Below are 55,292 nucleotides of genomic sequence, written 5' to 3' on the forward strand. Positions count from 1 at the left end.
ATCCAGATGTCACACAAATACCTCACTGTAGAAACAAACATCTGTCCCACTTGGAATCAAACATTTCCTCAAAGTTTATATAGATGCACAAAAAAAAGCACTACATTTAGTGCAGGGCTCAAGTATTACCACATGTACAGATATTACATTTCACAGCGTAAATTCTGGTTGAGCCGGATTTGAAATAAAGAAACAGTGGAGTAGAAACCTTGCAGACTTTATTATTATCATTAACAAACTGTCCAATTTTTCATCTGTACAACAACAACAAAAGAAAAAAAGTGGACAAAAAAAACCCCAAACCAATCAGGAGCTCAATGGATTCAAACAAACAAACAAGAGAGTTTTACAAAAAGATCGGTCAAATACGCCACACGTCACCCTCTGTTGGGTGCAACAGGTCGTCTGGGATGTCCTGTACAGCGGGACGGCGGTTAGGCACACTTCGATTTAAAAACAAACAAAATCTGATGGAAAAAAGGCATTTCAATGAAGCAGAACGTCTCATTTACAAGCAGAGAGGGCAGCGCTCACCACGCCAAGCTTCAACAGTTAGAAGGGGAACGGTACATGTAGTTTACAGTAAGTTATCGTCACTCAGTATCATACACATGTACATGTGATCAGCTCACGCAGGGAGAGGAGAGGCCCTCGATTTAGTGTTTGCTCACACGTGTTTATATGAGACTGAACGCCTCCTCGGGCATCGACCTGCAGGCTGAGCGTCGCAAACACGCCCTCCGAGCAACCCGTCCTCCTCTACAGAACCACAGACTATATATGTCTGTGTATATGCTTTTACAGAGCCAGAGTGACCGTATCTGGACGAGAGGGGAGAGTTGTAAACTGTGTGAGTGTGCATAACCTGCCAGTTAGTGTTAAAGGTAACATTTGTAACACTTTCACCACCAGGGGGCAGAATTCTTCCAGGGGGTGTACTGAAATATTTCTGCCTTCCCTTAAGAGACTAAGAACATGCTCTTAATCTCTTGCCTTGTTGCCCCATCTCGTGGTAAAAACTGGTATGCACCTGGCAATATCTCATGCTTTGTTAAATGCTGTTGAGACAACTTTACAGTAACAGAGTCATTAGTGGCAAGTAACAAGCGAAAAAATAAAGACAATGCCACGATTACTAAAGCAGAGACCTGTTGGATGGTTTGTTAGAAGAATTACCTGCACGTCAAAGTCATATTCATTATCATCATCATCATCATCAAAGGAGAAGACACCCGAAACACGTTCCAGAGCTCAGTGATTCCAATTAGTTGCCAGTGTCGGCACACCCTCAAAGCACCCTCACCCAACTTTAAGTCTTCACAAAGTTGGACCAGGTGAGCTACGAATGAATTTACCCAGAGTGCAGCTATGAAGGAGAAACCATCTACAGAGATCAAAATGATTTTTGTGACAAGCTTTAAACATTTTTATTTCTGCGGTAACCTTGAACACTGACTCATGCTGGAGTCGGCATCAAGTTGACAATGGCGGAACTGCATTCTGCTGCTCGACACTGCCTCAGGTGAACCTACACAACTTCTGTTGAACTGATGGATGTTAATGTTAAAATTAAAAAAAAAAAAAAATTACAATGTTTCTAATAACGAGGCCAGTGTATGTACAGTAACTGGAAAGCTCAGGCTTCAGGCTGCTCTACATCCTGGATCTGTATGATGAGAGAGAGAAAAAGAGAAGATATCCTTAATCCGGTCATCTCAGGCACACAAGCCTTACCCCCATCTGCTGCTCAGACCTCTTTCTTAGGAGGAACAGTCAACCAGTAGGAAGCAAATAAAGATTATTTGGAACCAGGAATCATGCAAAGTGACTCTGGTCAAGCCCAAGAATAAAAACACGGAGCTGGAGGCATGCAGCATTTCAAAATCCGCACTGTCCCACGTGAAAATCCACTAGTTCCTCAAGGAGTTCGACACCTGGAGGTGTTCACACCTTTGCTGCCTCCCCCCGCCCTGCCTCTCCTCTCCCTCCTCCCACCCCTCCTGCAGGAAGAAGGGAGTCTCGCTGGAGAAAAGGCAACCAGAGAACATTCAAATAATAGATGAAAAAAAAAAAAAAAAAGTAAACAAATAAATAAGGCTATGACAAAACAATATATATATATTTATAGATATTTAAAAAAAAAAAAAAAAGAACGAAAGATGTGCAATGATTCCAGTATCATTTTTACACAAAAATGTTCACATCTCTATAGTAATCTAGAATTGTTTCTTTTTTGTCTTTATTTTTTTCCTGCATTGCTTCTCAGCTTTTTCGTGCCAACCAGCACAAAACCGACAGCCACTCTGCGCGGCGATGGGCGGCAATCAAAACGTCTGGTTTCCATCCCAGTCTGAGCAGAGTGATGTTTAAAAAAAAAAAAAAAAAAATCCCACCCGAGATGGCAATGATGGGAGCAGCAGGTGGACACACACGGTGCATTTATGACACAGGCTGTGCTGTGGGAAAATAAGACACCGGATTGATGAGGTTTCTCCATCTGGAGAAAACAAACAAAAAAACCCAAGTAAAATAACCACAAGCGATTCCGGTTGTAGCGAGTTGGCCAAAGTGTGTGAGGTGCAACTCTGTGGCCCCACCCTCGCCTCTTTATCTGTGGCTCGGTCGAGGGCTGGCTGGCACCGCCCACTTGGCAGTCCCTTGGCGATAAAATCTAATATGAATCAGCACAAAAAAAAGAAGGGGGGAAAAAAGTGTAATAAACTCCAAAAACCTGTTCAAGCAGAAGGAGAAAACAATCTGGCGGCATAAAGACAGTTTGGATCTCACACACACCCTCACAGCAACACACACTCGCGCTCACACACACATACCTTCACAGCAACACACACTCTTATCAATAAAATACTGGAGTCATTAAACTGCTCTATTACACATGAGCATTTGCCCACCCTGCATTCTACACATTTACACCTACGCATTTCATTTTTTCACCTTGACTTATAACCGTTGACCTCTGACCCCACATTCTTACCAATTCCCCTCCCTATCCTTGCCCCTTAAACCAACAGCAAAAAGAGAAAGAGTTAAAAAACAAACAAAAAAAACCCCTCCAGATATATCAGATAAGAATGTGTGAAAATCTCTGACAGCTAGGATTGTGGGTAATGTCATTCCCATGTAGATGGCCCCAGCTGTGAGAGAGGGTGAAAAAGCTTGCAGGAGGAAAGTAAAGACGATGCGGCGGACTTTCAGGAGCATCAGGGGTGAAATGGCGAGGAGGTCTTTTTCAGTTGCGGTCGTTAAATATGTCCTGACCCCAGAGGGGGGGGCGGAGTCTACCTGTCCTTGAGCTCCTGAGTGACTCGCTTGGTGAACCTGCCGCAGAACAGCCCCATCATGAAGAGCAGCGCCACACCGGCACAGATCACAGTCAGGATGTAGTTCTTGGACGGCGATGTCATCACCTGCATGGCCAAGTCCCCAAGTCCCTCAGCAGGCGCCACCTGGTGGACGGCAGAGAGAATTAAAAGCCTGCGTCATTTCAGAGGAAAAATAAAAGCACCTTTAAACTTTTGTGCAAATTACTTATTCAAAAATATTTCAATAAAAAATAAAAATGTGTTCAATCGCCCAATTATGAGGTAAAAGCATGTTGAATTAAAGTAATCAATTTCAAAATAAAAGTCTCTTAAAACTGACTCAAAAAGGTCAAAGGCGACAACTTCAGGTTTAATCTTCTGTTTTCAGGTTTAAACCTAAAGCTGGTTTTAATGACCACTAACATAGCAACCTATGCTGCAGGCCTAACTTACTCTGGAGCAGGTAATGTGACGATAAGAGAGCAAGACATACAAAATCACCACCAGTCAGAGCTCTGGAAAATAGCACTCCCACTCTTGGAAGATCCTGCGATAGATTAAGTGAAGCCAAATCATGTAACTCGGTCCTTGTTATGCTGAACTTGATTGATAGCACCTGCAGACCTCCACCCTCCTCAAATGTGCGCACGTGTGTCACAGGTGTTTCCCTGCTCGGTGCGTGTACCTTGGCAGCGTAGCTCCACATATCGATGCGATCCTGAAGTCTCTTCTTGCACTCGGGCTGCAGACGGATACGTTTGTCCTGCAGCGCTTCCATCAGGCACGACATTTCTGATGGGACACAAAACTTCCATTAGATATAAATAAACTGAAAGACAAACAGAATTTGGATGGATGGATTGTAGTTTCTGTGTATTATGCAGAAGAAGCAGTTTGTTTCTGCTACCTTTTCTCTACCTGATTAAAAATAAATAACATTAATTTTGCTGACTCCTGCAATGCAAAGTTTGCCCTTCTTTTGTTCTGACGGCCGCTGAAATAAAAAGTGGGACGTTTGTTTTTCGTGTCTGAGTCACATGACTTCTGAGTGAGTTTGACTCACGGCGTCCTTTGCCGGGTGGGATGGCAGCACAGTGGTGTTTGATGTCCAGAGCGCAGGCCGTGTGAAGGACGGGGTCGACATAGATGTCCGCCTTACTCTCCTTCAGCATGTTCAACACCTCCTGCGGGGTCAGCGTGGGAGAGGAGGGAGCGGGAGAGGAGGAGCATAAATGTGTTGTTAGAAAAGCTTCTAGAAAGAAAGGATCATGAGTTGATTCTGTAGTGCGATTCCTCCTTTTCTTTATAAAAGATTCATTTAAACATTGATGCCAGAAAATAGCCACAGTTACATCACTGTAACTCAAAGAGGTACGCTTGATTTCTATCATAAGAATAAGAGTTTGTAAATGAAAATGAAATAATAAAAGAAACGGTTACTTTGCGTCTACAGCTGAAACTGAAATCCAAATGATGGTCTGTTTGTCTGAGTGGTCAGTGAAGGCAGCGGTGAGCTCGTTTTACCTTCTTACATCCTTCCTTCTTGAGCTTCAGCAGGTTGATTTTCAGACATTCCTCCACCTGTCCTGTCTGCTCCTGAGCTGCTGCCTCCTCTGTACACAGACTGGAGATCTGCAAACACACAATAATCAATAAAAAGCCATTAATGCTGTCAGAGCCCCTCTGAGCTCCTGCCTGCTCACTGTGAGTCACATTCTGGCTTCTCAGCAGCGCTTCAATAATCCATATTTTTAAACTCTGATGATATTTCTCTCTTAAATCTGTTGCCTCAGTCACGATCCAGTCATCGTTTGTTCGACATCTTCTGACAGAACGAAGCGTAGGAGCAACACGTGTGCATGAAAGACATTCATATTTTTACTCTGTTTAATTTTAGCACTTGTGTTGTTTTCATGAACATATTTAGCTGCTTTTTGCATGCATGCCTTCAAATGTAAAGGTGCACAGGAAGGTCATATCCATGTTTCCCCCCTCTAAATGATCCAAAAGAACCCAGAAGCAAGTAGAACGTAAAAGTACAGCTGATATCTGTGCAGTAATTTATTACCAAGCAGCTGGCACCTCCTGCTGGAGACATGACTACATCACAGCGAATGTCAGCCGTTTTTATTCCTTAATATTTACCCAATAAGAATAATTATGACGCATGTGCTCGGGCACAAAATGAACACCTGAGTTAGGATGGAGTGATGGGAAGAATAAACTGTGTGTCACAGTGAAAGTGGAGAGCAGCAAACCTCTTCTGCACACTGGATCTGCAGCTGAGGGTCCAGTCTGTAGTCCAACGCCGACTCCTGCAGGATGACCCGGATCTGATCCTCGCAGTCAGGAGACAAACGCTGCCACACACACAAAAATAAACTTTTATTCCACAAATAACTCCTTCACCATCTACAGGCGGACTCACCAACGCTTCTCATCTTATTGTGATTGATTAAAAGTTGTGTGGATAGAGAGCAACACTCTCTTGCAGATCCGGGGTTGCTCAAATTAAACATTTCTGAAGTTTCAAATAATTATTCAGCAGCCAAAAGCTCAGTCTTTTGTCTTCTCTGGGATCCTAATGATCCCAGACAATGAGGACATATCAGAAATAATGTCACAGGTATAGAGGTTGTTCAAACCTTCTGTTTACAATGGGCAACCAATAAGAAGAAAGCTGATTTAAGGGGGAGGGACTTAAACAGCTAGTCTCAGTCAGAGGATGAACTGAGGAGCTGCACTAAAGCTACTTCACTGGAGACAAAGAATAAAAGTACAGATCTGGAAATGAGCAGAATAACCCCCGACCCAACTATTCTTAGCTGTAAGTGTATGATCAACACCTAACAGATGAAACAAATAAATTACAGGTCCATATTTGTTGAAATAAAATCAGTTTGAATGTTTTTGCTCAGTGAAGCAGCGTCCCTAGAGCCAGTAAAACCTGGATGTGAGGTGTGAAACTAATCTAACACTGTGGTTTGGTAAAGTCAGCCGTGGCTCTCACCTGGTCAGCGTATTTAAGTTTGAGGCAGGAGATGACCTGACCCTCCAGCTCGGTTTCATCCTTGGCCTTTTTTAGGATGGAGTCACAGAACTTCGGGATGTCGGCTTTGCAGGCCTTCCTCAGCACCGGGTTCAGCCTGTAGTCTGGAAACAAACGCATAACAGATGAAAATCTGATCTCATGCTAACAAGCAACACTTCATCTGTTCTCTCACCTCGGCTTATTTAGACTTGAGCTGCTTTATTCTAATTAATCTTTCCATTTTGTGTGTGTGTGTGTGTGTGTGTGTGTGTGTGTGTGTGTGTGTGTGTGTGTGTGTGTGTGTGTGTGTGCATGCGTACCTGTGTTCTGGGTGATCTGTCGCTTGGTTATCATCTGCTTGCATTTGGGATCCATCATCTCGCTGTTCTTGTTCTGCTTCAAACACTGAAGAACGTTCTTCCCCTCTGACTCTGTACAGAAGCGCTGAACACATCAAACAGCCACGTTACATTCGGCTCAATCACAATAACAAACATCAAACCCTCGTGGACCCACAATTAAAGAAACGCCCACCCCCCCAGGCCCATATTTAACCAAAAGAAACCCTCTGAGGGGCCACCGACACCAGAGGATAATATAACGAGTCTGTGATGTTTCTGGTCATTTGATGAAAAACTGTTTTATTCTTCGTTAAATTACAAAACAGCACAGAGAAGATTGAGGATAAGCGTTCCCGATGGGCAGAGACAAACACCATCATAACCCAGAAACAAGATTGTGATGATGAAAAGACTTCAGCCAAGAGAATGTCTGAGATGATCCATCCACAACATAAGGTTAGCCATTAACACGCTGCTACATGGTCTGAATTACTCGCTAAGAAATAATCCTGATCCTAAGATTCATGTCCACAATTCAGAGTGAAGGAAACTGATCTTGTTTTTCTTCTCTTGCTTACTCTGATCATGTTCTTGCAGACTCTCATCAGCTGATAGTCAAGTTCAGAATCAACCATCTCCACCTCCTGCAGCTTGAAGACCTTCTGGTGGCATTGCGAACTCAGCTTACGCTTGTTCTCCTTCAGACACTCGATAACCTGCAGAGATGAAGCCAATAAAGACATAAATGAATAAATAAATTCTTTTTTGTACAGTTCAGACTGTTTAAAAATTTTCTTCAACTCCTTACATTCGTACTTTGTATTTTACGGATTTATCAACAAAGTTACAGGTAAAATCTACTGGCAGTAAAATTATTTTAGGTTTTAAAGCTGCCGGCTCTTTCTTAACACTTCATTCGTTCAGTGTTAAGGAAACACTTTTGTCTGCACTGTGGCGGTGGCGGCTAAAGTTTGGTTCTAACATGGTCCACAGAGTGTTTACAGGTTGTTTTTAATTATATCAGAAGAGATGCGAACGGCAAAAATAACGTTCTGGGTTCAACTCAGGAGGATCCTTCATACTCATTAACTAGTGTGTGTGTGTGTGTGTGTGTGTGTGTGTGTGTGTGTGTTGACCTGTGCATTCCCAAAGGCCACGTTCTGACACAGCCTGTTGATGTCGGTCTTGCAGGAGTCGTACAGCTCCGGTTCCAGACGGATGTCCTCTGACTGCAGACGTTTGAGGTAGATTTGGAGAATTTAAAGGAAACAGACACAAAATAAAAACTTTAAAGACACGAAGGATCTCTGCTCGCTTCAACAAAGCACACCAGAAAAGATAAAAAACACCAGATGCTCCCAGGAGGAACCTTAGACGATGCCGTTTGCTGCTACTTTTTACTCCAGGTTTGGAAAAGTGAAAGGAACATAAACTAGATCCGCTCATCTCAGTTTACTCTATTTACATTTCAATACGCACCTACTGACATCAGGGTATCCAAGTGTTATTCCATCTTAATATTTTGACTTCTTAAGTCTTTGTGCTGCATGTTTTCTATCATTATATATTAGCGTTTTCTTTTCGTAACACTTTTTCCAAGCATTACTTTATATTTGATTTCTTTTTAACTGCTTCTAATCCATTTTTGTTCATTTTCTTGTGTCTTATTGGGTTTGTCAGTCATGTGTGATGTGCTGTGAACTGCACAAAAAGGTGTTATAAAACTGCAGCTGCTGTTGCTGTGAACTAGAACCATCTGCACATGCGTCCTGATAAAGAAATATATTTTAACTGTTTTTACAAACACGGGTTAAATCTCTTTTATAAACTCACAGAAAACCAAACATACTTAGCCTAAAAATAAAGGTTCTAAAATCATTTTCTTTTAACAGCATGTTGGGCTGTTTCATACGTTTCTGGGCGGTTTCTCGCTAACCAACAGCAAACCTGAGGACGTTACACTGCCCGACTGTGACAGAGAGTCAGAGAACATACCATCTCCACCTCCTCCACCCGCAGCTGTTTACGACACTTGACAGACACTCGCTGCTCCTTGGCGTCCTGCAGGGTGTCGTTTCTCACCGTGGTGCTGAGGCAGATCACGACATCCACCCTGACAACGACAGGAAGTCACAGAGGTTCACCCGACCAGTCAGATTCAGTATGATCAGCAGATGAGAAAAAAGTAAAGCAGGAAAAGCAGAAAGTGTCCAATTCAAAGTTTTAATTAAAGAAAAAAATGAAGTAGAAAGATCTGTCTTAGGATAAACTGCTGAGTAACAGTGAAGCTCAATTAAGCAAATTACACCAAATACATTTTTGGGGAAAACCACAGCTGGAGATGGACAGAGTGGAGTTTAGTGGCCAGCATGGGTGTGAATTCATCTGACCCAAAGCTTACACACCAAGCTACAGCTACATGTTGTAGCTATGCACTGTCACCAGGGGGCAGTGTCAACATATTTAGAACAACCAAAGTGGGCTTCAGCAGCTTCAAAGTGAAACAGAGGTTTAAATAATTAGTTTTCCACTGCAGCTGCTGCCTGTACTTCTCTTAGTGCTTCTTTCATCTTTAAAAGGTGCAGTCAGTCATTTTCTGAGTTTATTTAAAAAAAAAAAAGCAAAATAAAAAACATTCATGTCTAATTACAAGTGTCCACATCCAACAATGTTAGATCCACTCCACAACTTCACTAACACCGGCTGAGCTTACCCACAGAGGAGTAAGCTCAACAGTTCACCTCAGTGTCGCTGTTATCGGTCAGAAGAGAGCTTCTCTTACTCGTCGACCGATCTTACACACACTCGTTCTACAGCCTCCTCCAGAGTGAATAGACACCAGTTGATGTAAACAGCAAACTGGCAGCCGACACTCACTACAGATGGATGGCAGCCAAAGCTATTTGTCCTACAGCAGCCACCATAGCTAGACTACATACTTCAGTCAGGAGGAGTAAGATGACAGAATTCAGTTCGCTGCAATCTAGTGCTGTAATTTTCCCCCTCGGTGAACTTCCTGTTGAAGCCCACTTTTCAACCTGTATTGTATGTAGAAAGAAAAACTATGCAACAGACCCTGAAGTGGTCTGCAAATCCAGCACTAGGTTCAGATTAGCCTGTCTAAAACCCATCTTTCAATATTAACTGCAGACCCCTGCTGGCCTGCAGCATGCCTGCCAGGTGACAGAGGTGAGAAGGCCCAGTAAGCAGCGGACTGCTTGAGAGACCCTCAGTGATCTGCAGACTTAAACTACAGGAAACCAGTAAAGATCCATCCACAGGTTCATGCTTGCAAACCTGAAAAGCTCTTTTTCCATCATCATAACTTGGGAGTTATGATTTTCACAGACATCCAATGGACACGAGTATCACCATAGCTAATTATGCAATGCAGATAAATTTCTCCAATGCATAGAATAAAGATCTGTGTGAATGTAGCATGCAGTTCAAGGAGCTTTGAGTGGTCAACATCAATGCATAAATATACATTTCCACCAACTGCAGTGTTACAATCTTAGGTTTCTACAACATTTACATTCTCAAACCCAGAAACAACAACTTAGAAGTGATCACAGAGCAGTGCGGAGTTCTAAGGCTTGTGAGTCCAGATAATTTCCTTTAAAAAATATCCTACATGTGAAACTGTCCTCAGTGTTTGGACTGCTGGATGGAAAAAGGCTGCTGGCAGCTCACAGTATAATTCAGCCATCGGTCACACTCTGAAACACAGAGAGCTGGAAACCTCAGCAGGTCTAACAGGACTGTATCTGACTGGACACCACTAACACGAACACCTAAAAACTGAGGGTATGTTTAGAAAAACAACCCAATCAGACAGTAGATTCAGATTGTATGGTCACATATCCAATCAACTGTTGGACATACTGGTGCTTTTTGTATTTGTGATATCTTCTATGGCTGATTTTGCTCAAGTCTGTATTTGTCTTACTTCTTCTTGATGTTGGGACACAGTTTGAGGACGTCTTCCTTGCAGGCTGTCTTGAACTTGTAGGAAAAACGGAAATCTTTAACCTGAATCTGTGGACAGGCGGAAGGGCAGTCAGAGCAGTTGGTTATTAATGATTTCAAGAAGCTGCAGGAATATTACAGCCTTTCTAAACTGATAAGATTTTGCATAACAAAACATTAGGAGCTCATTCTTCTTCTACTCCTGCACCAACACATTTCCATCAGTCTGCTCACCAGCTGGAAGTGTGTCACTCCCACGGCACACTTCTCATTCATCTCCTTCTGGTGTTTGTTCTGAACCAAACAATCCATCAGATCACCAGAGTCGATCTGGTTATCAGCCACCTCCTGCCAGGCGCACAGAGAAAAGGAGAAGGAAGACTGAACTCATCGACAACTTCCTCTGAAATATGTTGAAACTGACAAAAGTAATCAACATGCTGTATTTAGCAGAAGATGCTTTGAAAGAGCTGTGAAAAATGTGCTTCTCCTCTAAAGTGCCTTAATAATTTCCTGCACACTGCATAGATGCAAGATGGTTCAAGTGAGTTAAAAAATAAAAGTCACCGTCTTATTCATCTGATCAAAAATAACCTCTCAGTGTGACGAGAACTTGTTCATGAGCATTTTAGCAAAGTACAGCGAGCTCTTCGTGTGGCGCCAGCTTTGACCAAACACAGAAACTTTGAAATTTTGTTTTGTGGTCAAGAACTTAGACCACACATGGGAAAACCCAGGTCAGGGACCATTTCAGTCCAGCCCCCAACATCCTAAAAACAAACAAATAACCCCTCAGAAGTTGTAACTTCAGGGGGGCACAAAAGGAGAAGCACATATATATTAATAAACCAGACAACACTGTGGCAATAAATAAGAGGGCAGCTTTGGAAATGACTGTCTCACAACTGTGAAAAGATGAACCTACTGGAAGGAAAACATGAGCTGTGAAAGGACTGCTGGTTTGCAGAGAATTTTCAAAATAAGAGCATGGGGACTGTCCACAAGAGAAAATTTGATTTTGCTGTTACAGATGAATTTTTTTTAATTTAACTAGACTGCAAAATATCCTCCTTGGCAGGCCTTCAGCTTTTTGTGCATCATGCTTCAATTCCATTGTTGAGTATATGGCGTCTCTGACCTGCTAAGGAAAAACGTTACGCGTCGCAGCTTCAGTCACAGGAACATCAGTTTGCTTGGAGGCTGTTGTAGAGTCTCAACCAAACTTAGTATATTCAACCAAAACACAGAAAATGTCCAAAGAATTGAAGTTTGAAGGAAGATGTGCTCATCAGTTCATACTTACATGGCAGTGGGCCTGAATGATGGGATCACAAGCTCTCATCAGCAGCGCCTCAATCTGAATATCCTGCAGACGGAAATCACAAACTCAAAATGACTTCAGCCAGTTCAGGTTTACCTGCTTTTATCAGAGTGGGACGGCTCAAACTCACTATTTCAGTCCAAATGTCTGCGTACTGTACTGAGAAGTTAATTATCAGGTTGATGCCCCACCTGCTGCCTGCCAGTAATTCAGTGCAAATAATACAACTTTTCAGACAACTGGAAACTGGTTTGTAAACACCTATAAAAAAGGGCCAAGTCTTTTTTTTAATCATCCTTAATCATCTTTAACTACATACAGAAAATTTATGCAAAACTCATTTCAAGCCCTTACTTCCTTTGATTTTAATACCTTTAATGCCTCAAAGGAACCTTGGAAACATCAGTTGTCTCATGTTTGTGCCTAATGTTTTGCACGTTGCACGCTTTAAAGAAACTGCAGTGTGCGGAGACAAGCTAACCTCTGACTCCAGCTCGGTCAGGTTTCCCACCACCTCCTTGCAGTCAGCAACCAGGTCGTCCAGGTGGTCCTGCAGGCACTCCAGCTCCTGCCCGGCGTCCGTTTTCTCGCTGCACCACTTTCCCAGGTCAGTCATGCAGCGCCTCTGCAGCTCAGGGTCCAGCTTCACATCCAGCGCCCTCTGGTGGAGAATCCTCTGCACCTCCACCTTGCAGTCCCGGGAGAGCTGCAGGAGGACGACGATGACGACATCGTCATCAAATTACCCACCAAAGTATCGGCTGCTGTTAATCACGGACACTGTAAAATGATACTCCACCCAAGATTTTCAGTGTGTCTGTCCTTCACATTTAATCCTCAAAAGCCTTTAGATTTGTACATTTAATTCAGTATTAACAGATAAAATGTGAGTGTGATATTGACATTAAACGTTAATACTTTTGTGGCACTTGTTTTTCGCCATTTATTTCTCATTAACAAAGACGACAATGGCGGAGAGCAGCATTGCCTTTCTACTAATCAAGTCTTCATTATCAGCGTTGCACTGTATACAGGTCTTTGCGATTTTTGAGCTCTTTAAAAAGCTATTAATGATTTTGTCACACTGTATTTCTCCAGTCTGTACTTGTAATGCAGCTGCACATTCCCAGGTTACTAAAATGCATTGATATTAATGACCGCTGGAGCACAGACACCTGCTCAAGGTGTGTGAAACTTCCCATATAGGCCAAAACATTTTTTGCAGCAGGCTGTAAACATGTTTACAACATGTTTAGTCTATGGGGACCGACTCTACACTCAAGCCTCAAGTGGACATTCCAGGTACTGCAGCGTTTTACAACTTCCTGGTTTTCATGGACGTTTCTTCCTGTCAAAAGGGAATTCTTCCTCCCCACCACTGCCAGATGCTACACAGAGGATAATTAGATTAGCAAGGTTCTCTCTGTAACATCATAGGGTGTTTAACTAATTTCACACAACTTGTTACAAGCCTCAGCAGGACTGGAAAAAACACATTTTGGGTGGAGTATCACCTTAAACACAGCCAGCGTTTCCTACACTGCTTGTTTAAATCAAAGGCTTAATTTTGCTGCAGCTGAATCATCAGCATCACCAAGTTTTCCGTAAGTGGATTGTCATATTGATTCTTCACTTCAGGGTTCAGCAGCTCACTTCAGCAATTAAAAGCCAGCTCCCACATGCACTGAGAGTGGGTGGGAATTATCCAACACAATCACTTCTCCTCTACAAACCACCAGTAATCATCCAAGATGCGATTCTGTGAGCAGCATCATGAGATCAGCAGCAGTAAGAGGTACTCACCATCGAACCATGGTTTTCCGCTTCAGACTCCCCACTGGGGAACTACGAGAGCATTCTGTGGTCAGAGACTTCCTGTATATATTTGGCACCTTACATTTACCTCTTCACACATGCAAGTTGTTGTCAGTTCAGGCTTAAAGCAACTTTGTGTGTTTATATTAAATAAAGATTAAAGTCACTTCATCTGAATTCGTCACAGCTGTCTTCACCTCCTTCAAACTGCAAACATTTCCAGTATTTTTCACATTTGGCAGAAATTCATCAGACTAAACAAGGGTTTAACTTCTGTATCTGCACTTTTAGGCTGAGCCTACAGATAAGTCACAACCTTGAGAACAAAAACAGAAACAACTGTGCAGACACAGAAAACTTAAAGCAAGGAACATTTAAATGACCTTTTATTTAAAAAGCCTAAACTGTAGAAAAATGCACTTTTTTAACTAATTTGAATTCAGAGGCCTTTCAAGCCACTGAGAGTATACAAAACGTTCCCCCTGTAAATCGCTTATTTGGCATAAAAATGTCCAAATTAGTCCAAAAAACTGCAGTGGTCATTTGAAAACAAAATGTACACTGTACTAATTGCAATACTGTAAGCAGTCACACAATTAAGGCAACACTTCACTGAGCCACAGTGCACAGTCTCTTTATAAAATTAGTCTACTTTCCTAATGTAAATAGAGCTCCTATGGCTGCATGAATGCCCTATAAGCCAGGTTTTTGTGCTTTACAGTTACCTCTCCTGAAACAAACTGTTCTATTAACAAATCTAAAACAGCACTTGGAGATCTCCAAGTGCTGTAACCTTCACATTTAATCATTAGATTAAATCAACGGCAGAGACTCACCCTTCGTCCCTGCTCCAGAGAGCGGTAGGCGTGGCGGTACAGGCATGAGAAAATGGCACCAGGTGGCATCAACTCGCTGGTCTCATTCCAGCCGTGAGTGTGGCAGAGTCGGGATGCATCGGACTGACATTTCTTGTACAGGATCGGATCCAACCTAAGCAGCGACACAGGATGTAACAGGCAGATTAATACCTGCAGCTGTCTCTTTGGGACTAAAGCACAGACAGAATAAAAGATAGACGAAGATCCTGGCTCTGAAACGTAAAACCAATGCAGAACTGTCTTAAACCTACTTTAAAAAAAAAAAAAAAAAACACCAGGGGGGCGGTGCTTGTGGTTGTAAAAATCCTTCCAGTCCCACAGACATCTATGAGAAAAACCACCCCGTCTAAATGCCTCCCTAAGTTCAGGTTCACTTCAGATCCTCACTTGTCAACTTTCACTTCAAAGCAGATGGCAACAGCAAAACTCTCAAGGCTTCCAATCAGCACTTTACTAACAAGTGTTTTTATACCATCTATGGTCGCAGTATTAAATGGAGGCAATCAACTAACCAAGAATACTTTTACAGCAGCCTTGTTAAAAAGCAATACAACTAAAATGATCAATTACCAAATACCAATAAACTGATATACTAAATTGAAGATGATCATCTGAACCTCATTAATGTCGAAAACAGACTTTCTTCAGCCTGTCGGCAGGACTTACTTCCAGTCTCTGGCGATGAAGTACTGCAGCTCCAGCAGTCTGTGCTCGCAGTCCTCCACCATCTTCTCAGTGTACAGATGTTCCATGAGACACGACAGGATCCTGCAGGATCAGGAAACACAAACGCATTCACATCTCAGCCACACGGCGCAGCAGCCATAAGACCTTGAACGGTCGGTTCTTCTTCAGGTTTTTATCCACATGATCATACAGAAGGTGGGATCATTGCACTTTCTATTGTGTCAAATTTTAGGATTTCTATTTGCTGGATCCCTCTCCCTCCACGAGGACTCACATGGGGTCGCCGCTGCGGATGTGTTTGCATGCGGTCTGGATGACGGACTCACAGGCCTCATTAAGCGCCCGATCGATGCGGTAGTCGGCCCCGGGGTCGGCTTCCTGGATCAACGTTTGCAGCTGTGGACGGAAAAAATATCATAATAAAATCAAAAAGTGAGCGCAAGACATTACACGACATTCTGGGACATGTAGGAATATGGCTGTGGGACGGTCAAACAGTTGTGTTCATGCAGGTAAATCTGTACAGTGATATCTATGTAAATGTTTCTGTAACCATACAGTGAATATTATAAATGCCATCTCACCGCCTTCTGACAGCTGGGATCGATGGCGCCCATGTCTCCTCGGCCGACCCTCATTAGGCAGTGCAGCGTTCGTCCTTTGCGGTGCAGACCGGAGCAGTGACTCTCAATCTCACTGCGACAGTGCAGCACGATCTCAGGACTCAGAGAGAAATCCTCCATCAGCATCCGCCTGTAATCCATCATCTCACCCTGACACTCGCCGCTGACCACACGACCTGAAAAACACACACACACTGTAGCTGTGGTATCTCGTTTAAGCACAAAATATTCAAACACATTTCACAAAAACAACTCGAGGAACCAACCTGGAAACTGACTTCTGAGGTTAAATGAAACTAACCTTCTACCCTCACACAAACTCGACAGTTTTACTTTGTCTGCCTCAGACTAGTCTTCAGCAAAATAAACAGGAGCGGGTTCGTAGTGGAGAAACAGAGCAATGACTGACATGTAATTGAGCTCTCAGTGGCCTCTGAGTGCCACACAAACAAAAAGGGACATTAATTAGTTGCTGGAGCCAAGAGCGACAGATAAAGGTCTGCTCACCTCGATGGACGGCTGACTCCAGACACAGCAGAAGGTAGGACAGGCGAGCTTCCCTCGCTCGGGGCATGCTGGTGTCCACGTTGCAGTGGTACTTCCTCAGGTCCGACTTGCAGGCTTTGGCCAGCGAGTAGCTGACCTTGTAGTCCTGAGCAATCAGTTTCTGTCTGGTGGTCAGCGCCTCGCGGCACTGATGACACACAACATACACAGACACTTATTACACAACTGAATGCTCAACGAGTCTGATTTTTAATCTGCAGGAAGGCCGTATCCATCACAATTTGTACACTTCATTGTTCTGTAACCATCATCACTATAAGACTTTTTCCCCATCACCAGGAGATGGAAAAGGTTCATTTTAAGTATTTTGTAGAGGAAAAAAAAATCTCTATAAATAAAATGTGGACACAGTAAATGGCACTCACCCTCTCAGACATGGAATCCTCAAACTTGTGATTGAAGAGGCATTTGTAAACTCTTCCTTCCCCAGCCAGAGTCTGGAAAAAAAAAAAAAAAAGGAAAAAGTTCATCAACTTTCAAATTCAGTCATTTTAAGGTGCTTTACTAATGTTAGGTAACAACTACAACTTCTCTTTATCCCATGTGACACAGAAGGCAGCAACTAACCAACCAACTATAGGCTTTACCAAAAAACAGAAAGACTGAAGGTTAATCTTAAAAAGTAGAGCAGCTGAATCCAAACTGGGAGCTGGGTTCGGAGCACACAGGCCTGAAAGCTGAAGGCTCTACCTCACATTCTAATTTTAAATCTCCCAGGAACCACAAACGAGCCTGCAGTCAGAGATAACTATGACGTCTTTAACGTGAACTTTCAATTCAGTTCAGGAGTCAGTGAAAAGAAACCAACGTGGGAAAACCGCAATCTTTCTTTATAGTTTATCACTTTGGATCCACTGAAGAACTTTTTTTTGAGCGAGTAACAAATGAATAATGTCTTCCATTATAATATTTAATAATGTAGTTGGGTAGTTTATACTGTCAGGTACTGTTAGTTCATTTTAATTTGAATGTTCACAAAGTAATTTCTCCCTCACGGTTTAAAGGTTTGTCTTCTAACTTTCAAAGTAAATAAAAACATCTGGATTTTTCTGATCGTTAACTTCTCGTGCTAACGTCATATAGTCTCGGCTAATCTGCACATTCAGAGAAACACATTTTAGCTCATCTTGAAACAAAGGGACGTTAATTTGAGAAGACCCTAGTTGGATGGTACTTCAGCTTACAAATAATACAAATTTAGCAGTTTTTTTTTTTTTTTTTTTTTTTTTAAATAGGATATAGAATATTTAAAAAAAAAAAAAAAAGGTAGATCGGGAGAAGAGAACGTTAGAAAGTGTTTCCAGAATGTGACATTTAAGAGTATTACTGATCAATTTAAAATAATTGAATAAAAGAATCCTCTGAGCTCTAGAATAAAGGATTCTTACGTTTTCACAGAAGCGTTCTCTGTCGTCTCTGCAGGAGAAGTAGAGGTAGCGGTCCAGGTGGAAGTCGTCGGAGGAGAGCTCGGCGACTCTCATGATGGCCTTTTTACATTCCTCCCTGATGACGTGCGCCCCCGCCTGGTCCTCGACTTCACGAACCAAACCTTTTTCCAAACAGGCGATCACCTCGCCCTGAGAGTGGACGTCCTGTGAGGAGGGCAAAGGTACCACAGTTACTACTGCCGGTGTGGCTCAGCTCCGGTACGACAAGGATTCGTTTCCAGACAGCAGCTATTTTAACATTATTACTTCATTAGTCCAGCAGATATCTACACTTTTTCCAGCTTTGTGCCCCAATATCATGAATTATTACAAGTGCAGCAGTTTCCTGCCTGTGAGGAACAGAAACTCACAATGGAACTTAAAGAAATGCATTGTGGGTAAAGGCTCATATCAGTCAGTGGGAAAGGTGGGTGGTCAAAACAAGTTGGTGCATTTGAAACGTCTCCTTTATACTTATTCAAAGTTGACTGGAGTTGGTGTAAACTGAATTGAACAGCACCAGTTTATTTTTATTTATTCTATCTATTATGTAATGTGTCAAAGAGAACATGCACATTGGGTCATGCAGTTCTCAATGACACACACCAACCTCATCTCCTTTGTCAGTTCTACAGATAAGCCAAGAAATGATATCAACAAGCTATCTACAAGAAGCCGGGCCGCTTCGTATAGTGAGATATCACCAAATACAGAGGTCAGCTGCAGAAAATAAATAAATTAAACACAGTTTCAGCGACCTTTTGTGCTTCTGCTCTTGGAAAACATTTGTTCTTTGTCAGCTAAATGCTCAGGAGGCTCAGGGTTTGCTTTCCCGTCCAAATCCACATAAACACCTCATCTATAAAACAATGGCTTTACTCGCTACTGCACGCGCTCCTTTTCCTCAGTTTTTGTTTCCTCCTTTGTCTTTTAAGCCTGTGAGATCAAGGACTAGATAAGAGTCCAGATGGGCTTTATCTTTTTATATTCAGGAATCTAGGAGAGTGCAAACAGTCGTTTCATCTCAACCATCTAGTTTTAACAACAGGTGGAAGACAAATTTCTGATTAATTTCACAAAGTAGAGAGCTGAAGCTTGATTTTAAAGTTTAACATCAAGTTAAAGCTGAGTTAATAACACATTTTCTCATTTTGAGAATCAGTTCATAAACAATCCTGCCTCGTGTCGTTTCAGTGTGCGAGAAGTTAAAGCGCCAACATGGTCTGTCCGATTTCCACTCAGAGCCACTGTGACAAATTTCTGATAATGAAACTAAAAGCACTCCCGCCCACAGATAAATCATCCTCTCTGAGCTCTAATCGTGCCAGCGTGATAATAAGTGTGTGTCTGAGGAGCTTATGGAGCTCTGCGGCAGGGAAACACGTTCAGTGGAAGATTGATTCGCTCTGCTCGCTGACAAGCTGCTACAAACTCCTCTTCTCTCATTTGAGCTCAGTCCACTTTGAGTTTTATCTGCTCTCCGACCAAAATCCAGCAGGTCAGTAAGAATATGAGCAGCACTATAAACAATCTTCGATGTACAGCTACGGCGTAGTTAGATCTCATGTCATCTTCTCTGACACATCGACACACCTCCAGAGAGGCCGCCATTTTTAAACCTCTGCTGTAAACCTGCAACAACTGTGAGATTTCCATTTGAAACATTCATCAAGTCGTGCACCACAAATTCACCCTCCAGCATCAGAAACACATCCTGAGGCATCTGGGAGCGCTCATTCAGCACAAACTACTTCAACTGTGGTGTGTGCAGCAGTCCATTTGGTGCTGCAGTTTCTTTGGACACATCAACATAAGATTCCTGACAACCAGCTATAGTTTCTCCTGCAAGATCTTGTCTAATTCAACCAAATTTATAACAGTTAGGGCTTCGATTTATATGAACCTGCGACTAGAGCTCGCGTCAATATTTTAACTTTTTTGTATTGTATTGAATGTTTTCAATAATTGTCACGATATAGGTTCACATTAGTATCCTAAGCAAGCACCTGTTGGGTACAAACTGAAAAAACAAGTTGAAATAAACATTAAAAACTAATAACATTCATTTTTAACAGCTCATACAAATGAAATGCATGATTTCCCCCCGCCCCCCCCAAAAAAACAACAACAAACATGGCAGATTATTGGTTCGTAGGTATTGACTCAAGTTAATGGGCAATATAACAATGTGCAGAACATTACTGACTACAATCTCATCTCCATCTCCTAAAAAAAATAGAAGAAAAATAAAGTAGAGAATTATCTAATCAAGCAAATGTTCTGAATACAAACCCATTATTTATACATCTAACAACATGAGTGTAAATAAGAGCCAAAAACAACGAGTCAGCGACACAGATGTTACTCCACCAATAACCAAGCAGCACTAGTCAAACACAACAAGCTTCTTTCTCTGAAGTCCGACATCCCTTCTCCTCACCTTCTCTCCGGTGCTGATGCTGCCACATTTCAGCGTGTTGATGTCATCGCGACACTTGCCCATGAAGCCGCAGATCAGCCGGTAGTCACTGAAAACAATGGTGGTCATCTTGGTGATGTACTGGTTGCACTGGTAGTCGGTGATGTTGCCACGGTGATCTACAAGGCAGGAAACCAGGTAACCTTTCCCCAGCTCCTCCGCGGCACATTCTTTAATCTGAATGGAGAAAAGCGAAGGCGACACTTCGGTGAGAGCTGAAACATAAACCTGCCTTTAAAAGCACCTCGTGTCACCTGTCCAGAACAACGAGGTCTGAACACTTCTGATTAACTCAGCTTTATTTTTATACTTGAATGTACCAATGTCCTTTTTCCTACAAAAATCTAGAAATTGTGATTTTCATTGAAAAAAATAAATACATTTTTAAAAGTTCTCCATTTGTATCTGTGCGCTTTTCTTCGTGCTACCTGGTACTGCACTCCAATCGTTTCTAGATTTGGACCTTTTACTGTAATTCATGCTAAAGGTTTACATTGGTGAGGGTCGTGAACAGATTTTGCCCTTCCATAGGAAAACCACCGGGACTGAAAAGAAATATCTGTAAGCAGTTTTTCCTCAGTGCTGTGTGACAACTTTTCAATGGCAGAAAAATGTGTTTGTCCCTCTGCAGCCATTAATTAAAACTAAATAAATAAAATCCAATTAACCACTCATATTTTCCAACATGCCCATCACTTCCAGATCAGGAACCAGCTGAAATTTTATGATCTATGATTTTGTCCCAAAGCACAGAGACCAACAAACACAAAACTACTGCGATGGCAATGAAAGCATTGAACACGAGCAGACGATGAAAGGAGGAAGAAAAAAAAAAAAAAATGGATTCACACATTTGCTTTCGTTTGAGTCCACCGATTGGCTGAACTCATCGAGTGACGCCTCGTTCACGAAAATAAAAAAACTGCCATTTTTGAAACCCGGCAACACACCGTGCTCCCCGAGTCTGACGGAAAGCCACAGACCGAGCAGCAGGGATATCGTCAACGTCCACCTATGTTGTAGCGTTCGTGTCACATACTAATTACATCATAGGACGCTCGGCAGCGTTGCCATGACGACCACTCACATTACGTGTTACTCAATTGTAAGTGAAAACCTGCCGATCCGAGTAGGTACTAATCTGGAAAAGCGGCTTTAACCCTTTAAGACCTACCATAGAACCAAGTCTGCCAGAACTTATCTTTATATTTTTACATGCTGTGGAGCCATTTGTGGGAGCATTTCAAGTTGCAATACATCAATACAACCGTTATAGCCCAAATTTTAAGAATATGTATGCATTAAGTCCATAGAAACTACATAAAGTGCAAAAAAAGGGCAATAAAGTACAAAAAATTGAAAATCGTTTTTGGTTTTTTACCATATATTTCTAGTTAGAGAAATTTAAGAGGTTTATCCCTCAAAACTGTAAATACAAAAAAGTTGCACAAAATAGTTTCCAACAACAGGAAATTTACTTTGATGGTCTTCATAGTTTTATTTTTGAGATACACCAATTTTTATATACTGCAGGAAAAACGAAAATAAATATTATAATGCAAATTTGCAAAAAAAAAAAAAAAACAGCATATGCATCAAAATAAACTATTTCCAGCAGTGCAATATGAGTTCTAAACATCCCAGAAACTATTCAGAAAAGCATAAAGTCAAACATACCTTTTAAAAACACCAGTATAGGCTTATAATGCCCCGAAGGTTAAAAAAAAAAAAAAACCTACATTTTCCGCGAAAATGACATCACTTCCAGTTTCTGGCAAGTAATGGCGGAAATGCGATAGATCGCGCTGACGTCTATTCCAACGTAGGAAGTGTTATGAACAGCTGATCGGATCGGCAAAGCGTGTTTCTGGAATATTATATTTTTGTTGCTGCAAGTGCTTTTTATGCAGTTTTTGCAAAGCCATATGTGGAAGGAAACCGTGACCGAGGACAAGCTGATGCCATAAGATGTAAGTACAACTCCTCCGGTTTCATATGCAAAAAAATTATTGCGCTAGCTTACGTGGTTCCAGTTCTACAAGGATTTAAAAATAGTAACGCAAAACAGAGCGTGCCCGCTCCGACCGGTTTTAAAGGGTTAATGACTTAACTGGTCAATAAAGGTTACACTGACTAACTCCACCACCTTGTAGTATTACACATAAGTACCGACCAGCCCCGGCCCCGATTCCTCTGACATCTCTTCGACATTTTGGACATAAAAACTGGCTGCAGTTTCTTAACATTGTGCTGACAGCTCTAGTTCCTGATTTTAAAGTCTACTCCAAAATCACAGCAGTCTTAAAACTTCTAAATTTGCCAGTTTATCTGATGTTCTTTTAACCGTTTGGAGGCTTGAATGAAGACCATCAAGTTGAGCTGCAGAGATTTGTTTTTAGCGACTGACCTCAGAGATGGTCGTCTTGCAGACCTCCACCGCTACAGACTCAAACTTTGGGTCTGTGGTCAGGTTCAGCTTATAGTTCCACAGCAGCTGGGGGAGAGAAGATACGAGGTATGACAATTACACCAATAAGGACAGAGTGGAGAAAAAACCCAAGAAAGAAAAACAGGACAAATAAAAAATAAAAACAACATTTTAACATGTCAATCATTTTATATTATAAAGTCTTTCTGTTATTTAATGTGACAGACATTCATTAATGAGACAAACTTCTGGATAGCGGGGGGAAAAAAAAAAAGCAGTAGTACCGATGTTGGCTATCGGTTGTTTATATGAATCATTACAAAACTTGTGCATACTTTTAGTGGAAAATCATTGCGTCATAAAATTATAAGACATCATAGTGCATGCTAGGAGGTGGAGTGTGAGGGTAGAGAGAGAAGAAAAAAAAACCCCACACACTTACATGGTTGCAATCTGTAGCGATTTCAGAGTCCTGAAAGAGGAAGAGAAAAAAAAAAGTTTAGCTTCTTCAGAAAGTTTAATTATTGGGTCTGAATATTTGAGACTAAACAGAGAGGACACCTAATTACTGAAATTTTGCAATCTATAACATCCCATAATCCACTGCAGTCTTGTGTGTTGTGGGATGGTGCGTTCAGGCATTCAGCTTCTTGCTTCAGTGCGGTCACCGAGGCATTTTCCTGCAGCTCTGCTTTGACCCGAGATGACCCCTCCCCCGACTTCCTGCCCCCACCCTCGACCAGAGGAAAACTCACTGTGTGGGTCTGTGAAATAACAGCTCTGCAGATGACCAAAGACTTTCTGACCATTTACCACATGGTAGCCACAGTCAGCTAGGAATAAACTGCCAGTGTGTTTGTGTGCTCTTTTTACAACGTATTTTACACACTGGTGTGACAATGCTCTTCACAAAAACAGTGCAGTGTGAAGAGGGGGAGGGGGAGACTGTACACGATAGTACCGTTGAGTTTTAAAGAGCACTGGGAGGACTCCGTTTGTAAATGGGAACCAGACTGACGCAGAACAGCAGGACGAGAAAAACAAGCAGCATCTACAAACTGACACCAATTAAAAAAAGCTAAGTGAGAGCGATGTCCCCCCCTCTCTTTCACATCGCAGAGTTCAGTCCCCAGAGAGGGGAAAGATGGATGAGGCTACGGTGACATCACCCGCTGCTTTCTGGAGGCTCATTTCGGACGGCTGAGATGAGCATTATCGCCAGCGCAGGGTTAATGCTCGTCTCGTGAGGAGGAAAATGACTGTGAAACCGCGCTGGTTACTGCCTTGTCAGCCATGCTGTTAGCCATTTATCACAGTGTTTGCCCTTAAAATACATGTTTTAAAGAAGCCCACACATGCCACTTTTCTACTTTGTATTTTTTTGGTAAATCAGATTGGGGATACAGGGAATGATATGTGGCGATCCTAAATACCACATTACTTTGGACGTCTGACCTCTTCTTCAAGGTCAAATAAGGTCAAACTTTCGCAAAATGTCTTATCTTTAAAACTATGCTTAACCCTTTTTTTTTTTTTTTTTTTTTTTTGAACCCGTCAGCGGGCTCATTTCACAAACCCTTTTTAAACGACTGTACCTCTGTTACCCTCTCTGGTAGAGACAAAATTAAATTGGTTTTCAGAAGGAAGTGAAAATGAGCTTTTCGGGGATACTCGGCGTATCACAGTAACGCAAACCATTCACAACGTACTGCAGTCTGAACACAGGCCGAAAAATCCCCTCTGCCGAGATGTGCGGTTCACATAAAGGGTTCGAGTTAAACTGCCGTTGTATTGTCAGCATTTAGGAAATGACTGTGATATATGACAAAACCAAATATCACATTACAGTTTGCATCCAAATATGTCACATCTGATCTCTGATCTCACTTTTACATTTCATATCTGCCTTTGTTTCATGTTAAACCCAAAACCTGCTCCATCTTTAAATAAAGTATTACCAAGATCAAAGTCTCAAAATGCTACTGTTCTCATTTTTACAGCACTAAAGTTTTTAAAGGAAAAAAGAAAACAAAATGAATATATACAAAATTAAAGTAAATATTGCCCAGAGAGTACATGATTTTCTTTAAATCTATATCCATTTTTGTTTTGGACACAACAGAACGATGTAAGAGCTTACAGTTCTTGTTGTCAGATCATAATAGTGAAAGCACACGCAAGAAATTAGCTTTACAAGCAGCTGAGTTTAATTTATCTATATGTTATGAATGCTGCCAAACTAGAAAGAAAAGAAAATAGTTTAGTTTAATATTTCTCGTCTTTGGAGCTGCTCAGTCATCCAGGTCGTGGCAGTCTTGTGAAGTCACCCTGAAGCAGTCCAGCTGCCTTCTTTTTTGAGCCCTTAAGACTTCAATATTTCTCCCACTTCCTGACCATCAGTGCTTTGTTGGAAAGTTGAGTGTGTCAACATACAGCAGTACAAAGCTGGGTGGAGAAACCTGGAGGGAGTTGGACAGCCTGACGCCACATCAAACACTGCTGGACTTTTGTTTTTCCACTTTTCCCCCTCCATTTCTAGCCTACAGGGAAAAAAACCCTCATTTGCACACGCTCAGTCCAAAGGTGGAGTGAACAGCTAAGTATCCCATCACACTGTTGCAGAACAAAATGTGAGTCATGTGGACATCTGCGCGGCTTTATCTCAGGATCTGATCGCTTCAAAAAGCCAAACTGTTCACATGCAGCTGACCTGAATCCCGATTGTTCCACGAATCCATCTCTGAGTTTGCAGACTCGCTGAACACGCATTACAACTGTGATCTAACACCAGAGTAAATAAACCCTCTCACTCCTCAGACACACCCATTCACATATTTGAGATGTTCAGCCTTTTTGTTTGCCAGCTTTAAGGCTCCGCTCGCCAAATGTGAACAATTTGCTAAAGCTGCCTTCCCATTTAACAGCTGCAGCTAAATTAAACTTAATCAGCTCTCCTCCTTTGTCTTGGGGAAGCTGGTGTGAGGCTGAGCTATAATTGGAAACGGGTGAGAGGAAAAGATAGGAGAAAAATGACATCATGTGAGAGAAAAGGAGAATCCGGAGGGGGGACATGGCCATTTCTGACACCTTCTCAGTTATTTAGCTTAAAATATAGACAACAGGGGAGGGGAGGAAAGTAGTCTGTTTACTGGAAACAAGAAAAAATTAATGTTTAACTAAAACTCAACACATTTGCATACACTCCTGAGAGAAAACAAGAATCAGCAAAAGCAGGCTGTGCGTGAAGAAAGCGCAGCAGGAGGAAGTGTTACAAATGAAACCCTTCAGTGGACATGAGCCAACCAAGAAGAAAAGCAAACAGATCGAAACAGTCAGCCTGAGCAAACAAGGAACTGCATCCTGTAAGCTGTGTGTGGTGGATTTTTATTGGCCAGTTAAAGATTAACCAGTGCAAACAACCACTTTAAAGCTTTAGCTTCTTCTCTCACATTTTTAAAATGGCTATCTGCAGAGGATGTGCACTCTTGTTTTTGTCTAGACCAAACAGGCAGTCGGAGAGTATTTGGGCCAGGAGTGTGACTGATGTGTGCGTTACCACTACCTCCAATTTCACACACTGACACCTCATCACACAGTGAGGAGCTTTAAAAAACAGGAAATTGCACCTATTAAAATTTCCTTTGTCATGCTTCAGCCATAACTGTTGAACAATTAGTTTTCTAAATTATATTCCAAAAGCCAGAATAACACCACAGTATTTACACAAAACTTGGTTCTTTTGCATTTATTTCGAGGACACATCTAAAACCTGCAGGACACCGACCCTCGAGGCCTGGAGTTGGCCACCCCCGGTTTACAGCTATCTATAAAACACGATGCAGACTCTAAGCAATACCATCAGGAACGCTTGCGATTGGTCACAGCTACATTTTTAAACATCACAATGATCCCAAACACACTGTCAATGGAGTATACCTGGATAAAATTGCAAAGTGGAACAGTCATGGATTGGCCTTCCCAGAGCCTGGACCTCAACAATATTAAAGCACTGTGTGGGATCATTTTGACAGAGAACAGAACAAAAGCCAGCATCCAAAAAAAAAAAAAAAAAAAGCTTTGGATGTCCTTTAAGAAGCCTGGAGAAGTATTCATAAACACTGCTTAAAGAACAGGAAACTTTAGCCTCATGTGACTTCAAACTTTTTATCCAAATAGTCATTCTAGTGTTGACAGGAGGTGACTGCCATTATTTCATGCTAAGCACTGTTGTTGGATAAGAAACACACAAAGTGAGAATGGCTTTATTGTGAATCTGGTTGCATTAAAATGTCATTCATGTGACCACAGAAAGTAGAAGAGAAGCCAACAGATGTTATTGTTGGCCACATTAGCTGCTTACACTAAACACATATCGTTCTCTCTTCCTGTCATGTTGTCTTGAGCTGAAATAAACCCACCGTAGCTGATGGGAGGGGGGCGGGGCTAAGCACAACCATACAGCTGTAAAGGAAATCCAAAAGTAAACGACGAAACAAGAGCACAAAGTCATCCTTTTCTTTAAATTTTGATTTTAAATAAACTGCGCAGCCTCGTCGCTCAATTATATTTGTCATAAAGCATGTGGCAGAGGCGTGCTCCCTCATAAACACCAACATTCATCACGTCTACTTAAATATGACATCCTAATGCAGACAACAGTAGGAAACCGCAAAGCTTCTGATAACAAGCAGAGTGCTCGCTGCCTACACATGCACGCGTGCGTTCATAAAGATATTATCACTGTTGGTGTGAACACAACAGTAGGAAATATCATTTTTAGACAAATGTCAATGCTGAACCTGAAAGTAGCGTCGCAGAAACACCGGATGATGTTTCTTAGCAACCTTTTTCCTCCTCCTTGGCTGAGGAACAAAATATCCACACAAAGTAAAACCTGCCCGCTTTGTTTGGGATAATCAAAGATCACATTAAAGTCGCTGCACAGAGGCGGTAATTCAGTTTCAGAGATGCTGAGGTATCGCTGCTTTATTTATCCGACAGGTCCAATTACAGACCAGCTCCAAGAACATCGGTGAACTTTATTCCATTAGTCTGCTTTTTATTTGTGCTGCATTATAAAACCCTGGAAGTAAATGGATATCTAAATCAGATAAAGCTAGTGGTACTGTTAGGCCAATTATTGGGGCCAATATTCAGCATTTTTCTACTTATTGATATTAAATCGACATTTTCATTTTCGGCTGCATATCCAGGTCCATGCAGACACACCCACAGCTACCTCAGCTATTTATCTCCAGCTATTCTAGGTGGAGGACAAGGTGTTCCCAAACCAGGCAAGAGATGTAATCTAACCAGCATGCCCTGGATCCACCCTGGAGCCTCCTCTCAGTAGAATATGCCAGAAATACACCTGGGAGATACCCGAGTCAGACCCCAGCTTTAATATGGAGGAGCACTGGCTCTAACTTTGATGTCAAGCTGACGACGTTGTTTTATCTGCCAGTTGAGTACCTTCTCAGTATTTATAACGTAGTGTTCACACAAAGTAAATACCTGCACGCTTTGTTTAGGATAATCAAAGATCAGATTAAAGTAGCTGCACAGAGGCGGTAATTCAGTTTCAGAGATGCTGAGGTATCACTGCTTTATTTGCTTTATTTACTTGTGTTGTGCCACCACAGCCGGGTTAAAGACACAAGTGTTTTACCGTTGTTTAAATGATATGTCAGTATGGAAGATGAATGGTTCAAAGATTATTAAAGGGGGAAATATTGTTACAGTTCTATAAATTAGATTTTATGGAAAGAAACAAAAACTGCTCTCTGATGTGAGGATAGGAAAGTGGACAGCTCTGTAGTACAGTGTTTGCATCACTGCTAATAACATCTAATCCTGACAATAATTTTAGTTTTTTAATTAATAAATTCAAAAATGGACTGATTGGATTCTGTGGAGCTTCTGATCTTTGCCAACTCATCAAACACAGCACTCCAGTTGTAAACACAGCTCCTGCAGCCTTAATGTGCCAATTAGTAATTATGGAGCTGGGCGGAGGAACAAGACGAGGCTCAGCGGACAGGCCGGAGCAGAGCTTTCGCTCTCTGGGGCCTCCGCCCTCTGGACTCCCTCTGCACCACGTACACAAAACCACAACCACCAGCAGCAGCCCTGACAGTGGGCAGGACGGAGACACAAAAATGCACCGAGTCTAAAAGCAGCTCTCAATCTCACTCTCACACCTGCAGAGTGCCAGCTGGGCCTTATACACATGATGTGGGCAGGCTACAGGGCATGCAGAGTGGGCGTAGAGAGGCAAGATATCAGAACCCCTCTCCACCGCTGTCACCGCCCCCAAAAAAGCTCGTTCTGACTGCGTTCATCTCATAGCGTGAAAACAGCAGAACTGAGACTCACTGAGGGTTTGGGAGGCCGACTTCCCCTCCTGTCATTTGCTTTGTCCGCTCAGCGGAGTGAAAACGGGACAAAAATATCCCTGCAAGAAATGACTGGGAAACCCAAAGTCTATCACAATATCCCAGCTGACCAAAGAGGGTCATATTTACAGCACAAACTGTGCTGAACCAAAACTGATTTGTTTGCGGATTTTAAAGAGATTAAATTTGTTTTTCAGCCCTGAAAATCTCATGTAGATACCTCCTGTCCTTATGAAGCTATGAGTGTTCAAACATGATAGAAACAAATAAACAGCACCAAATACTGTGAAGGTAAAATTTTGCATTTTGCTTCTGATTCCAAGGGGGACGGGTAGCACTCACTGATTTTTCATGATAGTACTGTGTTAATGCCCCAAAGCCTGCAGTATTTTATGTCTTAATGCTTACTTTTTTAATCTCTGAATCTTAGGTCAATCACTTAATGATTTTCTCCCTTTTCCCTGTTAAACTGCAAAAATACTGCAGTAGTAAACATGTAAGGCCCAACAAGCTTCATATTTTACAGTGAATCAAACATCCTGTACAGCAACAGTGGGGAAATTTAGGCCTAAAAATAACATTTTCTACACAAGTAAACCTCCATAAACTGTCTTAGCCCACAGATTGAGTTCTGAGCATTAATTTGACAAAAACAACCCCCACCCACTCCAAAACAGAAGAAGTGAAGAACCAATCAGCTGGTCCAGATGCACAAAGAAATTATTCCAAGCAAAGATGGGTATTAACATTCACAGGAAGTCAGAGCAAACAAAACAAAAGACTTCAGCTGAGATCAAACAAGCGTCTAATCCTCTGACTGTGCGAGTTTGTCTTTTTCCACCCACTACAAACACAAACTGTTTCATCTATCACATTAATTTAAGTCATGACCTTAAACACTGTTCTCAGTGACATTAAAAAGGAATGGAAAGGTCTTGATGCAAATTAAATAAAATCCTCCGGAAATCGCTGCAGATGGCGCCGAGACAGAAAATATCATCAACCTGCCGCCATTTAGAACAGCGAGGGCTCGTTTTCATTCCTTCCTCACTTCTCGTGTCGTTCTCATCTCTTCTCTTTTTACTTATTTTTTTTTAAACATGTTTTAAAATTTCTGGTATTTCTTAACATACTTTTAAATTTCTGTCTGAAAACGTTAAGAAAGTGCTATCCATAACTTTTATTATTTCGAAACGAGGAGCAATCTGACATTTTGTTCTGTCAGAAAAGAGTCAAAAGCCAAAAGATAAACAGGAGTAAAAGGTTCAACTCTGAATTTTTCACATTTTTTTCTTGAAAAATGACCACAAACAATTACTAACCTGGTGATGTGGTAATTCATGCCCAGGGTCTAAAACCCCAAAAGAGATTATTTGCAGTGAAAAGCAGCCCTTTAGAGAAGCTAGAACTGGAACATTTTTACATGTAAATGGCCTTAACAGTAGATGAACATGAGTAACAAGAAGACAACAATACCACAGCCTTCTGGGTGAATGCAGGCCATCTGTACTGACACTCAATATTAAAACGCCTTCATAAATTCATTTTTTACCACCTCCCAAATCCTGTCCACTTAAAAATCTACCTATAAGCAGCTCACTGTCCTACATTTTTCATAAGCAGGCTACAAACAAAGGATTTCAGGATGACTTTTACCAGCCGAGAGGGCGCAGTCTTGTGATTGTGAGTAAGCAGATAATGGGCACAGCGAGAGGACCCGTCTTAGCTGCTCTAAGCTGCTGTTGTGGCGTACAGAGAGAGGCCTCTGTCTGCTGCAGATCTGCTGAAGACAAACAGCTAATGAGCTTAACTGAGAGAGCGAGCAGCCAGAAGCTGCCACACCAACAGGTCTCTCATAAGGAGCTGTCGAATGAGCTTAAACAAAGCAGCTGAAGTACACATTCCTTAAAACAACTCTCTCTGGAACACATCTGGATGAAGATGAATAAAAGCGACCATGAACGTGACTCAGTGCTAACAGTCTCCCAAATCAATCTGAAGCCACCACAAGTTCAACTACATCAACCTGATTACGTTTAAACCATCTGCTGCACCACTGGCAGCAAAGCTAAAGATCTCATTTATTAAAGATATTTTTAATGTGCATATAATTTTTATGATAACCAGTAAGATTTCTAAAAATAATGAACATTTAAGAGGCAATTTTAGAGGTTTTATGAGTTTTATAAATGATTCAGACTCATTAGAGACTGTAAAACGTTCAATATAATATATAATCACAATATAATCACATTTTGATTGCTTGCTTTACGAAAAATGTGTCAAATGTGCCCAAAATTACAGATCCAACTGTAAATAACTTCATTATTACAGAAGTTGAGTATTAGGGAAAGTTTAATTAGGATGTTGCTTCAGCTGCACTAAAATAAAGAAGGACGAACAGACTGAACAGGACAGCACCTACATTTTCAAACTGACCACACAGCTCCAACACATTTCATGTTCGTCGAGCCATCCGACCTCTGCCTCCAATTGCATCAGACCTACGGCCACTCTCCTTCATCCACAGTTCAGCCTTCTCCACCTCTTACCTCCTCCGGCCTGAAATCTCCCCCTGACTGAATATTTAACCGATCCAACATTTATTTATATCTGACATCAATCTGATCCCAGCTCAAAAGAATCGACTGAGCATCACGACAACAGACCAGTCGATTCAAATCAATTCTATGTTGTTGTTTTTTTTATACTTTTTTATTATCTAATTATTTGGGGGAGGGATTTGTGACAGCAATGATAAAAAAGTGATATTTGTGAGGTAAATGTTTCTGCATTAATGTCCTTCAGAAATCAAAATGTGGGTGGTAACATAAAGAAATAGTGATGCTTGGACTGTGGTCTTTGCTTGGCATTATCCAAAAGACAAACACACACAAACACGCTTTTCAGTATTAGATGCTGAATGTGCTCATGCACTGATCGATGCATGAGGATACAAGGAAAGGAAACAAGGACAGTGAGAGGCTCTCACACTGAGCTGAAAAAAGACCTGAGAGCTGTGCTATTTACCATTTACGTTTTTCAGCCCTGAACATTTAATGTGTGTGTCTGCCGTGCTTTTGCTGTACAGGTCCGTCGTGGTGAAGACGGAGCACGGTGGAGCTGTGTGTCTATTACACTTTTTAGAGCAATAGGGCTTTGGAGCGTGATGTCACAGGGGTGGGCGTGGAAAGGATTTTGGCCCGATCCGCCATTTTGGGGGTCTAAGTAAGGAGCGAAAGCATAGCCATGGTTCGTACTTGCTGTGTGGTCGGCTGCAATGTTCGATCTTACGACCGGCACGGGAATAAGTTTGGACTGTCTTTTTATGCTTTCCCAACCTGGAAGCAACATGAAGGAGCTCATGTATCGGATATTACCAAACGAAGGCGTCTAGCCTGGATAGCAGCCGTGAGACGAGCTGATATCAAGTTCTGTTACGTCTCCAGATATCAGTTGGTGTGCTCACGACATTTTCATTCCCGTAAGTTCTAAATATGTTCACATCACACTTTATAGCTGAATAATATCATCGTTGGTGGTCTCGGAAGTTATAGAAATTGCGATCAAACATAGAATGGAGTGACTTGATTGGCTGATGTAAAGACAATAAATGAAATGAGACAGGAAGGACACAAATTGGCGTTAATAATTTGCCCGATTATCAATGTGTTAATTTACATGTACTTTACAATTATGGGCATATAATATGATAACGATATTTTAGCAGTTCAATGATAAATGTGTAACATTAATTATGGTGGGGGGTGGAAAATGGCTATTTCACTCGATGCACTCCAGCTGACTTCCTTTGGTATGAATGACGACGTACTCAGAGTTTGGCGGCTTGAAAATAGCCAAATCTTGCACCCAGCTAGAGCTGGGCGATATGAGATTTTTTCATATCACGATATGTTTTTTTCATTTCAGGCGATAACGATATCTATCACGATATAAGCCAAATAACTATATTTGTAAGATTTAAATGTGCCGTTGCTCACAAGTAAAATGTGAAATAATCAGCAGCTTGTTTTTATTTAAATATTTATTTCCCATAATAAGTTCAACAGGGTAGATGTACTTAAGGAACATGAGACTTTTTCAGATAAATAAAGGCAAATATTGCAAACTACACAAAAGGCAGCCGCTAAAGCGTTTAAGTTTCAAAATAGAACAAACGAAACAGACTAAATTGTCAATTCCACTTAGAAACAAAATATTAATTCTAAAAATAAATCTTAGTTTGTTTTACAGAAGAACAGACAAAACTGACTAACTTTTGTCAATATCAAATAAACTGAGAACTAAAAGGAAATTCTCAATCTCTCCTTGTTGTATAGCTGAGCTTTTCAAACAGTTTTAACAGTTACTTTAGTCTGACAAAAGCCGAATGACGAATTAGCGCTTCCAGTCAGAGACTGAGGCTACGTCCACACGTACACGGGTATTTTTGAAAACGGAGATTTTCCGTTTTCGTTTTAAAAAATAATCCCGTCCACACATAAAGGCAGAAATGAAGGAAAACGCTGCTATGAACATGCCAAAGCAGCAGGTGGCGCTAGATTCCTAACCGTGAAGAAATGTTGGCCAATCAGAAGTCTAGAAGCCTCGGTGGGAAAAAGTAAACAAAGCTGGGTCATAGAAGCAGAACCGAGTCGTATGTGTGGAGGGACAGTAACTGTGTGTATATGTAAGCATTTAAACACTGCAGAGAGTAGAATTAACAGTAACAGTATTGTAGAAATTCATTTCACCGAAACAATAACGTGGCGCACAGTGTGACGCATGCACCAGTTTATTGTATTTCCAGACTTGCTTTCGGCACATTTACAGTGCACGCTACTCTGTTTTTTGTCAGACTTGAAATAGCCGAAATACCTTCACACTACGGAACTTCTTTGGCTCTTCCGTTCGACAATCTCTCCGGCATTGGAACCACCATCTGTTTTCTCTTCGGTCACGCTCGGTTGATTTTTCTAGTCGGCACACTCATTTCCTCCATTACGCGCTGGCTCCATTACCCGCTGGCTGCTTCCCAAACAAACACACGTGCGGCTTGGCACTTGTGCTGTACGTAACAAGTTACGCGACGCGACGCTTCGGCTGTGATTGGTTCGGCTCTGCGCTACTTGATTTGGATTGGCTGACCTTTTTTTTTTTTAAGAGGACAAGAGCGGCGAGGTCTATCGCGATAGCTTAATTTCTCTATCGAGTAAAAGTTATATTGCGATACATATCTTTATCGTTCTATCGCCCAGCTCTACCATTTACTAATAAAAATAAATGTGTATTCTCAGATGCTTCATTTTTTACAGTGGTGTACACAGTCAGGCTCCATGCAGAGGAACAAATATCTTTGTGAAGGCAAAGCTCTGGATTTACTGATTATCTTCCTACTCTTTACAGCCACGAGCTGTGGGTAAAGACTAAAAGGATGAGACAGAGGACACAAGCAGCTGAAATGAGTTTCCTCTGAAGGGTGTCTGGTACTCAGTATGACAAGGTACACAAAGGCAAGATATCCATATTTTTAACTGGACTTGAAAAGAATGTGGGGCAGCACGGTGGTTAGCACTGTTGCGTCACAGCAAGAAGGTCCTGAGTTCAATTCCACCATCAGGCCGGGGTCTTTCTGTGTGGAGTTTGCATGTTCTCCCCGTGTTTGCGTGGGTTCTCTCCGGGTACTCCGGCTTCCTCCCACCGTCCAAAGACATGCAGCTTGTGGGGATAGGTTAATTGGATAATTCAAATTGCCACTAGGTGTGAATGTGAGTGTGAATGGTTGTTTGTCCCTATGTGTTAGCCCTGCGACAGACTGGCGACCTGTCCAGGGTGTACCCCGCCTTTCGCCCTATGACAGCTGAGATGGGCTCCAGCGCCCCCGCGACCCTGAAAAGGATAAGCGGAAGCGAATGGATGGATGGATGAAAAGAATGTATTGGTAGATCTTCAGTTAAGTTAATTTCATAGGTGAATAGGTTCGCAAATTAGGGCCTCGTAATGTCCACTGTAATGAATAGTTCTTATGCCCCTTTTGTAAAATGCTTTAAATTATGTACAACCAGAGCCAACAACTGCCTGGAAAGTGAAAATGCATTATAAAGTTAAAAAGCTCATTACTTTTTTTTTCTACATATTGTTTTATAAAGGCATACAGCTTCCTGAGAATGAAAGAGGGATTTATTTGCAGGACATAAACAGCTGTGGTAAGATGCCCACATTTTCTCAAAGACCAAAGATGAGGAGATTTATTATTTATCCTAATTTTACTAAAACTATCATCCTACCGTCTATCCATAATGTCAATGTGTTGCTCTGATTAGACATCAGTGCAGCTAGTCAAACCAGGTACCTTCCCTGTTTAACCAGGCCAGTCATTAAAGTCATCAGATGTACATAATTCCAGCCACTGTGATAATCTAAAAGAAAACCTTTCTTACAGAGTTTTATTAACCGTTTTGTTATCTTCATATTGATACACATATATAAAAATACATATACTTTTATTTCTATTAGAACTAAAGATAACATCACAATTTAATATCTCACTGTACTGTAAAGCATTTTTGGGTTCCTTTTCAGCACAAGCTTCCTCTGCTACTGCAAGAGTACAAGGTTAGATTTAAATGACTTTTACTGTAAAAAAAAACAACAACAAAAAAACAAAAAAAGTTTATTCTTAGATTGGTGCACATCTAAGAACATCCCAACATAAAACGCTGCCTCTTGTGGTCAAAGCTGAAATCACATTTCCAGGGGGTAATTACAAAAGGTACCTTTAACAGCGCCAAGTCAACACTCACAACCCCCAAAACCACAGAGAATAACGGGGCTGCACAGAGAGGCCACCAACAGCCTTCCCCAGGGGGGAAACCATCAGACAAAATAAGTCCTAACACTTCAGTCTGTCTCACATCAATCTTTAACACATAACAACCGCACACTAGGTGGACAACACCCATATCAATCACCATCGGGGTCTGAAATTAAAAGTAAAAAAAGCTTAAAATCACCCAGCAGCAGGTTTGGTAACGTTATCTGGGTTAGCATCTCGCCAAGGCTACCAGAGCTAGCGACAACTGCTGCCGAACAGTTAACAGCTTTAATGTAAAGTCACTCGGTTTAAAAAGTTACTCGGTTACCCATCTGTCCACGCCAGAGTGCCGCTGGGTTTCTGCGGACTGTTATACCAGCAAAGGAGCATTTTTCTTTGATAATTTGACATTTAACCGCTAGCTAATCCGAAACATACGTGGTGTTTTAACTACTCCGTAGAGCACCAACAATCCACCAGTTTTAGCCCAATATTAAATCCCTATAGGTACTCTGATCCAAGTTTATAGTTAATCTGAGTCGGTAATATATTCAGATAAATTCGGCCTGTTAATAGTCCAACTTTTATTTAAATGGTAACCAGTTTCTTTTTTTCTTATCCACGTCTCACTTTTCCAATTTGAAGCATTCAGTTGAGACACAGTTCCTTGCATTCCTGGCACTGTAGCACGCCGAATTGAAAACTAAACTTCAACGACTATGAAAATGTTTTGAGTCCTCTCATGCACTGGGTGTTACATTAAAAACGATACAAAAATCATAAATTGCTGTAATTTTGCCTGGCGTTTGGCGTGACGTTGTCTGGTTGCTAGCAGCTAGCTTTAGCTCGTTCTGCAGGCACACCCTGCCTTTTTCTCCGGGATTAAAGCTACCATTCCCGCGAATATACCTCTTTCCTGTCCTGGAGACACTCCAACACCGCCAGGTTATTGTTCCAGGAGTGTTTGGGGCAAAGCCGGGTCAGGTCGTCTCTGCACACCGCCTCCTCAGCCAACTTCCAGCCGGTAGAGCGCCTCCGAGACAGCGAGGCCCCGGCGCCTTGGTTCCTCTCATCGACTCCAGGGTTTCCCACCGCGGGCCCCGGACCTCCAACTGGGTTCTGCATTTTATCGACACCGGCAATAAGTTTGGAAATAGCTTTGTTTTGAGCTTGAATCGGATGTACAAACAAAAAGATGCACATCAAGAGCAGGAGCAGAGGAACACGTATGCAGTCCGCCATCTTCACAGAGCCAGTCAGCCTGCTGCTGCTTTCAGGAGCTGTCGGAAATATGGGCACTGAGGATAAAGTTCCAGACAGATTGTTTTCTTCTAGTGAATAGTTCATAAATATTTAATAAGTCCTCGTGTGTTCATGCTGTGAGTCATCCAGCCATGGAAATGTCTCTTCCTGGCATTCTTTATGATATTAGTTTAGTGTAAAGTTTAATCTTTTATAAAGTTAATTAGTTAAATTAAAACCTGTGAACACTGCGTGTAAACTTGATGTCTAAACATCATACAGTGTGGTTCAGAGCAGTTCAGTTACTACTGTTCCAGTTTAATTGGTGAGATCTGTTTACACCTCCCAGTCTGGATTAAAGCTGCACATTTGGTCATGTTTCCTCTGCCTGGAAGTATGTTATGATTAAAGACCTTTCAGTCACAAGACTGCTGCATTTGTTAAGCTCACAATAACTTATTTGATTTCAAATTCATATCAGCCTGAGAACGGAGATGGATCCAGGCTGTTTTCAGGGGATGCTTTTTATTTCAGGAAAGAACACAGCACGACGTTCTCAGTCACTCTGATGTGTGAACCTGAAACACACATGTAATGGTAAGTTTGGACTTTCAACTGATTCATGTCTTAAAATGAAAGTGTTATATTGGATGTTATGGAAATAAATAATTGTAATTGGTATTTTCATGCAGACTTTTCGAAGTGTGCATTGAAACGGAAACAAAACCTTTTTCAGCATTTTCAGCCCTCAGGAGTGGTATGGTGGATCTCTTTATTAACAGAACTCTTCTTTTGGCTGCTCCGTTTAAGGGTCACCATATACGATCATCTGCCTCCATTTTACCCTATCCCTGTGCTAAGGATAGCGCGACACAGCGACTCTGCGGTTTCCTTTAAGGTAAACACATAAAAACATTAACTAATTAGAAATGATAAGCTTAAGCCGGTAATTCAAAAATAATTAAAGAATAATTAAATAATTAGAGTAGGAATTTCAACTAAAATGCTAGTGGCAGAGGTTTTTTTTTTTAATGTTGTTTTCTTATTACATGCACCTTTAAGAACAGCTGAAAACATGTAAAAATTATAAGCTGTGTCCAAAGCTGTGGTACTGCACACAAGAAACCACTTAAACTTAAGTGATGTGGCACCCAGGATCAATCAAGCTCTGAGTTCAGACTGGATATTTTTTAATAAGAAAGTTAAGATTTTAGGAATAACACAAGGACAAACAGTAGTCAAACGTGCATTGAAATGATGTTGCATGCATGCCGTTCTTACTGTCTGTGCAATATAAATCAATAAGTCACAGATAAATGAGCGTGGGTTTAGGATGACTGAAAGCAGAATGATGTGGTCTCGTCTTGTGGTTGATAAATGTCTGAAGCAGAATGTAGGTGTAGTTCAGTGTACTTTCTTCAAAACAAAGGAACTGTTATATGCAGTGTTGGGTAAGTTACTTTAAATGAGTAACTTAGTTACATTACTAGTTACTTCTATCAAAAGTAACTCAGTTACTTCAAGTTACTTGTTACTTTCAAAGTAACTAGTTACTAGGGAAAGTAAGTTTGGTTTTACTCAGAATTATCTTGTTAATGTGTTGCTTCCATAACTTTGCAGTCTTCTAGCTTGCTTACTTGCCACAAGTGCACTGTGCCACCTACCAATAGAAAAAAAAAATAATGTGCATATTTCCACGAGAGAAATCCCACGCCTGGACCGTTGTTGACCGCCGCCATGATTCTAGCCTACGTCACAGCGTCATGTGCTCTTTTTTACATCTAACGCAAAAACTGCAGTCGTGGTGCTTTCGATTGTACTCAGAACTCGGAAATTCTGCCTTCTGAATAGGAAGATGTAGGTAACACCAGACTGCAGATGAGCTGCATACAGGGCTGGACTGGGACAAAAAATCGTCCTGGGCATTTTGACTAGAGACCGGCCCGCCATTATAGGAAAAATCATAAAGCCTTTGAATGAAAACAAACGCTGTTGTGACAGTGATGTACACTGTTCTGATGGTATATATGCATCAATCTATCAATCGTTTGTAAGATTCAGATAATTATTTTTTAAAAGTGAGACATTTTAAATGAGAATAAGAAAGTATGTCTTTGTGCCCACCTCTCCCTGTTAATGCCCTACCTGGCCCCCTGGCAACACTTTGCTAGACCCGCCCCTGCACAGTTACCAGCTGTCAGCTACTTAGAAAAGGATCCTGGTGTTATTTATCTCTCAGAAACAGTTCATAACTTCAACTCATTCATGTCACCTAAAAGGTAAACCTGTTTCTCCATCACCTGCCCATCTCTGATGATCCAGTAAGGACATCTCCTGGTTTCATCTTCATGTTTCACTCTCATCACATATTCAAACCGATATCATGACCAGCAGCTTTACAGCTGTGGCTCCAGCAAACATCAGCTGATACTAGAAATTAATATTAAATATATTCTAACAGCAGCTTATTAAACTTAAACGTGCTGCTGTTGTTTAGCGCGACATCTGCTGGTTTCCTCTTTCTGGCGCAAAGTGGGTGATAAACAAACAAGAGAGAAAAGCCGATCAGCTGATCATTGATCAGTTTTCATGATTGAAGTAGCAACAGGAGAGAGAGGGGAGAGAATGAGAGAAGAAGAGGCAGCTGTGCAGCAAAGACACAGAATAACACCAGCTTTGTGTCTTTTTCATTGTAGCTGAATTACGGGACAAACTGTTCCTTTTCAGCTCAATAGGAATGCATAATATTTTCTCTGAATACCAGACGATTCTGTTTTTTACAGGACGGTTGGAAACTCTAATAATTAACCTTATGAACAAAATAAAGTTCAACATCAGTAACATCATAGCACCCACCCAGCTGTATAGAAACTCTGTCATGCTAGCTAGCACGCAGTACGGAAAAAGTCAGCATAATGAAAATAAACTCCACCTAAACTTGGTTTATATCTGACCCAGAGAGACTGCAGGTCATAACTTCTTACCTGAAGTTCAGTTCACACTTGGACCGGCGACTCTCCTCTTGCCTCCCCTTTCCCTCCTCCACTACTTGTGGCTAATCTGTGGAAGCTCCACGATAGTCGTGTGGTGACTATTGCGGTAATCCCAGTAACGACTAACGCGTTCCTAATTTTGGCATAACAACTAGTTACCGTGCTCGTTACCACAATAATAACGTAGTTACTGTAACACATTACTTAATAATGGTTAGTCCCAACACTGGTTATATGTAGCCAGTTTTTTACAGTTTGCAAGACTTTTGGTTCAAAACTGACAAATTATGTATATTGTCATAGTTTTGAAGTGGCCAGTTTTTTTTAAACAATAAAAAAAAACAGAAAGAAAAATCCCTTAAAAGAGGAGCGTTTGTCGGAGTTTTTTTTTTTTTTCCCCCAACAAAAAGCTTTTAAGAAGATAAGATGTACGAGCAGTCCATGAAGGCAGCATCTAGCTGATTTGCTCAGCTGGCAGAAAAACTGAAAGTTTCTAGACTGAACCATCCCACAGTGACAGGCCACAGAGTTCTAGTCAGCACATTAATCTCATGTAGGAGGCTCTAACAACTGATCTGGTGGTCAGTCTCCATCGTAAGCGCCATAGTCACGCTGAGAGACCAAATGTCAAAGAGCAGGGAAACAGTAGAAACTACCAACACCTATTCACAGGTCAATTTTACACTCAAAGTCTCACAATCTGAAACTAAATCTAGTTTCTGTTCAGCATCCATCTTTGATCCTCAGCATAAATCAGTCTAGATCATAATTTTAGCTGATCTGTTCTCTGATAATCCAATGGAGAAGAAATTTTTCTACAGCTGATAATCCCTTGAGATTATTTGGGGGGAAAAAAATAAAAAATACTACATATGAACACACGTTAAAAAAATAAATGAATTACACAGCAGTTTAAATCCAACATTTTGACTTTATTTAAAAATAACACATTTTTATTATTAACTTTTGAAGGCGTACACAAACAACTGGTGGCAAATATACATATATACAACTTCCTTTAAAAAGACAAAGAAAGTAAACTTTTAAACGACAGCAGATTACTTTGGCACTTTGTGATCCGTGTCAGAGGGCTAAATAAAATCTGACTCCGATAACGAGCCACAGAGATGGACAGAGTTTGACAGAAATGAAAACCTGAAATTTTTAAAAGGCGGACAAAAAAAGAAAAGAAAAGGGGGGCTTATGTTGAATTTTTGGGGAAACTCTGAAAATCTGATAAATTTAGCATCAAGTGTTGGAAAGTCCTGCTTGAACTAACCGAACTCACTTTCATGACAAAGATAGACGAGTTTGGCCTACATTCATGTTTTCTTTCACACACAGACATTATTAATCTGATCTTTGGCTCCTGAAATCACACTCATATGGTGAACAGAAATGATCCGCCTGCGTAATTTGAATCACTTCAAAAAGAAGAAGCGATGAGTGTGAAACGCTTCCTCAGTCCGATCACTCGCGGTAACCTGTTCAGCGGTGTAAACGCACAGGTAAAAGTTTAGCAGCATTACATTTCCCACAGTTCCTCACAGATGGCGTCCTTTCCTCGTGGGACTGAGGTTTGTCTCTTGGTTTTCTGCTCTTGTCGTATTCACCCACTCCTCCCACTTCACTCCCACTTGTAGAGCTTCAGCATTTTCTCCGTAAGCGATGCCAAAAAGTGCTCGCCGTTCACAGAAAACGGGCTGATGTCCAGCACCGGGAGGTCGGCCGGAAGCTTCTGGCGCAGACCGCCGCTGCTGGCGTCCCACACCTGAGGAGGAAAAGGAGAACGAGATGACAAATCAGACAGAAGGAAACATTTAAGCTTCAAGCTTAATATTCAAGAAAAAAATAAGAATATTAATACAATTTTAAAATCTAAAGACAACATCAGAACACCTTTGGCAAAGTCAAAACTGGAAACTGACTCATCAGAAATGATCATATATAAAGTTTAAAAAGAAACATTCAAGAAAAAAAATTTATCTAAACTATCAAATAAGCAAGTCTCAGTAAGTGTGACTGTGAGTCATTAAGTAAATAATTAATTGTGTAAGTAGGTCAGTAACTAAATATGCAAGCACATAAGTAAGGTGTTAAGTGAGTGAGTGATTAGCTAAGGCCTCAGTGTCAGTCAGAGACGCTGTGGCAACCTCTGGCCTGTGGAGGTGAAATGGGATCTAAAGAAGGCGTTGCACCAAAAACCTCCTTTGTGATTTCTTTAGTTCTTAGCAGGTTGTTGTGAACACCCACAGTTTGCACACCTTTACCAAGCAATTAAAATAACTATGCTCAAAATACGAGCACAATTAAAAAGAATTTGGGCTAATATTTCATAAAAATAAAAATTACATTTAAAAATTATTCAATCAAAAAAAAAAATCTGGGTTAAAAGAGAATCACTGATTTTCCTTAATTTTTAAGGAATATTTAACCCTTTAACCCTTATATTATATTTTTACATGCTGTGGAGCCATTTTTGGGAGCATTTCAAGTTGCTATACAATCATTACAGCCTAAATTTTAATAATATGTATGCATTAAGTGTATTACATAAATTGCAATAAAGTGCAATAAACTACAAAAAATTGAAAATCGTTTTTGCTTTTTTAACATATATTTCTAGTTAGAGAAATTTAAGAGGCTTAACCCTCAAAACTGTAAATACAAAAAAGTTGCACAAAATAGTTTCCCACCACAGGAAATTTATTTTAAGTGTCTTCATAGTTTTATTTTTGAAATACACCAATTTTTATATACTGCAGGAAAAACAAATATAAATATTATAATGCATATTTGCAAAAAAAAACAGCATATGCATCAAAATAAACTATTTCCAGCAGTGCAATTTGAGTCCTAAGCATCCCAGAAACGAAACAGAAAGTCATAAAGTCAAACATAACTTTTAAAAACACCAGTGTAGGCTCACAAGGCCCTGATGGTAAAAAAAAAAAAAAAAAAAAAAAAAACTACATTTCCGCGAAAATGACGTCACTTCCGGTTTCGGGCAGGTCATGGCGGACATGCAATAGTTCACGCTGACGTCTATTCCAACGTAGGAATACGTTCTTATGAACAGCTGATCCGATCAGCAAAGCATCTGGAATATTATGTTTTTGTTGCTGCAAGAGCTTTTTATGCAGTTTTTGCAAAGCTTTATGTGGAAGGAAATCGTGACCGAGGACAAGCTGATGGCATAAGATGTAAGTACAACTCCTCCGGTTTCATATGCAAAAAAAAAAAAAAATGATTGCGCTAGCTTACGCGGTTGCAGAGCTACCAGGATTTAAAAATAGTTACGCAAAACGGAGCGTGCTGCTCCGACCGGCTTTAAAGGGTTAAAGAACATAAACTCTCGGACACTTGATGTTACTAAATATTACAAAATGTAATTGGGAATTGAATAATTATTACATTTAATAAATAAAACCATTTAATATATTTCTTTAATTTAATACATTTATTTATTTTAATACATCATTTAATACATGTAATTATTAAATTATATTTAAAATAATTGAAATTACACAAAAAAAACCAACAAAAATGATATGGTATTTATATTTATACATTTCAATTAATTTAGAATGCAAAAATAATTTAACGAAGCAAACCACAAATATTTTATATAAAACAAATATGAATAAAAAATACTAAATTCATTAAAATAAAAGCTGATCATTTATCAAAATATAAAATAATAATTTGCTCTTTCAAATAACAGACAAATGTAAAAGGACTGACCATAGTGGAGTTGGAGGCCTCGTCCCCGGCGCAGACCAGCGTCCCGCCTCCGTCCGGACTCCTGAAGACGGCGTTCTTGGTGAGCAGTTTGCAGGACGAGCCGGCATTGAACGTCTGCACCGGCTCGCAGGAACAGCTGGGTAGCTCACTCGACTCCTGCTGAGGGGTTCGAGTCAGCGCCATGAGGACACAGCGCAGAGACGGATTGGAGCGTCCTGCAGGACAGACGATGGTTACTCAAAAGGTGCCATGAGAGGGTGTAAAGTTTAGATCACGTGACACCGCCTCCATCTTTTACCTACATACGTGGTGTTCTATCAGGAACTGAGGGGTCAGGGTCTTACCGGGCCTATAGGTGACGAGACAGTGTCGACTCTCCGTCTCCACCTGGATGTCGGTGCAGCCAGAGGTCTCCAGGGGCAGGACGTGGGGCCTGTAGGTGGCCTCGTTCACCTGCTCCCAGAAACACCCGCCCTCCAGAGAGCCAGCAAGGAGCCCCCCACATGGGAACGAGCTGGACGCTGCCCTCGGGACGTAACACAGAGATGCCACCGGACATCTGGAAACATCACACACCCACAATTCAAAGTTTTTAAGTTGAGTGAATTTGTGAAACTGTGGTTTAATAAAACTTTTGGTCTTGCTCGCTCTGCCTTCGTATGTTTTTTGCGTACCTGGAGCGCAGCGGCACGAGCTCCTGCACGTGCGTGCTGGTGTCTCTCGTGTCGTAGATGAGCACAGAGCCGTTGCTCAGGCCGGCGTAGATGTAGTTACTGTTGTCCAAACACCAGCAGCAGCTCCACACTGGTTTACCCGCATTATAGGTCTGAACCACCGTGTTGGTCAGCAGGCTGGAACAAAACAACAACACATTAACTCACAGGCGCGCACGACTCAACCCTCTGTGAGGCTGGAGATGCTGACGTGCTCGTACCTGGTCAGTTTGATAGTGTTGTCCAATGCAGCAGACAGCAGCAGGCTGTCGTTCTGCCTGTTGAAGGACAGACCTCGGATCTGTTTGCTGTGGATGGGAACGTACTGACTCGCCCTCATGTTCACCACACTGACCTTCTTTACCCCGCACCCTGAATGGAGGAAAAGAGGAAAAAGGGGAAGTTGAGTGATTCAAAACACACACACACACACACACACACACACACACACACACACACACACACACACACACACACACACACACACTAACTCGGGTGATCTATTAGTGGAACTTCTCTCATTATGTGTGCATGTCTAACGCGACTACATTTACACAACTAATGCGGGGTGAAACTGTTCTTCGTGTCTGGTGTGAGCGATAAAGAATCACACTTGTCAAGTGGAAAGAAGGATGTCTCACCGGGCACCAGCGTGGTGTGAGGCGACGGCTGAGAGGCCAGCAGGCAGCTCAAAGGTTCACAGTACGATAAAACCCTGCAGCCTCCGGCCTGAGACACCAGCACCGCTTTGGAGAAGCTGTACTGAGCTGACCTGGAGCCGTCCGCCCTGTGAGACAGGCTCAGGACATGGGAGGAGGACGAGGACGTGGAAGAAAAGAGGTTCCTGCTCGTCTCGGTTATGAGGGCTCTCAGCTCCTGTACGAGGGAGAGAAGGCAGATTATTAGCATCACATTCTTCACTAAACTAAAGCAGAGGGAGACTTACGCACTTTGATTGTGTTTAAACAAAAACACATGAAATACCTGCAGCTCCTGCTGTGCTTGTCCGTATTTGTTGGTGACGACCTGCAGTTTGATTTTGTACTGAGCCGACTCCAGTTCAGCCTTCCTCCTCAGCGACTGCTCCTGCTCCAGAGACCTACAAACACGTTGTTGGGAATCAGTCATGGGACTAACAACCCACAGACTAAATCCACCTAACATGTCACTATATTGTTACTGATCCTGATCTACTGAAATCTAACAAGAACAGCACAAACAAGGACAGCTGAAGCTGGCTTTAGACAATTATTCATAATTTTTGCCATTTTGACAGCAGGCCTGTGAATGCAGACTGGGAAAAAGTGTGCAAGAAAAAACTGAAAGATTCATTCTTTTGCTTTGTCATCGTGACCTAAGTTTCATTTTCAGGCTTGTCAAACAGGCAACTGTGAGCTGGCTGCAGGTTCTGTGATCCGTCACTGTAATTAGATTTTTTTTAACATGATGGTAAAGCAACTTTTCTGCTGATGCCATTAAGAATCCAGTACACCCTCTGCACTGTTCGCTTTGCATGCCACCGCAACATCATATTACAGTCGCTTGTTTATGCTAGCTGCTAACCTGCAGGTAGGCACTGCAGTGTTCTCCTGAACAACAGGTGTGGCCACTACAGCGCTGATACAGGAAGAGAAGAAGTCAAAATCCAAGTGTTTTCCACAAATTCTCATGTTTTTCAAACTGTTGCAACATCTCTCAATGAACAATCTGTGACTTAATCGAGAGGTGGTCTTACAGCCGAAGTGAAACCATAACAGTGACAGACGTGACATTGTGTTCAGCATCCCAGTTTTGTGGGGGTCGGGTGGAGGAATGACCCAATAAGATAATAACAATAATAATAATAGTGTATACTTTATTGATCCCGTGGGGAAATTACTTTCTCTGCATTTGACCCAGTCACTCAGTGAAGCAGTGGGCAGCCACTAAGCAGGCGCCCGGGGAGCAGTGTGTAGGGATGGTACCGTGCTCAGGGGTACCTCAGAGTAGCTCAGTGGATTTGAACCCCCGACCTTCCGATCATGGGGCGACCACTCTACCTAGAGATCTTTTAGAGTCCCTGTTTGCAGATTACAGATTCTTTCATTTGATCTATCAGTGTCCAATGTAAGACATTATCCTTTTAAATATTAATACATATAGAATTTACTTGCACCTGCAGGTATGGAGTGAGACAGCTGTTGTCAATTTCAAGTGATGATTCTTTAATGGTTTATCTTTCATTTCTTAAGCAAATATTTAACAGTTTATAAACAGAGTTCACTCAGGATTCGTCCCGCTGGAGGAGAGCAGCGTTCCTCGTTAGCACAGCTAAACGGATATGGTGCAGAGAGCAGAGAAGGCGATCACTCACTTCTTTAAGCTCTCTTGCTCCGTGTTGTCAAGCGCTCTCAGTTTTGGAGCATACAGGAGCACGATGTCGGAACGCTTTGCTTTCTTGTTGCACTAAAATCACAAAAAATAAAAATAAAAACAACCCCCAAATATATTTTAACCTTCAATCTTCCACCGGTGGTCGATGGGATTTTTCTTCCTTCTCACCTGCGGACATTTAGCAGAAGGGCTCTGAGCTTTCAGCCAGCGCTGGATACAGGTGTAACCGAAGAGGTGACCACACCGCAGAGCGGCGAGTCTGTGCTCGCCGGCTGTCGTCCACGCTTCGAAGCAGATGGTGCAGGTGTCACCTTCATTCTCGTCACTGGGAGACAGAACTGCTGAGGACACCTGGAAGCAGGGAGGATCAACAGTTAATGATCGTTTTTGTAAATATCCTAAAAAAACCAAAAACAAACAAACAAACTGGGGACAGCGTTTTATCAGTGAATGCGAGTTCTTTTTAGCCTGTCGATGTGTTTCAAAGGCTCAAAGTAAGGTTACACTGACTTGTTGCACCACCTTGTTGTGGAAAGTGGCATTACAGAAACGCATCAGCACCCACGTGAGGCTTGAGTTGATATATTTTCCACATAATGCATAAATAGTTTTGACATAAATTCTTGACATTATGTCTTCCTTTAATTAATTAATTATTAATATTTAAGCAGAAGTTGGATTTGTAAGACTTTACTGTTGTGGAAGGAAATTTAACACCAACTGCACACTTATCAAAGAACGCATCAGTGACTTGGTGTTGTACGGAGCTGGTCTTCTCCGAGGACAATTTCCAGTCAAGGAATACTGTACAAGACTACACTTGTTACAAAATGATGATGGTAAACATATTTTTCTTGTTTTGTTTTTGATGCAATAAAGAAACCCTGGTTTTTGTGGGTGCTAGAATGAAGACAGTGAGACCACTTTGGAAAACAGCTAAAAGACACAATTTAGCGTAATCCATCCGTGTCATGGTGGTTATAGGTCACTGCAGATGATAACTACAAGTTCACAGAGCTTGTGAACCCAATTAAGAGAGGATGAAGCGAGGGCTGGTACCCCATGGTCGGTGACCAGACCAGGCCCCTCCACCAACTGAGGACCAACTCACTCTGTGTGTGGTAAAGCCAAGCACACTTTAAGAAGACACCAAACATCACAGCAAACATAAGGAAAGCGACTTTTCTTCAGCAGTAACTGCATACTAATGCTGAGATTTTTCTTTTTTTACAACCAAAGAATTTTTTAATAAAGTTATCCTAAAAACAATTTTAAAATATATAAAAAAATAGTTTTACATGTGTAAAAAGCACAAGAAAGCACAAAAGAAAAATGTCTGAAAGCTACCTGAACACCCTGGACTTGAGCTTCTGCCCTCTCGGCTTCTGCCGTGCCACTGGAGTCTGAACGGACATAAAAATCATCGTGGACACTCATTGGTTACCTTCATGTATCATAAGCCCAGCTGCAGCTTTATGATAAAGCTTTAATCAGGGTGATTTCTTGAAATGGATTCAGCTGAGACTCACTGGTCGTAGCGGCTTCCTGTGGTTGAGCAGGTTGGACAGTGACGCTGAGGTCAGACCCAGCAGGTGGCACAGGGTCGATGGGCTCTGCAGCAGCAGCCGTGCTCTCTTCTTCACCCTCTGCCTCATCCTCAGACTCACTTATCTCAGTGGCGCTGCCCGACTCTGGCTCTGCTGTGCTGGCAGCCGGCGCTCGCAGCAGGAAGTCTGGAAAGCCTCTAGAAGGCGCTGCAGTCTGGCTCGGATAGTGCACTCTGAGGCCCTGCCTGCACCACAAACACAGGTTTATCACCTTGATGAAGCACACAAAGCACATGTGATGTTTCTTCTGTGCTGTCCAGCTTACCTGACTCTCCTTCGTATTGGCGGCGTAGATGTAGCCCCGCCCACCGCCCTCTGACTAAACGCCCAAGTGGCAGGAAGCCTTGGAGGAGTATAAGCTGCTGCCTGTCCCTCGGCGCTGCCATCATCATCATCGTCATCTACTTCAGTGCTGCTGCCAGAGTCGGACATGACGAGAGCAGCGTTGGCATTCTCAGCATCGCCTGCAGGAGCTGCAACGCCACCCTCTGGCTGCCCAATCCCCTGCAGCTCCACAGGAGAGTCTACCTCCATGGCCTCCATCTGCAGGGTAGCATTATGTGTATCAAAAAGCCAAAAAAACAAGACAGGAAACTACATTATTTTCTGTTCAGCAACTACATGCAGACTAATCGTGGCTGATGTGTAAACTCGTCCAAACGGCTAAGTGTAGGGTAAACGGTATACAGTAGAAACTATATGAATTTGGCCAATGGTAGAGATTTTTACTGTATCGCTGTACCGCGATAGCTCATGTTGATGCGCCTGTTTTGGTTGAAAGCATCGCAGTGGCTGCAAGCTATCATGGAGCTTACAGGTGGGGTGGAGGAGGTGGTGCGCATAAAGAAGACCGGTGCAACGTTGGTCACATGGACCTGGTTTGGGTTTAAGCAGTCAGAGGTTGAGCAGAAAAATATCATTTGCAAATTATGCCGGGCGACAGTAATAGCGAAGAAAGGGAATACAAGTCATTTGTTTTATCACCTCAAAACTAAGCACGTTTTGGAATATGAGGAAAGCCAAAAACTGCGCCTTCCACAAACTTTCAGTTTTTCGATGTTCATGCCTTTTTAATTTCTCATTTATTAAAATTATAAATGTATATTTTAACTCAAAAGTACAGTTTTTATATTTAATGTTGCTGAAACAACAAAATAATTAAAAATAAATAAATCTATCTGATCGAGATAGATTTATCTCATCTTTGGAAAAGAGAGTTTATTACAGAGAAATGGCCCTTTCCAAAATAAAAGCTACACTATACGCTTCTTCTGGGCTATATTCTCAGCAGCATATTAAACATATCAGGTCGCCATAAGGAGAATCCTGTGCTAACGGCTGTCTAAATGACTCGGGTAAAGTTTGTAGCATGTGTGCTTGTTGTTTTTGTCTGCTTGTCTTTGCACTAGGATGATGTCGGAGTAAATGTGCAGTCATATTCGTTGTGCTGTCAACGTTAATCTCGTTAAAATGACATTAACGCCATAACGCCGCAAAACTCCGTTAACGAGTTACCGCGGATCGCCCCATGCATGGGGCTGGACGGCGTCAACACGTTAACAAGCAAACTGCGCTAATGTACTAGTTCCCACCAATTGAGCATTGCATGGCACATCCGACATACTGTTTTACTTTTGTCCATGACGCGCTTACCTTCAGGGTCATGCTTCACATAAAGACCAAGATAGTTCCAAACGCCAGATCTGAATGAGGGTGGGGGAGGTTCAATTTCGGGTAGCATTGAGGCAGTTGCCATGTTGCAACGAGCTTAGCTTCTGTCTTGCTAGCTTGCGCTGCGCTCAGTGGATCTGCACTCGACAGTGCAGCCTAGGCGGAGTAGTCAAACGCAGATCCACTGAGCACTCAACACAGACAGCATCATCAGAAGAAAAGTTGATAAAATAAATAAAAACTTTTGTATTGTTCGATACATATGCATACCGAACCGAAAGCACTGTATCGAACGGTTCAATATCGATATGAGTATCGTTGCACCCCTAATATATATCAGCCCTAGTTTGCGCTGTGTGGCTCATTAAACCCACCGGCTTTAAACAATAATCCTTATTTCCCTTCTGCTTTAGAAGTTTCCACTGGGTGATCCCTGCAAACTTTATTCTTTATAAAACCCTAAAAAGCCAAATTCCACAACAAAACCTTTCACATGTTTAATCTGACTCATCCCTGCACACTGGACAGTAAACAAGCAAATCTCTAGTGCCTCTCGTGCACCTGACCAGGTTGTCCATTGGAAACAGATCACAGCTCGGTTCTCCTCACCCTCAGGTACGTCCCGCTAGTCAAGAGGTACGGTGGCCCCTAGAGACAAAGCACGTACAAACTCCAAAACAAAGCGGAAGTGCTCCAGGACGCTAGGGGCAGTGTTGAGCTTCTCTCTGAGCAAAGCACACTGACTGTTAGCTAACGTCAGATTTGACTCCACCATAAACCAAGTGTTCATAGTAATTAAAAACATATCAAACAAACAACAGTTTGCACATTACCTTTCTTATAAAGCGTGGTTGTTCTATTCTTGCAGGTGTTTTCTGCCGGTATCCAACTCCAAGCGTTTGCAACAAACTTGCACTTTATTTTACAAATCGAGCTCAACACTGTCCCTAGCGTTCTGGAGCACTTCCGTTGTGTTTTGGAGTTTGCGCGTGCTTTTTGGAGTTTGTATGTGCTTTGTCTATGGGGGCCACTTTAAAGAGGCACAGAAAAAGAAGGAAAGAATTAATAAAAAATAAATAAATAAATAAATAAAAAAAACACAGAGGCTGCCTGCGATAACTTGGAATGAGGAGATCTCAACTACAGAGACTGTCAAGTTTTATCCAAACAAGGAAGGGGGGGGTAACAAATGTCCTGCTTAAAACAAAGAATATAGCCTTCAGCAGGGAGAACGTATGAACAAGTCAAAGGGAAGTGAAAACAAATGCATGCCAACAGAAACTACAGAAAGAATATGGAGTGGAAGCAGCACATCATGAGTGAAGTCTGGAGTGGAGAGGCTACCCAGGAGTAGTGGTGTGAGCCAAACCAAATCTGTGAACCAATTCTGCTCTTTAACAGCTTAAAACCTGTGGCTGCAGTTCCCTCCTTCCCCACACTGAGCCTTCCTCCCATACACCTTCAACCCTCCCCCATTTTTGCCCCTCCTCACAGGCTCACTGTGTTTTCCGAATTTTACAACTCCTCCCCCCATCTGTCACCACACTGCTGACCAGATGCAGAGTCAGATGGGGCCAGTAGTCCTCAGAGCTTGCGCTACCCAGTTATGTGGTTCCATTGCATCTTCGGACAAGCCCGAATATGGAAAAGGTCCCCATGCAGTGGAAGAGGTCACAGAGGTCACATACCTTGTGGCTTTGCCCAAGACAGACCTGTGGCACTATCAGCACAAATCAGCTCAGGTCCATGATCAGCCCGTTTATGACCCCCTTCAGCCAGTCTCTACCTGCTCAACTATCTCTACACCCACCTGGACAAGCTAACAAGCACAGTTCAAGAAAAAAAAAGTTTGTTTTTTTAAATAATATTTTTTAACTTCTCCAGTGACTTTAACACCATCTGTCCAACTCTACTAGGCGATAAGCTTAGATGAGGGAGATGGACACATACAGTATGTGAGAGACAGTGTGGTCAGCAATAGAGCAGGGTGATATGGCCAAAAATATTTATCACGATATATATTTGAAAATTTGCGATAACGATATAACCGACGATATAATTGATGCGAGACAAAATACAACTCCACAACATTACTAGCGCAAAAAGACAACCTTCCATTTATTTTCACTTAAACAAGAAGCTGGTTTTTATGTACATTAAAGCTTTATAAAAATGTAACAGTGCAAATGCAAATTCCTTGCTGAAAGTTTAACCAAAAGGCATTTCCAGTAGAAATGGGCTGACATATCCTGAGCATAACCACGTATAATATGGTTATATGGTTAAAAAGAGGTCCTTTGCAACATTAAACTGCAGTGTGCAGTACGCATTTTTCGGACCATAAGGTGCACGGGATTATAAGGCACATTAAAGGAAACAAAGCAGTCAGATAAATCAAACTTTATTAAACTCATTCTTCTTGCTTCCTCCACTTCTGTACCATTGATTCATTAATGTTGAATTCTCTGCAGCTGCTCTATTCCCATGTTGTTGCAATATATTAATGACTAACCTCGTATTGTGGATGGATTGTCTCAGTTGTTCTTCTGACTGAAGTTTGGTCCGTTTACAGCATCCTGCCATGCGATTGCATTTGTCTCTAACCATGAGGAACCTTCACGTTAACTTTTATAAGTGGAAAAGTGTTAGTGTTCGTCCTCCAGCTTCACTGTTTATGTTATGCTAACATAGCTGTGTCGCTAGCGATCACGTAGCACATCATTATATACCAGCTAGCCCAACTTCAGTAACCCTACAAACGTCACTGCTGTTTAGTTTCCTGTCTTCATTTATGTTGGAAGTGGTAGCAGAGCTGTACGTTTGGTTTTTTTCAGAAATCTCTCAGTCAGAACATGCTATATCATGCTTAGGTAACTAGCGAAACTAGCGAGCTAACTTCCGCTAGCTTCCTGCTAACTTCTAACTCCGTTAAATGTAATAACTTTTGTTTTCATGGATGCCTGGAAGTTAAACTTTATAGTTACACCTGGTAAAGCAGCAATGCTGATCGTTTTATTAAAGATGAAAGAATTTAGACAGTTTTTAACTCTAAGTGATGCTGCAGTGTTGTTTGACCTGAAGCATACGGAGTTTAGGACCCAGATTACTCCCAGATTTAAGAGCATCTTAGTCCGACAAATATGACAATAACAACGGCCGCTTGCATGTTCTGCAAAAAAATGTGCTTTGTTGTGTATCTGACGGACAAACACCAAACCAGTTCCACATCACTGAGGTTGCACCATTTTTACAAACCAATTCTGGTTCATCTGTTTCACTCAACAATCGGCCATGTGCGTATGAAAACAAAGGCACTGCGCATGCGCGTTTTACTCCCATTCTATCGCGATATTTCATTTTCCTATCGTTGCCTAACATTATACCGGTATTACCGTGAACGGTATAATATGGCCCAGCCCTAGTCAGCAACCCTGGTCCCTGCGCCTCTCCACCACAGACTTCAGCTACTGCACAGAGACCTGCCACCTTCAGAAATTGTCTGATTATTCTGCAGCAGTGGGATGTAACAGAAAGAGTGATGAGGAAGACTACAAGACTGTGGTGGGAAACTTAGGTAACGCAAAAAGATCTATCTGCATCCTAACCTGGCAAAAACTTAAAGTCGGTTGTGGACATGAGGAGGATTGGAACAACGCGTTAGGTCTGATTTTAAAAGCATCACTAAGCTAAAATATGGATAACCTACAGTTAAAGCAGTCATTATCAACAAACAGCTGAAAAACCATTCCTGAAAAGTCTCTACCATGTCGTTCCAGCGGATACTCTTCGCTGCGCTCCCCGGGAGACGCAGGCGCCTTCTTCGGTTGAGCCCCGAACTAAAGCCCGAGGTCATAGAGGCCTCGGAGCAAGAAAACCGCCAACAGTCACTGCTATTCAAACTCCACTCAGCTTCACCTTGACTGTTACTTATCGGCACAAGAGCAACGTTTTACAATCTGGAGAGAACACCTGTTGTTTTCTGTGATTTCCGTTTTACCTCCAGATAACCACGGAGCTAAAGTTAGCTAGCATTGGAGTGGAGCGATTCAGTAAAAACGCTTTAATGTAAATTTACTCTTATGCTTAGTGCTTAAACATATTGGCGTATTACCAAAGGTAATGGTAACCATTGTACGTACACAAAAAAGAAAAGTAAACGTTAGTAGGCTCGTTATTAGCGCTGTTAGCCAGCTTGGCTGTGCTGTGCTCGGGTAGTCGTCGCGGCGCGGTTAGGATCGAACCCTACCTACCTGTGAGGGTTTAACAGCTGCCGATCCCGGTCTCAACTTCCACAGTAGTTAGCAACATGGCAGAAGCAAGTCGAAGAAGCAAATCTAGAGGGTCCAGCTGCTGTGTTGACGAGTTACTACTTCTTCTCACAGCGGTTAATGCAGTCAGGCAGACCCGCCTTCAGAGCTCGAATCTCCCGGCGCCAGTCCGCTCCGCCCGCTCCAGCCTGCCGCGACGTCACTGCCGAAGATCGTTTGTAAATAAGACGATTATCTTCCGGTCAACAGAGGATCGTCGATGTGTGATTTCAGAGTATCAAATTTTATCCTTCTGACCTGAAATTGTTTTCCAAATTTAAATGAAAATAGAAAATAAAAAAGCAAAAGATAACGAAACGCTGTATTATATTATTATGTGGAAAAATTTTGCATTTAAAAGTAGTAATAGGAAAGTTTCGGCTTCTTCACCTGCACACGTGCGTCAGCGTGTGGAATCAGCGATTCAGTGGTTATACTAATGTAGTAAGAAAAGCAAAATGAAAATATAAAACGAAGATCGTTTCTAACTTATTTATAAAAAATAATAAAGTATGGATTTGAACATTCCATGTTCAATGTTCAGAAT

General features: G+C 41.8%; 2 protein-coding genes and 1 long non-coding RNA gene across 7 annotated transcripts; 1 reads left to right on the top strand and 2 right to left on the bottom strand.

Moving 5' to 3' along the window:
- Positions 1–201: 201 nt before the first annotated feature.
- On the bottom strand, positions 202–37,362 carry LOC113025114 (Golgi apparatus protein 1-like). 4 transcript variants are annotated; one of them, XM_026172546.2, is made up of 28 exons: positions 37,005–37,362; positions 23,329–23,358; positions 22,866–22,952; positions 20,420–20,635; positions 17,941–18,144; positions 16,918–16,989; positions 16,493–16,679; positions 15,947–16,161; positions 15,637–15,758; positions 15,342–15,443; positions 14,634–14,787; positions 13,786–13,827; positions 12,464–12,688; positions 11,965–12,027; positions 10,896–11,009; positions 10,642–10,730; positions 8,688–8,805; positions 7,829–7,921; positions 7,271–7,408; positions 6,672–6,795; positions 6,331–6,473; positions 5,579–5,680; positions 4,845–4,952; positions 4,384–4,504; positions 4,006–4,112; positions 3,301–3,464; positions 2,598–2,671; positions 202–2,497 (listed from the first exon to the last, which is right to left on the bottom strand). In XM_026172546.2, the coding sequence occupies exons 1-27, from the start codon at positions 37,335–37,337 to the stop codon at positions 2,608–2,610; spliced, it is 3,537 nt and encodes a 1,178-aa protein (XP_026028331.1). In that variant the 5' UTR covers positions 37,338–37,362; the 3' UTR covers positions 202–2,497; positions 2,598–2,607. The 4 variants fall into 4 exon arrangements, with proteins under 4 accessions (XP_026028331.1, XP_026028333.1, XP_026028329.1 ...); XM_026172548.2 differs by lacking the exon at positions 2,598–2,671 and having other exon boundaries at positions 202–1,666; XM_026172544.2 differs by having other exon boundaries at positions 202–2,671.
- LOC113025118 (uncharacterized) lies at positions 37,343–44,722 on the top strand. The gene is made up of 3 exons (XR_003272767.2): positions 37,343–37,934; positions 38,148–38,235; positions 44,055–44,722. It is a non-coding gene; the product is annotated as an uncharacterized LOC113025118 (long non-coding RNA).
- Positions 41,242–54,920, bottom strand: rfwd3 (ring finger and WD repeat domain 3). Of its 2 annotated transcripts, none has more exons than XM_026172552.2 (13): positions 54,689–54,920; positions 49,033–49,310; positions 48,690–48,952; positions 48,508–48,563; positions 47,329–47,511; positions 47,141–47,232; positions 45,772–45,886; positions 45,429–45,663; positions 45,009–45,159; positions 44,749–44,925; positions 44,419–44,633; positions 44,075–44,289; positions 41,242–42,101 (listed from the first exon to the last, which is right to left on the bottom strand). In XM_026172552.2, exons 2-13 carry the CDS (start codon positions 49,308–49,310, stop codon positions 41,958–41,960), a joined length of 2,124 nt encoding a protein of 707 aa, XP_026028337.2. In that variant the 5' UTR covers positions 54,689–54,920; the 3' UTR covers positions 41,242–41,957. The 2 variants fall into 2 exon arrangements, with proteins under 2 accessions (XP_026028337.2, XP_026028338.2); XM_026172553.2 differs by lacking the exon at positions 54,689–54,920 and adding an exon at positions 51,272–52,231.
- Positions 54,921–55,292: the final 372 nt, after the last annotated feature.

Source organism: Astatotilapia calliptera, chromosome 7 (assembly GCF_964374335.1).
Source record: "Astatotilapia calliptera chromosome 7, fAstCal68.1, whole genome shotgun sequence".
Classification (NCBI taxonomy): domain Eukaryota; kingdom Metazoa; phylum Chordata; class Actinopteri; order Cichliformes; family Cichlidae; genus Astatotilapia; species Astatotilapia calliptera.

Coding starts and splice junctions, on each gene's coding strand:
- rfwd3 (XM_026172552.2), bottom strand. CDS start 49,310: ATGGAGGCCATGGAGGTAGACTCTCCTGTGGAGCTGCAGGGGATTGGG. Junction 47,512..48,507: donor CTCAAGTCCAGGGTGTTCAG/GTAGCTTTCAGA, acceptor CCCTGCTTCCAG/GTGTCCTCAGCAGTTCTGTC. Junction 45,160..45,428: donor TCACACCACGCTGGTGCCCG/GTGAGACATCCT, acceptor TCCTCCATTCAG/GGTGCGGGGTAAAGAAGGTC.
- LOC113025114 (XM_026172546.2), bottom strand. CDS start 37,337: ATGGCGGACTGCATACGTGTTCCTCTGCTCCTGCTCTTGATGTGCATC. Junction 12,028..12,463: donor TGACCGAGCTGGAGTCAGAG/GTTAGCTTGTCT, acceptor TTCCGTCTGCAG/GATATTCAGATTGAGGCGCT. Junction 7,922..8,687: donor GGGTGGAGGAGGTGGAGATG/GTATGTTCTCTG, acceptor AAACGTCTGCAG/TCAGAGGACATCCGTCTGGA.